This window comes from Ranitomeya imitator, chromosome 3 (assembly GCF_032444005.1).
Source record: "Ranitomeya imitator isolate aRanImi1 chromosome 3, aRanImi1.pri, whole genome shotgun sequence".
NCBI lineage: Eukaryota > Metazoa > Chordata > Amphibia > Anura > Dendrobatidae > Ranitomeya > Ranitomeya imitator.
This window is the reverse complement of record NC_091284.1, coordinates 516504601-516576689: the sequence shown is the minus strand read 5'-3', so window position 1 is coordinate 516576689 and position 72089 is coordinate 516504601. Positions and strand designations below refer to the sequence as shown.

At 43.5% G+C, this 72089-nt stretch overlaps 1 long non-coding RNA gene across 1 annotated transcript; it reads right to left on the bottom strand.

Moving 5' to 3' along the window:
• Positions 1–48959: 48959 nt before the first annotated feature.
• Positions 48960–49565, bottom strand: LOC138672190 (uncharacterized). The gene is made up of 3 exons (XR_011319630.1): positions 49519–49565; positions 49205–49268; positions 48960–49007 (listed from the first exon to the last, which is right to left on the bottom strand). It is a non-coding gene; the product is annotated as an uncharacterized lncRNA (long non-coding RNA).
• Positions 49566–72089: the final 22524 nt, after the last annotated feature.

Below are 72089 nucleotides of genomic sequence, written 5' to 3'. Positions count from 1 at the left end.
AAAAATGAATACAATTTTTTTTATTAAAATTAGTGCCCCATGAGCTGTAGTCAGAGGTACCTTGGGACACAATGAATATATAATGATCATTATCAGTTAAAAAACACAAACATATATATATATACATATATATATATATACATACATACTTTTATCAAATAGTTAATAAAAGTTGTGTAAAAATTCATAGAAGTTAAGAATATTTGAGTCCAAATGGAATATTAGAAACAATGGGATTTCATTTAAAAACTTGGCTCTAAAACATATAAATAGTTTGATTGATTTGTTTCTCTTACACCATACAGCATATTCCAGATGTGTGCATCGATAAGTTACAGCAGATAACTTTGGGCTTATATTATCAGGCTAGAAAGGTTCCGCCATAGTTCATTTGGAGCTCTCGCACCCTAAGGAAACTATTGAAGCAGGTAAAAATGTGCAAAAGTTTTTAAAAATATTGTTTTTAAATAAATACAGTGGTGAAAAAAGTATTTAGTCGCACCAGTTGTGCAAGTTCTCCCACTTAAAAAGATGAGAGAGGCCTGACATCATAGGCAGACCACAACTATGGGAGTCAAAATGAGAAAACAAATCCAGAAAATTACCTTGTCTGATTTGGCAAGATTTAGTATGCACATTATGGTGGAAAATAAGTATTTGGTCATTAACAAAATAACAAAAGTTCATCTCAATATTTTGTTATATATCTTTTGCTGGCAATGACAGAGGTCAAATGTTTTCTGTAAGTTTTCAGATGGTTGGCACACACACTGTTGGTGGTATGTTGGCCCATTCATCCATGCAGATCTCCTATAGAGCAGCAATGTTTTGGGCCCGTTGCTAGGCAACACGGACTTGCAACTCCCTCCAAAGGTTTTCTATGGGGTTGAGATCTGGAGACTGGCTAGTCTACTCCAGGACCTTCATATGCTTCTTACGAAGCCACTCCTTTGTTGCCCTGGCAGTGAACTTGGGATCATTATCTTGCTGAAAGACCCATCCATGTTGCTGATAGAAGGAGGTTTGCACTCAAAATCTCATGGCACATGGCTCTATTCATTCTTTTGCGTACATGGATCAGTCATCCTGGTCCCTTTGCAGAGAAACAGCCCCAAAGCATATGGTGTTCTTTGATGCAACTCAGCATTCTGTCTCCTCCAAACATGACGAGTTTTGTTGCTACCAAACAGTTCTACTTAAGTTTCATCAGACCATATGACATTCTCCCACTACTCTTCTGGATAATCCAAATGCTCTCTAGCAAACTTCAGACGGGTTTAAGCAGGGGGACACGTCTGGCACTGGAGGATTTGAGTCCCTGGTGGTGTAGTATATTACTGATGGTAGCCTTTGTTACGGTGGTCCCAGCTCTATGTAGGTCAATCACTAGGTCCCCCCATGTGGCTCTGGTATTTTTGCTCACCGTTATTGTGATCATTTTGACCCCACGGGGTGAGATCTTGCGTGGAGCCCCAGATCGAGGGAGATTATCCATGATCTTGTATGTCTTCCATTTTCTTAATATTGCTCCAAACTGCTTTGCTATCTCAGACTCAGCCTTCCCAGCCTGGTGCAGGGCTGCAATTTCGTTTGATGTCCTTTGACAGCTCTTTAGTCTTCACCATAGTGGAGTTTGGAGTGTGACTGTTTGAGGTTGTGGACAGGTGTCTTTTATACTAATAACAAGTTCAAACAGGTGCCATTACTACAGGTAATGAGTGGAGGACAGAGGAGCCTCTTAAAGAAGAAGTAACAGGTCTCTGAGAGCCAGAAATCTTGCATGTTTTAGTTGACCAAATACTTATTTTCCACTTTAATTTGCAAAATAAATCTTGCCAAATCAGAGAAGGTGATTTTCTGGATTTGTTTTCTCATTTTGACTCTCACAGTTGTGGTCTACCTATGATGTCAATTACAGGCCTCTCTCATCTTTTTAAGTGGGAGAACTTGCACTATTGGTGGCTAACTGTATACTTTTTTCCCCCAATGTAAATAAAAATTCAAACCAGCCCCCTTTGCCCCATTCAAAAACATGCAAAACTATAAAAAGTACACATATTTAGTATCGCAGAAACAGAAATGCCTGTTCTATCAAAATATAAAATGAATTTGTTCAATCGGTAAAAGGCGTAATGAGAAAATAATGTAAAACACCAGAATTACTATTTTTGGGTGCCACAACATTGCAATAAAATGCAATAACAGATGATCAAAAAATCATATCTATCCCAAAATGGTATAGATAAACAAATCAGCATCCATGCAAAAAGTAAGTCAATGCCTAGCCCCAGATCCCAAAAAATGGAGACGTTATTGGTCTCGGAAAATGGAGCCATTTTTAATTTTTTTTTTAAACAAACTTTGGATTTATTTTTACACTTAAATAAAAAAGAACCTATGCATGTTTGGTATCTGCAAACTCGTAATGTCCTGGATAATCATATTGACTTGGTCAGTTTTAGCATTTAGTGAACATAGTAAAATAAAAACATGTGGAATTGCACTTTTTTTTGAATTTTCACTGCACTTGGAATTTTTTTTCCCATTGTATGGTAAAAATCAATGGTGTCTTTCAAAAGTACAACTTGTCCTAAAAAAAACTTCTTCCCCTATATGACAATGAACAATCATAATCAGGCTTCAAAACATAAAGCAAAGAAGAGTATGCCTCCACAATAGAGTCGAACAGGCTACTCCTGTGTGAGAAATATCATGACATGCAGCCTAATCTCGCTGAAAATTGAGCATAAGTTACCATGAGCACAGCAGACTTATGTGATTACTGACACCATTGACCTTTCATCTCCTGGAAGACCATGTGGGAGAAGGATCTATACAGCTGAATTTAAATGTGTCACATTGCATCAGCTTGTATCAGCTCTTCTCCTCATATAGTACTGCCTGCTCAGCTGCACTGACCCTATCCCCACACTGCCTGTGCAGAGATGAGACAAATCAGTATCACTAGTCACACGTATATATCTGTTGTGCTCAACTAGTAATGACTTTGCAGTGAAAACAGGCAAATTGTGCACAGCAGACATGAGGGTAATTACAGACACCTTTGTTTCATCCCTGGACAGGCAGTGTGGGAGAAGGGGCATTACAGGTGTCAGTTCTGTGGGATGACAGCTGATACAAGCAGATGTAATTGTCATATGACACTGCTAAATTCTCCCGTACTGTCCTCCACCCCAGATGGACTTCCAGAAGAAGAAAAGCTCAAGGAAGTCAGTAATCACTTATGTCTGATGTGTCCAAAACAATTTGTTATCACTCAGCAGTGAGATCAGCCTGTCTATCGTTATTTCTCATGCTGGAGTAACCAGTTCTAAGCTATGATGGGACCGTGTTGGTCTTTAACTTGTGTGTTGCTAACTGCTTAGAATTGGTCAATGTCGTACAGGAGGAAGAAGTACATGCCCAGAGTGGAAACTATCTTATGATGCCCATTTGGACTTATCAAAAGTTAACTCATTAGCTACTCAATAGTTTGATTGCCAATATCTCACTAATGGAGAGGTGAAAAAAACACACAAAAAGATTATTGTGTTCACCATCCACTATTACATTATGTGTCCAGTTCAACATGAAAAATTTCGTGAAAAATTTTCTTTAACTACAATTCATACTGTACATAACTACATTCCCAATGCAATATGTCCAGCCAATATACAATAGATTATGGCTGTCCATCCAGATCACAGGAAAGCACTTAGAATTGTCTATGAAATGTTTTAGTATAAGAATTTATCTTGTATTGGAAAAAAACTTTTGCTTTTGCTACATAAAAGAGAGAAGCTCAAGGTAATAAAGAAACAGACTATGATATATGATATATTACAGAAGAACTGATATCAGTAAATTTCCCAAGATACTGAATTGCTCTTGTATGTTATTATACTAGTTTGGTGTTACTGCTGTTAATAACATCTATCTATCTATCTATCTATCTATCTATCTATCTATCTATCTATCTATCTATCTAGTGCGTGTAAATAACTTATTTTAAGATTTAAGCAATTCAAAGCTGGGAAATAAGTATACCTATTGCTCCATAAGAACAAGAGTAAGAATCAACAGACTTGATATGAAGATGATGATCTATTTTTTTTAGAAATATTAGTCCAAATATTAGCAAACTATTTATAAAGAAAACATGGCAATGCTGTACATGTGAACTTTCCTCTAATATCCACCACATGATGGCTTTGCTCTTTATTTAAAGTTACCAATGTATGGCCACTCTGATAAAAGAATAAAAGAAACCAAACCTACCCACAAAACAGCTCTTCGCTTCAGCGCTGCTGCCAGACTTGAAACAATGGTATCTCAACTTCCAATCACCTTATCTCCGCAACCATTCAGTGGCTTGCTGTAATATAATTTTAAGTTCAGTGAAGTAAATATATTGTGCAGGTAACCCAGTACATCCAACATAGTTGAATAATTTACTTACTGGTGTTGCCCATGGCAGTGACTGGCACAGGTAAAGCAGTGGATGGCACACTATTATTGCAAGTATGTTGGTGATGCCAGCAATTTCTGTCCCCTAGCGACTAGATAACTCAGTGGCACACCCCTTGATGCAAAGTGAGGAGGATGGACAGGAGTGTAGCATTAATGGTAAGAAGTGATAGCATTACTTCAGAACAAGTGATGGAAGTACAAGGAGATGGGCGGTGGTTACTACCAATCTGATTAATACAAAGGCAAATATCTTAAGGCATTAATGATGGCTGAAAGGCAGGTATAACAGGGAATAAAAACAGAGTAGAGTGCATTGTCTTCTCATCCTGTATAGGCCCTTGGAACGGTTTCTAAATACTAGAGCTAGAGAACGCATGCTTTCCTGTATATCACCCCAAGCAGGGCTGCAATGTCCCAGTGGACTTCCAGAATTTCAGTAAAGACGCTAGTAGATCTCTGCAATGGGACAAAATTGTCATCAGGTTCCCTGGCATCATTCTCTTTGCATTCTTTAATATCCACAACAGCTGGGTGCAACTGAGGACAGGGCACAATTATTATTTTCCACCTCCTTGGGGGTGAACAGCCATGCTGGATTACACTTTATCTCACTCACTGCCATTGCAGCCATTCTGCTAATCTGTTCTTTACTTTTCAGAGCTGTGATGCTATTTTGCTTTACAGTCCATGTTTGCAGCTTTTATTAACTTGTCTCCTCTTATCTTTCTCTTATCTATCTACAGCTTACTAAGGCTAGTTTCACATTGGCGGTCGGGAGGGCTGCAGATGGAAGTGTACTTCCTCCCTTCTTCCTGCTTGAAGCCCCACCTACGCTCCACCTTCTTCTGTATGCGTCCTGCAATTCCCTGGGTACCTATTTTTAACATTTGGTATGCAGTGGCATGCGTTGTATGCGGATGTGTCCGCATGCGGTGATTCGATGTGTGCCTCGATCGCACGGAAATGCAAAAGAGACTTTCTTTGTAAACATTAGTTAGAGTTGCATTGTGAGACACAATACGATGCAAAAAGAAAGGAGATTAAGGAAAGAATTGCTGGTATTTTTGAACAGCTTGCTGTTGCTTGAAATTGTTCAAGGAGGCTGTAAAGGAGTTACTTTTTTGGCATTTTATGGTGGACTTTTTCAAAAAATATCACTTAACGCTTCTGATTTTGCTTTTACAGTATTTTTCCTTTCAGAAGATTTTTATTTTTGTTTTACATTGTCTTTGAATATATTTCAATGATTATTTATGGAGCAACTTAGATTAATTCATATTTTCCATAGCAATTAACAAGCTTGCAAAAGTTTTAAGAAACAGAGTCAGCCAGCTTATACACAGAGCACCTCTTGAAAAAGATTAATGTCTTCAATTTTCCCAACTTTCTTGTGACCGTACTTAGTCTGGTTAATTACCAGTGTCCTTCACAGTACCACTCTCTTATCATTTTCTTAATGATTTATTTGGGTGCGATTCATGAAGCAATCATTGAATTGTAATGCTGCTCTCTGATGTTTTGTTGACCCTTTACCCTATGAAGGATTTTGCAGAGCTTGGTCTTCTGGGCTGCAACATTCCAAAAAACTAGATTTTTTTCCCTTGATGTATTCATAGTAGAATTTATTTATTGAGGAACATATTATTTTTTTTCCCAGTGGCACCAGTTTGAGGTACATACAAATTATTGATTAAAATGTATTAACCTTTTATAGGAGGAATTGAACAAAATTAGTTTAGCTTTTGAGTGCTTATGCTTTAAATTTTACAACATTTACCATACTGCACATATAACATGAATATTTTAATTTGTGGGTTAGTACAATTACCTGGATACTAATGTTGTATAGGTTTTTATGTTTTACTTTTTTACAATAGCATTAGTTTATGTTGTTATATTCTGAATGTCATTGTTGTTAAATTGTTTTGTTGTTGCAGATGTTAATGTCTTGCTGTTCCTTTTTTACTTGATAGCAGAGTAGTCTGTGAGTTTGTGTCTTTCAAAACTTCCTTAATAACTTTCTATGGCACATTCAACTTTTATTATCACCTTTATTTTCATTTACTGGAGAGAAGGATAAATGAAGAAAGCGATTTTTATATTGCCTTTCATTATGTTTGCAGCATTCTTCTTTTTAGTAACATTAGAGTTTTTCATTGAGTCAAGGCAAATGTAGGGATGCTAATTTTTTTTTCCTAAACAAAGTGTTAAGGGTCCAGTACAGGGGAAATCTCGGTCCATCTCCGGTGCAGTCTCCCATTCTTCTCCTGCCGCAGTGGAGGCTGCTCAGGGGAGACATCGGTCCCTATGTCTTGCTCAGTCTGACTCTGTGCAAAGGGTTACTGCTGCCTTTCCAGGTTCTACCATTGTAGCCAGTACTGGGCAGCAGCGAGCAGACGTTTTTGGGACTAAGTCCTGCTTTTTCCCATCTGAGCATGCCCAGGGCAAGATCTCCCTTTGGAGATCAAGGGTCACATGTTTAGATACTGCAGCAAACACCATTGGTCCTCTAGGAAGGTCCTGAAGGTGCTCAACTTCTGTGGCAGCCTCACATTGGTTCTTCTGGGAAGGTCCTGTACTTGCTGCAGCTATAAAAGGTTCGCATGGCCGCACGGCCATGCGCTAGTGTACATTTGAAAATGTATGTGTGTTGATGAGTGCAAGTCGTTCTTTAAACATCCCCTCCCTTGTGTATGACTGTTCGCAAAAGGTGGATGTTTGCTATCTAGCGCCCGGCTGAGCTATCAGCATTAAGCATAACTTGCAACATCTCAGCACTGAACATACGTTACAGCGTCACCGCCAGTGCGGCACCGTGCATTATTAAAGCGCTTTCCCACCCAAGCCTGGGTGCTTAGTGGCGTCCGCCAGTGCAGCACTGCTCGGACTCTTGTGCTACTATTTACTTAAGTTTATTTTGACACCCAGTTGCGGTGTCGAGTGCAAGTGGTATAGACGAACCCAATCCCGTGTCTTGGAATTGGGTTCTGTGACTTCTTGCCTGCGCTCTTGGTGCGGTACTACGGCTCTGTGATGTAACAGAGTTAGTTTCCACCACCATATAGTGCCGCCATTTGCCAGCAGCGGGTTCTCTCCTGCACGGTGGACCCCGGACTGCAAACGCACCTTATTATTTACTCGGAGCGTTCCGCCAGTCCCAACACAAAGCCTCTTTTAATTTAAAAAATTATGATTTTTGTATTTTTTCCTTTTAACAACATTTTTAGAACCTTTGTGAGTTCTGCAAAAGGCCTGCAACCATGTGATGTATTGACTGATGAAGTGATAAATGATGCCATCTGGAACACAAGGTCGGCATGTAACCAACTCTCCTACAGCCATGACTTTTTTCTTTCAAACTCTCTTTACCTTCTGGCTCTTACTAAAACCTGGATCCAGCAGTCGAACAACACCGCTGCTGCTGCTCTCTTGTATGGTGACATACATTTTTCACATACATTCAGACCTGAGAGCAGAAAAGCAAATGTGTTGCAGTTTAACAGCCCCCCAAATGCATAAGTATTGGGAAAAAGGGAGTATTCATTGTCAAAAAGTAATTTGATTTTTAATAAATATATGTGTAAAATAAGATGGTAAAAATTGAAGCAGATTGAACAAAATATTGACAAAAGTAGTGTGCTGACATACCGTAAATAATTAGGTAAACCAATGTTGAAAAAATATACACTGCTCAAAAAAATAAAGGAAACACTAAAATCCCACATCCTAGATATCACTGAATGAAATATTCCAGTTGTAAATCTTTATTCATTACATAGTGGAATGTATTGAGAACAATAAAACCTAAAAATGATCAATGTAAATCACAACTAATATCCCACAGAGGTCTGGAGTTGGAATGATGCACAAAATCAAAGTGGAAAATGAAGTTACAGGCTGTTCCAACTTCATTAGAAATGCCTTTAGACAAGGAAATGATGTTAGTAGTGTGCGTGGCTTCCACGTACCTGTATGATCTCCCTACAACGCCTGGGAATGCTCCTGATGAGGCTGCAGATGGTCTCCTGAGGGATCTCCTCCCAGACCTGGAGTAAAGCATCCGCCAACTACTGGAAAGTCTGTGGTGCAAAGTGACGTTGGTGGATGGTGCAAGACATGATGTCCCAGATGTGTTCAATCGGGTTCAGGCCTGGGGACCTGGTGGGCCAGTCCATAGCTTCAATGCCTTCATCTTGCAGGAACTGCTGACACACTCCAGCCACATGAAGTCTGGCATTATCCTGCATTAGGAGGAACCCAGGGCCAACCGCCACCAGCATATGGTCTCACAAGGGGTCTGAGGATCTCATCTCGGTACCTAATGGCAGTCAGGCTACCTCTGGCGAGCACATGGAGAGCTGTGCAACCCTCCAAAGAAATGCCACCCCACACCATTACTGAGCCACTGCCAAATTGGTCATGCTGAAGGATGTTGCAGGCAGCAGATCGCTCTCCATGGAGTCTCCAGACTCTGTCACATCTGTCACATGTGCTCAGCGTGAACCTGCTTTCATCTGTGAAGAGCACAGGGTGCCAGTGCCAATCCTGGTGTTCTGTGGCAAATGCCAAACATCCTGCACGGTGTTGGGCTGTGAGCACAACCTCCATCTGTGGTCGTCGGGCACTCAGACCATCCTCATGGAGTCGGTTTCTAACTGTTTGTGCAGGCAGATGCACATTTGTGGCCTGCTGGAGGTCATTTTGCAGGGATCTGGCAGAGCTCCTCCTGTTCCTCCTTGCACAAAGGCTGAGGTAGTGGTCTAGCTGCTGTGTTGTTGCTCTTCTATGGCCCCCTCCACATCTCCTGGTGTACTGGCCTGTCTCCTGGCAGCACCTCCAGCCTCTGGACATTACGCTGACAGATACAGCAAACCTTGCCACAGCTCTCATTTATGTGCCATCCTGGATGAGCTGCATTACCTGAGCCACTTGTGTGAATTGTAAAGTCCATCTCAGGCTGCCGTCACACTAGCAGTATTTGGTAAGTATTTTACATCAGTATTTGTAAGCCAAAACCAGGAGTGGGTGATTAAATGCAGAAGTGGTGCATATGTTTCTATTATACTTTTCCTCTAATTGTTCCACTCCTGGTTTTGGCTTACAAATACTGATGTAAAATACTGACCAAATACTGCTAGTGTGAAGGCAGCCTCATGCCACCACAAGTGTGAACGCCCAAACAAGATTCAAAAGTGACCAAAACATCAGCCAGAAAGCATTGGTACTGAGATGAGGTCCCCACCTGCAGAACCACTCCTTTATTGAGTGTGTCTTGATAATTGCCAATAATCTCCATCTGCTGTCTATTCCATTTGCACAACAGCATGTAAAATTGATTGTCAAACAGTGTTGTTTCCAAAGTGGAAAGTTTGATTTCACAAAAGTTTGATATACTTGGAGTTATATTCTGTTGTTTAAGTGTTCCTTTATTTTTTTGAGCAGTGTATATAGACACCAGAAAACAAAGCAAATATTGAATGACCAGACAAAAGCTCCAAGGTATTTGATTCAGGCTGTATTATCTTAGTATTACTGTCACGATTGGACTGGCGAGTAAACTGGGACCAGTGGCACCTTTCCTGGCCCTAGCTCTAGGGGGCGCCCTAACTCGCCCTGTTCCCCGGGATACCTCAGATGGCGAGGATGCCGGGGTCTCCGCCCTTGCCCTGTCTCCTGACTGCCGCCTTGCGTCTGTCCCCATCCCCCACCCAGGGAAGAGAGGCGCTACCGTGTACAACAGTACACCAACCCGACAAACAGGGGAACAAAGACAAGGGTAAAAAGAAAACTCCAATCACACAAAATATGCTCTCACAAATAACAGAGGTATCCACCAGGGTGTGAAGGACCGGGAGGGTAAATAAAGCAGGTAAGGATGAGGAATTTTCCAAGCGTACAAACCATACAACTGTCGCACAATAAAATTCCTCCAGCTCTCCAAACACCAGCTCCTCACTACTCCAGGTCTATCAAGCAAGTGCTATCTCAGACAAGGATCTGACCAGAAGGCCTAGCTTTAAAGGAGAGAGGAGTGGCTAACCGAGGACAGCTGAAAGCTGGAATTTCCACATGGCCTATTAACCCCTGTCCTGCTTAAAGAAAACAATACACTTTTAATACACAGGAGAAGTGCTTCTTCTCAGCGATGAAGCAGAAGCCATCAGATGCCGTGGTCTTCTGGTACTGCTCTGTCGTGGTAACTCCGTGACAATTACTATGAATAATTGTAGTATAAAAGATTAATATCGTAAATTTATACCATAGAAAAAAAGAGTATATATGAAATGTGCTGTAGAGATGAGGAGATCAATTTACAGATGACCAGATGTTCGATTTATAAGTCAAATTTGAGTTTCCTCAACTTTCCTCAGTCCTCAGTCACAAATTAAAGCAATCTGCAATTCGATTAATGAGAATCGCCCCACTAACCCACCGCTCTCGCAAACCACAAAAAAGCCTGGCATCATTCACAAACCCCTAAAAATTCAGAGCACCAAGCGACACCATTCAGGCTTCTTCATAAAGACATGCAGCTAGCATATCACATGATCTAGTTTAGCAAATTGGAGAGGCTTGAACTGGTACTATAAAAGATGACGACCAGCCAAGCAGCACGTTTAGGCTTTTACAGCATACTGATTGAGAAAGGAAGTCTTAGATCCTGTCACATATGAATAGATAATGTCTTATGCCACAGACACCCTTCAGTATTTGGTCAGTATTTTACATCAGTATTTGTAAGCCAAAGGCCAGCGTCACACTACCGTGTTTTACGGACGTAAGAGGGGTGCTGAAAATGCAGATTGCATATGGTACAATGCTTCTCTATGCCCCTGCTCCTATCAGCCGTATTTTACTGATCCGTATTATACGGTCTTCTACGGCCGTTGAAAATCGCAGCATGCTGCGTTTGTCACCGTATTGAGCAAAAAATCCACCAATGAAAGTCTATGGGGCAAAAAAAGGGGATACAATACATAAAGTGCAAATGCACATATTAATATTTAACTGTATTTTCAAAATGAGACATTTAGCAAACAATTGATCAATTCTTTGAGCCACCCCGCCTCTTCACGGCAATCTCATATTGGGGCAGTCCTACACTACGTTTTTTATATTCGCTGTGCCATAAAGGCCTCCTAAATGAACTAAATGCAAGACCACATTAAAAACATGCTGTACCTGGAGCATATACTGAGTCACCCCCATGGCGCCAGAGTAGGCAAGCGAGGATAAAGGTTGACCAGGTCCAGACAGACATTTCGGATCCAACCTCCACACTGCCCATCCAGAGCCACAGATGAAGAGTGAAACAGGCTGAGGCACAGGTGCATAATTAAACAAAGCCTGAGGCTATGGGGGCCGGAAAAATACGGATTACACATGGACCAGCAGTGTGACTTGCGAGAAATACGCAGCGGTGTTAGACAGAAAAGCCGGCAATTCAGCACGGTGTACAGTAAAATCACACTGACCGCTTACAGTAGAATAGGTAGAATAAATGTGTACACATAGAATAGGTATATATATATATATATATATATATATCTATAATATAACGCTGGGAGCGTCACTCTGTCCGAAGCCTTTATAGACTGCTCTAGCGCAAGCGCTGGCGCAGTCTGGCCCCCACAGAGTGACGCTCCCAGGAGATCGTGGTATGCGTAAACACTGAACGCACACCGCGATCTCCACCGGAGAGGCAGGGACCGTGGACGCGCCAGGAGGGTGAGTATATTCACCTGTCCCCCGTTCCAGTGCTGCATGCGGCTCCGTGTCCCGGTCCTCTGCTGTGACGTTCACAGTTCAGAGGGCGCGATGACGCGCTTAATGCGCGCCGGCGCCGCCCTCTGACAGAACAGTCACAGCCAGAGGAACCGGAACATGGAGGGGACGCAGCGCTGGAACGGGGGACAGGTGAATATAGCAAGTGCTGGGGGGCCTGAGCTGGCGGCGATACCGGCACCTGACCCCCACAGCGCGCTGGTGTCCCCGCCTGCTCAGGCCCCCCAGCACTCGGCGCCCAGCGACGATAGGTGAGTATGGTATTTTTTTTTTATATATCGCTGCAGCATATGGGGGCATATACTATGGAGCATCTTATGGTGCCATCAACCATAATGGAGCCGTGTACAGGGCATATACTATGGAGCATCTTATGGGGGCCATCAACCATAATGGAGCAGTGTACGGGGGCATACACTATGGAGCATCTCATGGGGGCCATCAACCATAATGGAGCAGTGTACGGGGGCATATACTATGGAGCATCTTATGGGGGCCATAAACCTTTATGGAGCAGTGTATGGGGGCATATACTATGGAGCATCTTATGGGGGCCATAAACCTTTATGGAGCAGTGTACGGGGCATATGGATGGGAGAAGCAAATTAAAGAATGGTGGCGCAGTATGGGAGCAGCACATGACAGAACGGGGGCGCAGAATGGGAGCAGCACATGACAGAATAGGGCAGCACATGACAGAACGGGGGTGCAGGAAGGGTGCAACACATGACAGGATGGGGGCGCAGGATGGGTGCAGCACATGGCAGGATGGGGACGCAGGATGGGAGCAGCACATACCAGGATGGAGACCATATACCAATATAAATGCTCGCCACCCGGGCATAGAACGGGTTCAATAGCTAGTATATATATATATGTCATTGAGACACATATATGTATATATATATGTTATCTTTCCTATCTTCGGTCTGTTCAGTAAGTTGGGCCTCACTTTGCTAAATCTATTTCATCTCTGCGTTTGTATTTTCATCTCTACTCACAGTCATTATATGTGGGGGGCTGCCTTTTCCTTTGTGGTATTTCTCTGAGGCAAGGTAGGCTTATTTTTCTATCTTAGTCCTAGCTAGTTTCTCAGGCTGTGCCGAGTTGCATAGGGAGCGTTAGGCGCAATCCACGGCTGCCTCTAGTGTTGTTGGATAGGATAGGGATTGCGGTCAGCAGAGTTCCCACGTCTCAGAGCTCGTCCTATATCTTTTGGTTATTGTCAGGTCACTTTGTGTGCTCTGAACTTCAAGGTCCATTGTGGTTCTGAATTACCTAATCATAACAGCTGGGGGCAGATGTTTTTACTCAGGGGGGCCAAAAACCATGGACCCTCTCCAGGCTATTAATATCTGCCCTCAGTCACTGGCTTTACTACTCTGGCGGAGAAAATTGCGCGGGAGCCTACGCCAATTTTTTCCGCCATTTAACCCTTAAATTTAATAGCTAGAGCGCCCAAATTTTACACATACACACTACTAACATTACTAGTGTGAAATATGCAAAAAAATGGGGATATGAGATGGTTTACTGTTTGTAAACCATGTCTCATATCATGTCGGGTTTAGGAAGGAGATAGTAAAAGCCGGCAATTGAATTACCGGCTTTCTGCTATATCGCGCTGAAGTAAATATTAACATATATATATATATATATATATATATATATATATATATGTGTGTCTCAATGACATATATATATATATATATAGACAGTAAATATGTTTTTATGATTTTTTGAGAACATGGATCCATTGTATGTCCGTATGTCGGTTTTGCAAGCCTGCGAGAAAATCTCGCAGTATGGATGCCATACGGATTACATACGGAGGATGCCATGCGCAAAATACGCTGACACACCCTGCCTACGGAGGAGATACGGATCACTATTTTGGGGACTTTTCTGCGTATTATGGCCATAAATTACGGACCGTATTTTTATACGCTGAGTGTGACGCCGGCCAAAGTCAGGAGAGGAACAATCATAGGGAAAGTATAATAGAATCACCAGTTCTGTACTTCCCACCCACTCCTGGTTTTGGCTTGCAAATAGTGATGTTAAATACTGACCAAATACAGAGCCTGTGAATGTCGGTCTTAACTTCAGGACTGAAACACACATGGACAAAAGGAATGGTAGCCTCAGTTTGAGAAATCAATTCAATCAAATTTGAATTTCAAATGATCCACTAAACTCTAGTACTGAACTAACTTCAAGACAAATGAGCCTCTGTAACTTATAGAAGACTAATACAGGAAAAAAAACTCCCTGAGAATCCATCTCCAGAGCTTAATTTAACAACTTTGCGACATCGAGTTTAATAGAAAAGAGATGTCGGACTCCCCTCCCTTTGATGTGGGCTCCAACGCTGAGCTAACATCTTTCTGGCACATGTCAGCTGTTTTGGAAAGCTGACATGTGCCTCTAACAGCTTCTGATGGAATCGCGATCCAACGGTGGCTGTTCAATTCTGCTGTCAAACTCTGACAACAGCAAAAACACGTGCTTTCAACAAGCGCGCCGGAAATCCCACTCAAAAAAGTTTTTAAAAATATTAAGAAAATAAAAAAAATAAAAGATCAAATCACCATTAAAAATAAAACAATTAAAAAATAAAATATACACATATCTGGAATTGCAGCGTTCAAAATCTAACAATCTGTCAATATAATAAATAATTAACTTAATCGCTAAACGTCGTAACGCGAAAAAAGTCAAAACTCCAGAATTATTTTTTTTTGTCACCACAACATTCCATTAAAATGCAATAACAGGTGATCAAAAAATCGTATATGCACCAAAATAATATCATTAAAAATGTCAGATCAGCGCGCAAAAAATAAGCCCTCACCCAACCTGAGATCATGAAAAATGGAAATGTAATGTATCGGAAAATGGTAAAAAAAATCTTTTTTTAAAAACTTTGGAATTTTCTTCACTGCTTAGATAAAAAAGAACCTAGACATGTTTGGTGTCTATGAATTTGAAATGACCTGGAGAATCATAATGGCAGATTAGTTTTAGCATTTAGTGAATATGGTTAAAAAAAACTGTGTGATTGCACTTTTTTTTAATTTCACCGCACTTGAAATTTTTTTCCCATTTTCCAGTAACCAATATGTTAAAACCAATGGTGTCCTTCAAAAGTTCAACTCATCCCTGGTGTTGAGCATTACGATACCACAAGTATCGGGTATCGGACGATATTTGCAGTATCGGAATTCCGATACCGAGTTCCGATATTTTCAGTATATCGGATACCGAAATCGGAAGTTCCCATAATTCAAAGAGCCCGAATTCAGCCAATGAGGAATGATTAGCAGTGTGGGTACATCCTGCTCTGCATGGTAGGCATGTAAATACTGGCATGGCTGTGATTGGCTGCTGAAATGATGTCATGATGCACTATAAAAGTTGCCGCCGCCATATTGGGTTCACTCTTCTGTGAATTCAGTTAGGGACAGGACGCTGTGTTCTGACTGAGGGCCAGTTTAGACATAGCGATTTGCTTCATTGTGCTTTACCCAGGCTAATTTAGCAACCGCTGTGTGAGAACCTTGTTTTTGCCTTGTGGCGCTGTTCACAGGTGTCTGCAAGGTGTCTGTGTGAGTGCAGCTCACTCTGTAGTCTGGTCTGCAGCCACCGCTGGTAGTAGTCAGCTCAGGGTGCATCACTGCCTCATACCGTTCCATTGTCCGTTTCTCAATTAGTTCAGCCTGCTGCACATTTTTTCAAATTTATCCTATTAGTGGCTTTACATCCGTATCCTGCTAGATTGTGGAAAACACTATATATGATTGCATAGAGGAGCTATTTTTGGCCTTGCAGCGCCGTTCACGGCTGTCTGCACAGTCTGTGTGTGAGTGCAGCTCACTCTGTAGTCTGTTCTGCCGCCACAGCCGGTTGTAGTCAGCTCAGGGTGCGTCACTGCCTCATACTGTTCCATTGTCCATTTCTCAATTAGTGCAGACTGCTGCACATTTTTTCAAACTTATCCTATTAGTGGCTTACCATCCGTATCCTGCTAGATTGTGGAAAAACACTATATATGATTGCATAGAGGAGCTTTTTTTGACCTTGCAGCGCCGTTCACGGCTGTCTGTATGGTCTCTGTGTGAGTGCAGCTCACTTTGTAGTCTGTTCTACTAAAAAAAAAGTTAATAAAGTTCACCAAACACTCCACTTTACAGTTATGTAGGCCACATTAGCTCATATTAAAATCTAGTCCACACTTTAGGAAATTATTGTTTCTTATACCTGTTAGGAGCTGTTCAGGAATAAGCACACTAAGCCCTTAGTACTTTTCTGCCTATCTTTAACAGTCTACCAAGATGAAGAAGGCAGGGAGTAAGGCACGTTGTCATAGGCATGGAGCAGGGAGAGGACGTGGGGATTCTGTGCCTGCTGCGGGCACCCGTGACTCATCATCACCCAGTTTCAGCAGGGAACAGTCCTTCTTCATGTGCAGCTTTGTAGGAGATCGCCATACCCCGATTCTGCGGGAAGAACAAATTGAAGCCGTTGTCGGATGGATGGCAGCTAAGGCATCGACTTCAATTAGTTCCACATCCTCTCAGGCACAGAGCACTGAAGAGCACCCATCTGTCTCTTCACCACCTGCCAAATTGACCAGGCAGTCAGAGAGCCCAGGACAGGAGCCATCTCTACTTCTGTTCTCTGAATCTCTTGGCTTGGAAAGAGGGGGCCAGCCAAGCAGCATTCCAGAAATGGAAGAAGAGGCAGTATGCAGTGATGGCCAGCAGCTTTGTCTTTCTGAATCTGAAGAGGCGGGTGGGCCAGTGCCTCCGGTCAGCACACCTCAGTACGCATCTAATGATGAGACTCAGGTGCCACCTTCTGGTGTATACTGTGCTGCAGAGACTACCCAGGAGAAGCAGTTGGTGGAAGAGGGTAGTGTAGATAATGAGGTCCTTGACCCATCATGGCGTGAGGTACAGGTGGAAGCAGCTCTGAGGAAGAGATTCTCAGAATGGCCCAATGAGGGAGCGGGAGGGGGAAGACTGTGTTGCCTGTAGCCTCCACTTCGGTACCCATTAGGAGCATGCCTCTTTCAAAAGCAAAAACGGGCGCTCCCAAGACTTGCAGTGACTGGTCCTTTTTTGACACAGTTGCAGATGACATTTGCTTAGTCAAATGCAAGGTGTTCCATCAGAAAGTCAAAGAGAGAAAAGTGTCAGCAACCTCAATACCACAAATATGTGGAAACATGTGCGGACCAAGCACGTGGTGGAGTTACAAAAGCACACTAAAGACCTGGGCCAACCAACAGTGGCACCTACCACCTCTTCAGCTCGTGTTGTAGCCTCTTCCTCCAACTCACACACAGCTGGTTCGGCTTCCTCACAGGATCGCCATGGAAGAACCTCTGGAACTGTTGTCCAGAGACCCAGTGTAATTCCACCCACAGCACCACATTCCCAGTCATCCTCACACTCCCAGCCCAGTCTACAGCCATCAGTAGCACAGGCATGGGAGAAAAGGCAGCCATTCTCGGCAAACCACTCCCGAGCACAGGCTCTGAATGCTGGCATTGCAAAACTACTGTCCCTTGAAATGCTGTCATTCAGGCTGATGGAGACAGACACCTTCCGTAACTTGATGGCATTGGCAGTCCCACAATACAACGTGCTCAGCTGCTTTTATTTCAGCAGGCAAGCCGCCCATGCCCTGCAAAAGCATGTGGAGGGAAACATTAAACATGCGCTACTAAACGCCGTCAGTAACAAGGTCCACCTCACCACCGATGCATGGACCAGTCGCCATGGAAAGGGACGATACCTTTCCCTCACTGCCCATTGGGTCAATGTTGTGGAACCGGGTACAGATCTTCAGAGTGGTGCTGCTTGTGTTCTGCAAACTCCAAGGATTATAGTTAATTAGATCAGAGCCACATATAAATCCTCTCAAGGATTGGGGCTTGCGTTTCCACTTCCACACCACGACAACTATGGGTGAGGTCCAGTCTTAGACACTTGCTTAGACACTGGTATTTGATGGGTTCCCAGTGGGATATTTAGTGCTCAATTACTATATGGTATGCTTATTCTGTTGAACCTGTGACCTCAAGTCATATTACTATTGGTGTGGTGTGTGGTATTATTACCTGCATCCGTTGTTCACACAGTAACCCTATATTGACTATATGCTCTTATATTATCAGTTTATCTGATTATCTTAATACTAGATTGTGGCCCGATTCTAACGCATCGGGTATTCTAGAATATGCATGTCCCCGTAGTATATGGACAATGATGATTCCAGAATTCGCGGCAGACTGTACCCGTCGCTGATTGGTCGAGGCAACCTTTATGACATCATCGTCGCCATGGCAACCATTATGACATCTACGTCGATACTGTGCCCGTCGCTGAATCAGAAACGTGAGATGTCTACGTCCTTTGTGACATCATCGTCGCTGTGCCCGTTGCTGATTGGTCGAGGCCTGGTGGCCTCGACCAATCAGCATCGTCGCTGTGCCCGTTGCTGATTGGTTGAGGCCTGGCGGCCTCGACCAATCAGAGATGCGGGATGTCTATGTCCTTTATGACATCATCGTCGCTGTGCCCGTTGCTGATTGGTCGAGGCCTGGCGGCCTCGACCAATCAGAGACGCGGGATTTCTACGTGGATGCTGTGCCGGTCTCTGATTGGTCGAGGCCTGGCGGCCTCGACCAATCAGAGATGCGGGATTTCCAGGACAGACAGACAGACAGAAAGACAGACAGACAGACAGACGGAAAAACCCTTAGACAATTATATATATAGATATTATGTTATTTAATAAACTCCAACGATTGCAGGAATCCAGTCTGTACACATTGCCTCCTCCTCATACTCCAGTTCCTCTAAATCATCGTGCAGGAGCCATCACGGTCTACCTCCACCTTGACCCATGAACGCTTACCTGTTATGACTGATCTGAGCAAAGTCGTGGCCAAACGTCAACAGGCCATACTGAAATTAATTTCTTTGGGGAATCGAAGCCACACAGCGCAGGAGGTCTGGAATGCCATCCAGCAGGAGAACGACGTGTGGTTTGTGCCAGTGAATCTCCAGCCAGGCATGGTAGTGTGTGACAATGGCCAAAATCTGGAGGCAGCTCTGGCCCTAGGCAACCGCACTCACATCCCCTGTCTTGCACATGTGCTCAACTTGGTTGTGCAGAGTTTTTTGAGGGACTATCCAGATCTCGATGCACTGCTGCACAAGGTCAGCCTAGAGTGTGCTCACTTGTGGCATTCCAGCATGGCAATATTGCACTTTGCAGTTCTACAGCGCCAATTCCGCCTTCCGGAACATCGCATCATATTTGACCTACCCACCAGGTGGAATTCAACATTACATATGTTGGAGAGGTTGTGTGAGCAACAGCCAGCAGTAATGGAGTACCAGCTGCATCAGGCGCAAAGAAGTCGCACTGCGCGCCATTCAGACTTCACAACCACTGAGTGGGCCACTATGAAGGACATCTGCCAGGTTTTGCGTGCCTTCGATGATTCCACGTGGATGGCGAGTGCAGATGATGCACTAGTCAGCATGATTGTCCCCCTTATCTGCCTGCTTGAAAGAACACTTCAAGCACTAAGGGATGAGGTTATGGAAGAGGTGGAGAATGAGGAGTCACAAATGCCATCTGCTTCTGGACAGTCTGTGTGACGTGGTTCCTCACAAAGGCCTAGGCAGGGGACACTTTGTAAGGAGGATGAGGAGGAGTCAATGGAGGAGGAAGACATCTTTACAGAGGAGGGACTTACACAATGCTCCAGTAGTCAGTATGTAGAGCGAGGGTGGGGTGATGCAGAGCAGGCAGAGATCATGCCTCAAGCAGGGGACAGCATTTCTTGGCTAGTTGGCAGTCTGCGGCACATGGTTGATTTCATGCTGCAGTGCCTGAGAAGTCTGAAGAAGGCGGAAGGAGATGAGGTGGGACTTTCCTTCGTAATGAGACGCAGAGCAGCTGTCATTCCTCCCCCTTGGTGCCAGTCACTCCCTCTTCAGCATTGTTTGAATCTGTCTCGTAGCCTGCGCTGTTATGTTAAACCTTGGGCATGCGCAATTAGCGCTGCCCGTCTTCTGACATCATTTGGTGTCAGGCTGACTGCGCCTGTGCAACCACGCTGCCAGAGATCATTCCGTGCAGTGTCTTCTGATTTATTCACACTGCGGAGCTGGGATTCATGGGCATGCGCAGTGCATATCTTAGCCTCAGGCTCTCACTCATCTCCTTATGCCTTCTTGAGACTGTGCAGCATCAGCTGATCCCTAATCGAATGCCACAGCCGTGACCTGGCACAGTCTAAAGAAGCCGGAAGGAGATGAGTGAGAGGCGCAGATATGCACTGTGCATGCCCAGGAATCCCAGCCCCACAGTGTGATAAAATCAGAAGACACTGCGAGGCAGGATCTCCGGCAGCGCGGCCGCACAGGTGCAGTCAGCTTGACACCAAATGATGTCAGAAGACAGGCAGCGCTAATTGCACATGCCCAAGGTTTAACATAACAGCAAAGGCTACGGTACAGATTCAAACAACGCTGAGGAGGCGGCGCCCGACGCCAAGGGGGGAGGAATGACGGCTGTGCTGCGTCTCATTACGAAGGAAAGTCCCACCTCCGGGATGGTTTCACGGTATGAGGGGACACATTTTATAAGTGTTTAGTTCTGCGTTTGCAAGGAGCATAATTAAAAGAGCCACCTTTTCCTTGTGCAGCATTACTGCTGCACAAGGTGGCTCTTTCAGTTACAAACACCTGGGGGGGGGGTTAAAGGTTCCCTTTCAACTTGCTCCAATTAGGCCTCAGCCTACACTCTGCTTCTCCTGCATTCCTTGGGCTCCAACACCGCCAGTTGCTGCCCGGAAGTGCCGTTTGCACAGTCAAGACTTGCTGCCATGTTACTGGGGTTCAAGAACATCAGCTGCTCCCCTACTGTGTATCTGGCAATGTGTCCTGCGACCGACATGCTGACACTACAACAGATATTAAACTGCCTCGAGTGCAGGCCTCGGCCTACACCCTGATTGACCGTGGGCTCAAACACCGCCAGTTGGTGCTCGGAAATGCTGTCTGCACAGAGAAAAACACTTGCTCCTGTGTTAGTGGGGTTCAGTAATGTCAGCTGATCCCCAGCTGTGCATCCGGCAATGTGGTCTGCTACCTCCATGATGCTTACACTACAACAGATATTAAACTGCCTCGAGTGCAGGCCTCGGCCTACAATCTGCTCCTCCCACTGTCCCTGGGCTCCAACACCGCCAGTTGCTGTTCAGAAGTGCTGTCCGCACAGTCAACAGTTTCTCCTCTGTTATTGGGGTTCAGTAACGCCAGCTGCTCCCCTGCTGTGTGTGCGGCAATAACTCAAGTCTGCTCCTCCTGCTATCCCTGGACTCTAACACCGCCAGTTGCTGCTCGGAAGTGCTGTCCACACAGTCAACAGTTGCTCTTCTGTTATTGGGGTTCAGTAATGCCAGCTGCTCCCCTGCTGTGTGTGCGGCAATAACTCAAGTCTGCTCCTCCTGCTATCCCTGGGCTCCAACACCGCCAGTTGCTGCTCGGAGGTGCTGTCCACACAGTCAACAGTTGCTCCTCTGTTATTTGGGTTCAGTAACGCCAGCTGCTCCCCTGCTGTGTGTGCCCCTGGAAAAAGCCTCCTGCAGGCCAAACTGAACACGGACAAATCCTGTTGTAATTGTAACTCTTTTGTGACAAGTAGAACGGAAGGTCTATTCTTCAAACTTTTATAGATAACAACTGCAGGAATCCCTGTCACAAAAAAGAATATGATAAAGAAGTAGAATATGAAGAAGAATAATAGTTTAATAAAAATAATATGAAGAATGTAACAAAAAAGAATAATAGGAAGAAGGTGAAGAAGAAGTTGATGTAAAAGATGCTGCTGCTGAGGATGATGAAGAAGAAAGTCTGGGAGACGTAAAAAAGAAGGTGAAGAGCATGGAATTAGTGAAACATTAATATCTGACAAAATCTAAAAAATCTTAACATAGTCAATATCTTTGTAACTCCGAACGTCTTAAAAAAAAATAATTCCTGCTATTCCATGTGATTGGGCTAAACCTCTATGCCTTTAATGTCTCCTCCACCTCCCCCAATACATCCTACATTATTCTTAGTTGTTTTCCTTCATGTAGAATTAACCTACAAGGAAAGAAAGGGTTTATTTTAATTCCGATATTTTAGTCCCATTGACTTGCATTGGTTGGTATTGGGTATCTGTATCGGCGATATCCGATATTTTTCGGATATCAGCCGATCCAATCCGATACCGATATTTTCAAATATTGGAAGGTATCGCTCAACACTACTCGCCCCACAAAAAACAAGTCCTCACATGGCCAAATTGACCAAAAAATACAAAAGTTATGGCTCTGGGAGACAGGGGAGCAAAAAATGAAACGAAAACGCAAAAATGAAAATACGTCCAAGGGTTAAGGGGTTAAATAAAAGGGAGCGTTGCCAGTATGATATTTAAGGGCCACTCTATGCTCTCCTGATATCACTGCAGAGCTGTGTTTGATTATAAGGCTGGCATCACACTGGTGAGTTTTACGGACGTATGAGAGGCGCAGAAAATACGCATTGCACACGGACCAATGATTTTCTCTGGGGCAGCTCCTATCTGCCATATTTTACGCATCCGTATTATACGGTATTGTATGGGCATAGAAAATCGCAGCATGCTGCTTTCGTCAGCGTATTGCAAAAAAAATCCGCCAATGAATGTCAATGGGGGCGAGAAAAATACGGATTACACACGGACCAACAGTGTGACTTGCGAGAAATAGCAGCGGTGTTCAATAGAAAAGCCAGTAATTCAGTGTGGTGTACAGTAAAATCACACTGACAGGTTAGAATAGAATAGCTAAAATAAATGTTTACACATAGTATAGTGGTATATATACAGTGGGGCAAAAAAGTATTTAGTCAGTCAGCAATAGTGCAAGTTCCACCACTTAAAAAGATGAGAGGCGTCTGTAATTTACATCATAGGTAGACCTCAACTATGGGAGACAAACTGAGAAAAAAAAATCCAGAAAATCACATTGTCTGTTTTTTTTAACATTTTATTTGCATATTATGGTGGAAAATAAGTATTTGGTCAGAAACAAAATTTCATCTCAATACTTTGTAATATATCCTTTGTTGGCAATGACAGAGGTCAAACGTTTTCTGTAAGTCTTCACAAGGTTGCCACACACTGTTGTTGGTATGTTGGCCCATTCCTCCATGCAGATCTCCTCTAGAGCAGTGATGTTTTTGGCTTTTCGCTTGGCAACATGGACTTTCAACTGCCTCCAAAGGTTTTCTATAGGGTTGAGATCTGGAGACTGGCTAGGCCACTCCAGGACATTGAAATGCTTCTTACGAAGCCACTCCTTCGTTGCCCGGGTGGTGTGCTTTGGATCATTGTCATGTTGAAAGACCCAGCCACATTTCATCTTTAATGCCCTTGCTGATGGAAGGAGGTTTGCACTCAAAATCTCACGATATATGGCCCCATTCAGTCTTTCATGTACCCGGATCAGTCGTCCTGGCCCCTTTGCAGAGAAACAGCCCCAAAGCATGATGTTTCCACCACCATGCTTTACAGTAGGTATGGTGTTTGATGGATGCAACTCAGTATTCTTTTTCCTCCAAACACGACAAGTTGTGTTTCTACCAAACAGTTCCAGTTTGGCTTCATCAGACCATAGGACATTCTCCCAAAACTCCTCTGGATCATCCAAATGCTCTCTAGCAAACTTCAGACGGGCCCAGACATGTACTGGCTTAAGCAGTGGGACACGTCTGGCACTGCAGGATCTGAGTCCATGGTGGCGTAGTGTGTTACTTATGGTAGGCCTTGTTACATTGGTCCCAGCTCTCTGCAGTTCATTCACTAGGTCCCCCCGCGTGGTTCTGGGATTTTTGCTCACCGTTCTTGTGATCATTCTGACCCCACGGGGTGGGATTTTGCGTGGAGCCCCAGATCGAGGGAGATTATCAGTGGTCTTGTATGTCTTCCATTTTCTAATTATTGCTCCCACTGTTGATTTCTTCACTCCAAGCTGGTTGGCTATTGCAGATTCAGTCTTCCCAGCCTGGTGCAGGGCTACAATTTTGTTTCTGGTGTCCTTTGACAGCTCTTTGGTCTTCACCATAGTGGAGTTTGGAGTCAGACTGTTTGAGGGTGTGCACAGGTGTCTTTTTATACTGATACCAAGTTTAAACAGGTGCCATTACTACAGGTAATGAGTGGAGGAAAGAGGAGACTCTTAAAGAAGAAGTTACAGGCCTGTGAGAGCCAGAAATCTTGATTGTTTGTTTCTGACCAAATACTTATTTTCCACCATAATATGCAAATAAAATGTTAAAAAAACAGACAATGTGATTTTCTGGATTTTTTTTTCTCAGTTTGTCTCCCATAGTTGAGGTCTACCTATGATGTAAATTACAGACGCCTCTCATCTTTTTAAGTGGTGGAACTTGCACTATTGCTGACTGACTAAATACTTTTTTGCCCCACTGTATATATATATATATATATATCAGTGAGACACACACACAAATATATATATATCTATATATATATATATATATATATATATATATATATACTAGCTATTGAACCCGTTCTACGCCCGGGTGGTGAGCATTTATATTGGTATATGGTCTCCATCCTGGTATGTGCTTCTCCATCCTGCGTCCCCATCCTGTCATGTGCTGCTCCATCCTGCGTCCCCATCGTGTCATGTGCTGCTCCATCCTGCGTCCCCATCCTGTCATGAGCTGCTCCAAACTGCGTCCCCATCCTGTCATGTGCTGCTCCATCCTGCGTCCCCATCCTGTCATGTGCTGCTCCATCCTGCATCCCCACCCTGTCATGTGCTGCTCCATCCTGCATCCCCATCCTGTCATGTGTTGCACCCATCCTGCGCCCCCATTCTGTCATGTGCTGCTTCCATCCTGCGCCCCCATTCTGACATGCGCTGCTCCCATCCTGCGCCTCCATTCTGACATGTGCTGCACCCATCCTGCACTTCCATTCTGAAATGTGCTGCACCCATCCTGCGCCTCCATCCCGTCATGTGCTGCTCCCATCCTGCTCTTCCGTTCTGTCATATGCTGCTCCCATCCTGCGCCCCCGTTCTTTCATGTGCTGCTCCCATCCTGCGCCCCCGTTCTGTCATGTGCTCCCATCCTGCACCACCGTTCTGTCATGTGCTGCTCCCATCCATATGCCCCGTACACTGCTCCATAAAGGTTTATGGCCCCCATAAGATGCTCAATAGTATATGCCCCGTACACTGCTCCATAAAGGTTTATGGCCCCCATAACATGCTCCATAGTATATGCACCGTACAGTGCTCCATAAAGGTTTATGGCCCCCATAAGATGCTCCATAGTATATGCCCCATACACTGCTCCATAAAGGTTTATGGCCCCCATAACATGCTCCATAGTATATGCGCCGTACACTGCTCCATAAAGGTTTATGGCCCCCATAACATGCTCCATAGTATTATATGCCCCGTACACTGCTCCATAAAGGTTTATGGCCCCCATAACATGCTCCATGGTATTATATGCCCCGTATGCTGCTGCCATATATATATAAAAAAAATAACATACTCACCTGCGCCCCCTGCTGGCATAACCTCAGATGAACTCGAGCGTGAGAAAATATTCAGAAAAATTCCCATGCTCGAGTTCACCGCAAGTCTATGTAGCTACGTTCCCCTGCATTCCATTCATTCCCCAGTTTTCTTCTTACAGATGTGCCTTTTCTGGGGTGGCTGGGGGCAGATGTTTTTAGCCAGTGGGGCCAATATCCATAGTTCCTCTCTAGGCTATCAATATCTGCCCTCAGTCACTGGCTTTCCCACTCTAGCGGAGAAAATTGCGTGGGAGCCCACGCCAGTTTTTTCCACAATTTAACCCTTTATTTTAACAGCTAGAACCCCCAAATTTTGCAAATACACACTACTAACATTAGTAGTGAGGAATATACAAAAAAAAAGGATATGAAAAGGTTTACTGTATGTAAACTATGTCTCATATCATGTCGGGTTTGGGAAGGGGATAGCAGAAAAGCCGGTAATTCAATTGTCGGCTTTTGCTATCTAGCTCTGTATGAAATATACATATATATATATATGTGTGTCTCACAGACATATATATATATATTTATGTATATATATATATATATATATATATAAATATATATATATATATATACATATATATATATATATATATAGACTGTATATATGTTTTCACGAATATTTGAGCACATGGATCTATTGTATGTCCGTTTTGCAAGCCGGCGAGAAAATCTCGCTGTACGGATGCCATGCGGATTACATACGTAGGATGACATGCGCAAAATGCGCTGCCACACCCTGCCTACGGATGACATACGGATCACTATTTTGGGAACATTTCTACGTATGATTGCCGTAAAAAACGGACCGTATTTTCATACTCCTAGTGTGACACCGGCCTAAGAGACACACCTGCAACTTCCTTTCAGTGGTTTAGCTTCCATTTTACAAGCAGCAACTGTTAAGCTGCCGTCGCACTAGCAGTATTTGGTATTAGTATTTGTAAGTCAAAACCAGGAGTGGAACAATTAAAGGAAAAGTATAACAGAAACTTATGCACCACTTCTGTATTTATCACCCACTCCTGGTTTTGGCTTGCAAAATACTTATGTAAAACACTGACCAAATACTGCTAGTGTGACGGTAGCCTAAGGCTGTGTGCAGACAATGCGGAATTAGTGCAGATCCGCAGCGGATTTTTCTGCGCAGAAACGCTGCAGTTCCGCCCAATGTTTTACAGTACAATGAAAATCAATTAAAAAAAAAGAAGCTGTGCTAATGGTGCAGAAAAATCCGAATGAAGACCGCTGCGGAATAAAAGAAGTAGCATTCTACTTCTTTTGTGCAGAACTGCAGCGTTTCTGACCCCTTCCATAATAGAAATCCGCAGGGGTAAAAACCGCATGAAATCTGCAGAAAATCCGCATCAATTCCACATCAAAACTGCACAAAATCCACGGCAAATCCACACCTGCGGTTTCTGCCAGGAGATGCGGATTTTGTGCGGAAAATTCTGCACCCCAATCTGCAAAGTGTGAACATAGATCCATAGAAAAAACACTGGATTATACGTCCATATTTAAACAAGTTACAAGTTTATTATGTCACAAATCACAAAACATAAATATACAGTATACAGGTTAGTTCATATAAATACAAAAAATACCAACTAATTCAGTCAGGGAAAAACCGGGTAGCTCAGACCAAAACACAGTGTGGGTCACACCCGATTCCGTAAACAGATAACAATAAAGTGCATAGTGCAAATATGGGTAGGCAAAAAAACGGGGGTATATTTAATCTGACTGCCCCCTGACGAAGCCGATGCAAAACGTGTGTTGGGGCTACGTATTGTGAATTCTGTTATCGAACTCCCTCCTGTGGTCATGAATGGTACTTCGGCGAGTTCTGTCCATGGACTCCTTCTGGTGGCTGTGAGTGGAGCTGCTGCTTCTGAGGTTCCTTCCACAGGTGACTTAGTTTATTCTTTGGCTGGCTGCTCTATTTAACTCCACTCAGATCGTTACTCCAGGCCAGCTGTCAATGTTCTTGTACTGGTTCAGTTCGCTCTTGGATCTTTCTGGTGACCTGTCTACTCCAGCAGAAGCTAAGTCCCTGCTAGTTAATTATTTGTTCATTGTTTTCTTGTCCAGCTTGCTATCATGATTTTGCCTTGCTAGCTGGAAGCTCTGGGATGCGGAGTGGCACCTCCGCACCGTGAGTCGTTGCGGAGGTCTTTTTGCACACTCTGCGTGGTCTTTTTGTAGTTTTTTGTGCTGACCGCAAAGATACCTTTCCTATCCTCTGTCTGTTTAGTAAGTCTGGCCTCCTTTGCTGAAACCTGTTTCATTTCTGTGTTTGTGACTTTCATCTTAATTCACAGTCAATATATGTGGGGGGCTGCCTTTTCCTTTGGGGAATTTCTCTGAGGCAAGGTAGGCTTTATTTTCTATCTCTAGGGCTAGTTAGCTCTTAGGTTGTGAAGAGGCGTCTAGGCAGAGTTAGGTACGCTCCACGGCTATTTCTAGTGTGTGTGATAGGATTAGGGGTTGCGGTCAGCAGAGCTCCCACTTACCAGAGCTTGTCCTGTGTTAGTTTAACCATCAGGTCGTTCCGGGTGCTCCTAACCACCAGGTCCATAACAGTACAGCTGGCCCAAAGTGTTAACGCATCTTAATAGAGGGATAAGTGTTATGTTTGCTAATGACACCTGTTATGAAGGCAATCCAGAAACACAGTGTGCTGAGCGATCAGAGCGCACACAGTGATCTGACAAATACCCAAATATACAAGAACGAGCTCTGAGACGTGGAAACTCTGTAGACTGCACACCTGATCCTATCCTAAACACAACTAAAAGCGGCTGTGGATTGCGCCTAACAACTACCTAGGCAACTCGGCACAGCCTAAGAAACTAGCTAGCCTGAAGATAGAAAAATAGGCCTGACTTGCCCCAGAGAAATTCCCCAAAGGAAAAGGCAGCCCCCCACATATAATGACTGTGAGTAAGATGAAAAGACAAAACGTAGGGATGAAATAGATTCAGCAAAGTGGGGCCCGATATTCTAGGACAGAGCGAGGACAGTAAAGCGAACTTTGCAGTCTACAAAAAACCCTAAAGCAAAACCACGCAAAGGGGGCAAAAAACCCCACCGTGCCGAACTAACGGCACGGCGGTACACCCTTTGCGTCTCAGAGCTTCCAGCAAAACAAAAGACAAGCTGGACAGAAAAAAAGCAACAAAAAAGCAAAAAGCACTTAGCTATACAGAGCAGCAGGTCACAGGAACAATCAGGAGAAGCTCAGATCCAACACTGAAACATTGACAAGGAGCAAGGATAGCAGCATCAGGCGGAGTTAAGTAATGAAGCAGTTAACGAGCTCACCAGAACACCTGAGGGAGGAAGCTCAGAAGCTGCAGTACCACTTGTGACCACAGGAGTGAATTCAGCCACAGAATTCACAACAGTACCCCCCCCTTGAGGAGGGGTCACCGAACCCTCACCAGAGCCCCCAGGCCGACCAGGATGAGCCGCATGAAAGGCACGAACAAGATCGGAAGCATGAACATCAGAGGCAAAAACCCAGGAATTATCTTCCTGAGCATAACCCTTCCATTTAACCAGATACTGGAGTTTCCGTCTAGAAACACGAGAATCCAAAATCTTCTCCACAATATACTCCAATTCCCCCTCCACCAAAACCGGGGCAGGAGGCTCAACAGATGGAACCATAGGTGCCACGTATCTCCGCAACAACGACCTATGGAATACATTATGTATGGAAAAGGAGTCTGGGAGGGTCAAACGAAAAGACACAGGATTGAGAACCTCAGAAATCCTATACGGACCAATAAAACGAGGTTTAAATTTAGGAGAGGAAACCTTCATAGGAATATGACGAGAAGATAACCAAACCAGATCCCCAACACGAAGTCGGGGACCCACACGGCGTCTGCGATTAGTGAAAAGTTGAGCTTTCTCCTGGGACAAGATCAAATTGTCCACTACCTGAGTCCAGATCTGCTGCAACCTATCCACCACAGAATCCACACCAGGACAGTCCGAAGACTCAACCTGTCCTGAAGAGAAACGAGGATGGAACCCAGAATTGCAAAAAAATGGAGAAACCAAGGTAGCTGAGCTGGCCCGATTATTAAGGGCGAACTCAGCCAACGGCAAAAAGGACACCCAATCATCCTGGTCTGCAGAAACAAAACATCTCAGATATGTTTCCAAGGTCTGATTGGTTCGTTCGGTCTGGCCATTAGTCTGAGGATGGAAAGCCGAGGAAAAGGATAGGTCAATGCCCATCCTACCACAAAAGGCTCGCCAAAACCTTGAAACAAACTGGGAACCTCTGTCAGAAACAATATTCTCAGGAATGCCATGCAACCGAACCACATGCTGAAAGAACAAAGGTACCAAATCAGAGGAGGAAGGCAATTTAGCCAAGGGCACCAGATGGACCATTTTAGAAAAGCGATCACAGACCACCCAAATGACTGACATCTTTTGAGAAACGGGAAGGTCAGAAATGAAATCCATCGAAATATGTGTCCAAGGCCTCTTTGGGACCGGCAAGGGCAAAAGCAACCCACTGGCACGAGAACAGCAGGGCTTAGCCCTAGCACAAATCCCACAGGACTGCACAAAAGTACGTACATCCCGTGACAGAGATGGCCACCAGAAGGATCTAGCCACTAACTCTCTGGTACCAAAGATTCCAGGATGACCAGCCAACACCGAACAATGAAGTTCAGAGATAAGTTTATTAGTCCACCTATCAGGGACGAACAGTTTCTCTGCTGGACAACGATCAGGTTTATTCGCCTGAAATTTTTGCAGCACCCGCCGCAAATCAGGGGAGATGGCAGACACAATGACTCCTTCCTTGAGGATACCCGCTGGCTCAGATAAACCCGGAGAGTCGGGCACAAAACTCCTAGACAGAGCATCCGCCTTCACATTTTTAGAGCCCGGAAGGTACGAAATCACAAAGTCAAAACGGGCAAAAAATAACGACCAACGGGCCTGTCTAGGATTCAAGCGCTTGGCAGACTCGAGATAAGTCAAGTTCTTATGATCAGTCAATACCACCACGCGATGCTTAGCTCCTTCAAGCCAATGACGCCACTCCTCGAATGCCCACTTCATGGCCAGCAACTCTCGATTGCCCACATCACAATTACGCTCAGCGGGCGAAAACTTCCTGGAAAAGAAAGCACATGGTTTCATCACTGAGCAATCAGAACCTCTCTGTGACAAAACCGCCCCTGCTCCAATCTCAGAAGCATCAACCTCGACCTGGAACGGAAGAGAAACATCTGGCTGACGCAACACAGGGGCAGAACAAAAACGACGCTTCAACTCCTGAAAAGCTTCCACAGCAGCAGAAGACCAATTAACCAAATCAGCACCCTTCTTGGTCAAATCGGTCAATGGTTTGGCAATGCTAGAAAAATTACAGATGAAGCGATGATAAAAATTAGCAAAGCCCAGGAACTTTTGCAGACTTTTCAGAGATGTCGGCTGAATCCAATCCTGGATGGCTTGGACCTTAACTGGATCCATCTCGATAGTAGAAGGGGTAAAGATGAACCCCAAAAATGAAACTTTCTGCACACCGAAGAGACACTTTGATCCCTTCACAAACAAAGAGTTAGCACGCAGGACCTGAAAAACCATTCTGACCTGCTTCACATGAGACTCCCAATCATCTGAGAAGATCAAAATGTCATCCAAGTAAACAATCAGGAATTTATCCAGATACTCACGGAAGATGTCATGCATAAAAGACTGAAACACAGATGGAGCATTGGCAAGTCCGAACGGCATCACTAGATACTCAAAATGACCCTCGGGCGTATTGAATGCAGTTTTCCATTCATCTCCTTGCCTGATTCTCACCAGATTATACGCACCACAAAGATCTATCTTAGTGAACCAACTAGCCCCCTTAATCCGAGCAAACAAGTCAGATAACAGTGGCAAGGGATACTGAAATTTAACAGTGATCTTATTAAGAAGGCGGTAATCAATACACGGTCTCAGCGAACCATCCTTCTTGGCTACAAAGAAGAACCCTGCTCCCAGTGGTGATGACGATGGGCGAATATGTCCCTTCTCCAGGGATTCCTTCACATAACTGCGCATAGCGGCGTGTTCGGGCACGGATAAATTAAATAATCGACCTTTAGGGAATTTACTACCAGGAATCAAATTGATAGCACAATCACAATCCCTATGCGGAGGTAGAGCATCGGACTTGGGCTCTTCAAATACATCCTGATAATCAGACAAGAACTCTGGGACCTCAGAAGGGGTGGATGACGAAATCGACAAAAATGGAACATCACCATGTACCCCCTGACAACCCCAGCTGGATACCGACATGGAATTCCAATCCAATACTGGATTATGGGTTTGTAGCCATGGCAACCCCAACACGACCACATCATGCAGATTATGCAACACCAGAAAGCGAATAACTTCCTGATGTGCAGGAGCCATGCACATGGTCAGCTGGGCCCAGTATTGAGGTTTATTCTTGGCCAAAGGTGTAGCATCAATTCCTCTCAATGGAATAGGACACCGCAAAGGCTCCAAGAAAAACCCACAACGTTTAGCATAATCCAAATCCATCAGATTCAGGGCAGCGCCCAAATCCACAAACGCCATGACAGAAAACGACGACAAAGAGCATATCAAGGTAATGGACAGAAGGAATTTGGACTGTACAGTACCAATGACGGCAGACCTAGCGGACCGCTTAGTGCGCTTAGGACAATCAGAAATAGCATGAGTGGAATCACCACAGTAGAAACACAGACCATTCAGACGTCTGTATTCCTGCCGTTCAACTCTAGTCATAGTCCTATCGCACTGCATAGGCTCAGGTTTAACCTCAGGCAGTACCGCCAAATGGTGCACAGATTTACGCTCGCGCAAGCGTCGACCGATCTGAATGGCCAAAGACAAAGACTCATTCAAACCAGCAGGCATAGGAAATCCCACCATGACATCCTTAAGAGCCTCAGAGAGACCCTTTCTGAACAAAGCTGCCAGCGCAGATTCATTCCACTGAGTGAGTACTGACCATTTCCTAAATTTCTGACAATATACTTCTATATCATCCTGACCCTGGCACAAAGCCAGCAAATTTTTCTCAGCCTGATCCACTGAATTAGGCTCATCGTACAGCAATCCGAGCGCCAGGAAAAACGCATCGACACTACTCAATGCAGGGTCTCCTGGCGCAAGAGAAAATGCCCAGTCTTGAGGGTCGCCGCGCAAAAAAGAAATAATAATCAAAACCTGTTGAATAGGATTACCAGAAGAATGAGGTTTCAAGGCCAGAAATAGCTTACAATTATTTTTGAAACTTAGAAACTTAGTTCTATCTCCAAAAAACAAATCAGGAATAGGAATTCTTGGTTCTAACATAGATTTCTGATCAATAGTATCTTGAATCTTTTGTACATTTATAACGAGTTTATCCATTGAAGAGCACAGACCCTGAATATCCATGTCCACACCTGTGTCCAGAATCACCCAAATGTCTAGGGGAAAAAAAAAGTGAACACAGAGCAGAAAAAAAAAAATGATGTCAGAACTTTTTCTTTCCCTCTATTGAGAATCATTAGTTTGGCTCCTTGTACTGTTATGTTTGCTAATGACAGGTGTTATGAAGGCAATCCAGAAACACAGTGTGCTGAGCGATCAGAGCGCACACAGTGATCTGACAAATACCCAAAAATACAAGAACAAATTGATAGCACAATCACAATCCCTATGCGGAGGTAGAGCATCGGACTTGGGCTCTTCAAATACATCCTGATAATCAGACAAGAACTCTGGGACCTCAGAAGGGGTGGATGACGAAATCGACAAAAATGGAACATCACCATGTACCCCCTGACAACCCCAGCTGGATACCGACATGGAATTCCAATCCAATACTGGATTATGGGTTTGTAGCCATGGCAACCCCAACACGACCACATCATGCAGATTATGCAACACCAGAAAGCGAATAACTTCCTGATGTGCAGGAGCCATGCACATGGTCAGCTGGGCCCAGTATTGAGGTTTATTCTTGGCCAAAGGTGTAGCATCAATTCCTCTCAATGGAATAGGACACCGCAAAGGCTCCAAGAAAAACCCACAACGTTTAGCATAATCCAAATCCATCAGATTCAGGGCAGCGCCCGAATCCACAAACGCCATGACAGAAAACGACGACAAAGAGCATATCAAGGTAATGGACAGAAGGAATTTGGACTGTACAGTACCAATGACGGCAGACCTAGCGGACCGCTTAGTGCGCTTAGGACAATCAGAAATAGCATGAGTGGAATCACCACAGTAGAAACACAGACCATTCAGACGTCTGTATTCCTGCCGTTCAACTCTAGTCATAGTCCTATCGCACTGCATAGGCTCAGGTTTAACCTCAGGCAGTACCGCCAAATGGTGCACAGATTTACGCTCGCGCAAGCGTCGACCGATCTGAATGGCCAAAGACAAAGACTCATTCAAACCAGCAGGCATAGGAAATCCCACCATGACATCCTTAAGAGCCTCAGAGAGACCCTTTCTGAACAAAGCTGCCAGCGCAGATTCATTCCACTGAGTGAGTACTGACCATTTCCTAAATTTCTGACAATATACTTCTATATCATCCTGACCCTGGCACAAAGCCAGCAAATTTTTCTCAGCCTGATCCACTGAATTAGGCTCATCGTACAGCAATCCGAGCGCCAGGAAAAACGCATCGACACTACTCAATGCAGGGTCTCCTGGCGCAAGAGAAAATGCCCAGTCTTGAGGGTCGCCGTGCAAAAAAGAAATAATAATCAAAACCTGTTGAATAGGATTACCAGAAGAATGAGGTTTCAAGGCCAGAAATAGCTTACAATTATTTTTGAAACTTAGAAACTTAGTTCTATCTCCAAAAAACAAATCAGGAATAGGAATTCTTGGTTCTAACATAGATTTCTGATCAATAGTATCTTGAATCTTTTGTACATTTATAACGAGATTATCCATTGAAGAGCACAGACCCTGAATATCCATGTCCACACCTGTGTCCAGAATCACCCAAATGTCTAGGGGGAAAAAAAAGTGAACACAGAGCAGAAAAAAAAAAATGATGTCAGAACTTTTTCTTTCCCTCTATTGAGAATCATTAGTTTGGCTCCTTGTACTGTTATGTTTGCTAATGACAGGTGTTATGAAGGCAATCCAGAAACACAGTGTGCTGAGCGATCAGAGCGCACACAGTGATCTGACAAATACCCAAAAATACAAGAACGAGCTCTGAGACGTGGAAACTCTGTAGACTGCACACCTGATCCTATCCTAAACACAACTAAAAGCGGCTGTGGATTGCGCCTAACAACTACCTAGGCAACTCGGCACAGCCTAAGAAACTAGCTAGCCTGAAGATAGAAAAATAGGCCTGACTTGCCCCAGAGAAATTCCCCAAAGGAAAAGGCAGCCCCCCACATATAATGACTGTGAGTAAGATGAAAAGACAAAACGTAGGGATGAAATAGATTCAGCAAAGTGGGGCCCGATATTCTAGGACAGAGCGAGGACAGTAAAGCGAACTTTGCAGTCTACAAAAAACCCTAAAGCAAAACCACGCAAAGGGGGCAAAAAAACCCCACTGTGCCAAACTAACGGCACGGCGGTACACCCTTTGCGTCTCAGAGCTTCCAGCAAAACAAAAGACAAGCTGGACAGAAAAAAAGCAACAAAAAAGCAAAAAGCACTTAGCTATACAGAGCAGCAGGTCACAGGAACAATCAGGAGAAGCTCAGATCCAACACTGAAACATTGACAAGGAGCAAGGATAGCAGCATCAGGCGGAGTTAAGTAATGAAGCAGTTAACGAGCTCACCAGAACACCTGAGGGAGGAAGCTCAGAAGCTGCAGTACCACTTGTGACCACAGGAGTGAATTCAGCCACAGAATTCACAACAGATAAGAGAAGTTCTGAGACCATTTTTTTTTCTCTGCAGTGTGTTTTGTCTTTCTTTTCCCCTTAACCTCTGGGTGGTTCAGGACACAGGTGTAGATATGGACATTCAAAGTCTGTCCTTTTGTGTGGATCATCTCACTGCAAGGGTACAAAAAATTCAAGATTTTGTGGTTCAGAATCCGATGTTAGAGCCTAGAATTCCAATTCCTGATTTGTTTTCTGGGGATAGATCTAAGTTCCTGAATTTCAAAAATAATTGTAAACTGTTTCTTGCTTTGAAACCCCGTTCCTCTGGTGACCCCGTTCAACAAGTAAAAATCATTATTTATTTGTTGCGTGGCGACCCTCAAGACTGGGCATTTTCCCTTGCGCCAGGAGATCCTGCATTGCGTGATGTAGATGCGTTTTTTCTGGCGCTTGGATTGCTTTATGATGAACCAAATTCAGTGGATCAGGCAGAGAAAATCTTGCTGGCATTGTGTCAGGGTAAGGATGAAGCAGAGGTATATTGTCAGACGTTTAGAAAGTGGTCTGTGCTTACTCAGTGGAATGAGTGTGCCCTGGCGGCAATTTTCAGAAGCCCTTAAGGATGTCATGGTGGGATTTCCCACGCCTGCTGGTCTGAATGAGTCTATGTCCTTGGCCATTCAGATCGATCGGCGCTTGCGTGAGCGCAAAGCTGTGCACCATTTGGCGGTATTCTCTGAGCATAGGCCTGAGCCTATGCAATGTGATAGGACTTTGACCAGAGCTGAACGGCAAGAACACAGACGTCGGAATGGGCTGTGTTTTTACTGTGGTGATTCCACTCATGCTATCTCCGATTGTCCTAAGCGCACTAAGCGGTTCGCTAGGTCTGCCACCATTGGTACGGTACAGTCTAAATTTCTTCTGTCCGTTACTCTGATTTGCTCTTTGTTGTCCTATTCTGTTATGGCATTTGTGGATTCAGGCGCTGCCCTGAATTTGATGGACTTGGAGTTTGCCAGGCGCTGTGGTTTTTTCTTGGAGCCCTTGCAGTATCCTATTCCATTGAGAGGAATTGATGCTACGCCTTTGGCCAAGAATAAGCCTCAGTACTGGACTCAATTGACCATATGCATGGCTCCTGCACATCAGGAGGATATTCGCTTTTTGGTGTTGCATAATCTGCATGATGTGGTCGTTTTGGGGTTGCCATGGCTACAGGTCCATAATCCAGTATTGGATTGGAAATCTATGTCTGTGTCCAGCTAGGGTTGTCAAGGGGTACATGGTGATGTTCCATTGCTGTCAATTTCGCCTTCCACTCCTTCTGAAGTCCCTGAGTTTTTGTCGGATTACCGGGATGTATTTGATGAGCCCAAAGCCAGTGCCCTACCTCCTCATAGGGATTGCGATTGTGCTATTAATTTGATTCCTGGTAGTAAGTTTCCTAAGGGCCGACTGTTCAATTTATCTGTGCCAGAGCACGCCGCTATGCGGAGTTATATAAAGGAATCCTTGGAGAAGGGTCATATTCGCCCGTCGTCATCACCGTTGGGAGCAGGGTTCTTTTTTGTGGCCAAGAAGGATGGTTCTTTGAGACATTGTATTGATTACCGCCTTCTTAATAAGATCACAGTCAAATTTCAGTACCCTTTGCCGCTGCTGTCAGATTTGTTTGCTCGGATAAAGGGGGCTAGTTGGTTCACCAAGATAGATCTTCGAGGGGCGTATAATCTTGTGCGTATTAAACAGGGCGATGAATGGAAAATAGCATTTAATACGCCCGAGGGCCATTTTGAGTACCTGGTTATGCCATTCGGGCTTTCTAATGCTCCATCTGTATTTCAGTCCTTTATGCATGACATCTTCCGAAAGTACCTGGATAGATTCATGATTGTATATTTGGATGATATTTTGGTCTTTTCGGATGATTGGGAGTCTCATGTAAAGCAGGTCAGAATGGTGTTCCAGGTCTTTCATGCGAATTCCTTTTTTGTGAAGGGGTCAAAATGTCTCTTTGGAGTTCAGAAGGTTTCATTTTTGGGTTTAATTTTTTCCCCTTCTACTATCAAGATGGACCCTGTTAAAGTTCAGGCCATTTATGATTGGACTCAGCCGACATCTGTGAAGAGCCTGCAGAAGTTCCTGGGCTTTGCTAATTTTTACCGTTGCTTCATCGCTAATTTTTCTATTGTTGCTAAACCATTGACTGATTTGACCAAGAAAGGTGCTGATGTGGTCAATTGGTCCTCTGCGGCTGTAGAGGCTTTTCAGGAGTTGAAGCGTCGTTTTTCTTCTGCCCCTGTGTTGTGCCAGCCAGATGTTTCGCTCCAGTTTCAGGTCGAGGTTGATGCTTCTGAGATTGGAGCAGGGGCTGTTTTGTCGCAAAGAAGTTCTGATGGCTCGGTGATGAAACCATTTGCCTTCTTTTCTAGAAATTTCTCGCCTGCTGAGCGCAATTATGATGTTGGCAATCGAGAGTTGTTGGCCATGAAGTGGGCATTCAAGGAGTGGCGACATTGGCTTGAAGGAGCCAAGCATCGCGTGGTGGTCTTGACGGATCACAAGAATTTGACTTATCTCGAGTCTGCCAAACGGTTGAATCCTAGACAGGCTCGATGGTCGCTGTTTTTTTCCCGTTTTGATTTTGTGGTTTCGTACCTTCCGGGCTCTAAGAATGTGAAGGCTGATTGTCATGATCCCAATGGCAGGGGATCACAAAAAGGACAAGCACAGATACAAACAAGCTCTAGGGCGATGGAACCTGAGCTGACCGCGACCCTGAACCTAACACACAAATAAAAGTAGCCGGGGAACGTGCCTACGATGATCCTAGACGTCTCGCTCCAGCCGAAGATCTAACTTCCCCTATCAGAAGAAACACAGACCTCTCTTGCCTCCAGAGAAATACCCCACAGCAAATAGCAGCCCCCCACATATAATGACGGTGAAATGAGAGGAAAGCACATACGTAGTATGAAAACAGTTTCAGCAAAATGAGGCCCGCTAAAGCTAGATAGCAGAGGATACAAAAGTGAACTGCGCGGTCAGCGAAAAACCCTTCAAAAAACCATCCTGAAATTACTTGAACTCATGTGCCAACTCATGGTACATGAAAAGCAATTTCAGCCCACTAGAGCAACCAGCAGCAGAGAATCACATATCTGCAGGCTGGACTAAAAACCAAATTAAGCAAAACACAAAACAGGAAAATCCAAACTTAGCTTGTCCAGAAGGTTCTAGGAGCAGGGAGCAGAGGTAACAAGACACACTGGATACATTGATAACCGGCGAGGAAATGCCAGCAAAGCCAGGTTAAATAGGAAACTCCCATATGCTGATGGAACAGGTGGAACCCAGAAACCCAGGAAAGACAAGTCACCCAGTACCATCAGTAACCACCAGAGGGAGCCCAAAAACAGAACTCACAACAGTACCCCCCCTTGAGGAGGGGTCACCGAACCCTCACGAGAACCACCAGGGCGACCAGGATGAGCCCTATGAAAAGCGCGAACCAAATCATCAGCATAAACATCCGAGGCAACCACCCAAGAATTATCCTCCTGACCATAACCCTTCCACTTGACCAAATACTGGAGTTTCCGTCTGGAAACACGAGAATCCAAGATCTTCTCCACAACATACTCCAATTCTCCCTCCACCAGCACTGGAGCAGGAGGCTCAAGAGAAGGAACAACAGGTACCTCATACTTCCGCAACAACGACCGATGAAACACATTATGAATAGCAAACGATGCCGGGAGATCCAAACGAAACGACACAGGGTTAAGAATTTCCAAGATCCTATAGGGACCGATGAACCGAGGCTTGAACTTAGGAGAAGAGACCTTCATAGGAACAAAACGAGAAGACAACCACACCAAGTCACCAACAAGAAGTCGAGAACCCACGCGGCGACGGCGATTAGCAAACTGCTGAGCCTTCTCCTGGGACAACTTCAAATTGTCCACCACATGACTCCAAATCTGATGCAACCTATCCACCACCATGTCCACTCCAGGACAATCAGAAGGTTCCACCTGACCAGAGGAAAAACGAGGATGAAACTCCGAATTACAAAAGAAAGGAGAAACCAAGGTAGCAGAACTAGCCCGATTATTAAGCGCAAACTCGGCCAGCGGCAAAAAGGTAACCCAGTCATCCTGATCAGCAGAAACAAAACACCTTAAATAAGTTTCCAAGGTCTGATTAGTTCGTTCAGTCTGGCCATTCGTCTGAGGATGGAATGCAGACGAAAAGGACAAATCAATGCCCATCTTAGCACAGAAAGTCCGCCAAAATCTAGACACAAACTGGGATCCCCTGTCAGAAACGATGTTCTCAGGAATCCCATGCAAACGAACCACATTCTGAAAAAACAGAGGGACCAACTCAGAGGAGGAAGGCAACTTAGGCAAGGGTACCAGATGAACCATTTTAGAAAAGCGATCACACACAACCCAGATGACGGACATTTTTTGAGAGACAGGGAGATCCGAAATAAAGTCCATGGAAATGTGCGTCCAAGGCCTCTTCGGGATAGGCAAAGGTGACAACAATCCACTGGCCCGAGAACAGCAAGGCTTAGCCCGAGCACAAACCTCACAAGACTGCACAAAAGAACGCACATCCCTCGACAAGGAAGGCCACCAAAAAGACCTGGCCACCAAGTCTCTAGTACCAAATATTCCAGGATGACCTGCCAACGCAGAAGAATGGACCTCGGAGATGACTCTACTGGTCCAATTATCCGGAACAAACAGTCTCTCAGGCGGACAACGATCAGGTTTAGCCACCTGAAACTCCTGCAAAGCATGTCGCAAGTCTGGGGAGACAGCAGACAAAATCACCCCATCCCTAAGGATACCAGAGGGCTCAGAATTTCCAAGGGAGTCAGGCACAAAACTCCTAGAAAGAGCATCCGCCTTCACATTCTTTGAACCTGGCAGGTATGAAACCACAAAATTGAAACGAGAGAAAAACAGTGACCAACGAGCCTGTCTAGGATTCAGACGCCTGGCAGACTCAAGGTAAATCAAATTTTTGTGATCAGTCAAGACCACCACACGATGTCTAGCACCCTCTAGCCAATGACGCCACTCCTCAAATGCCCACTTCATGGCCAAAAGTTCCCGATTACCAACATCATAATTCCGCTCAGCCGGCGAAAACTTTCTAGAAAAAAACGCGCATGGCTTCATCACTGAGCCATCGGAGCTTCTCTGTGACAAAACCGCCCCCGCTCCAATCTCGGAAGCATCAACCTCAACCTGAAAAGGGAGCGAAACATCTGGCTGACGCAACACAGGAGCAGAAGAAAACCGGCGCTTAAGTTCCTGAAAGGCCTCCACAGCCGCAGGAGACCAATTAGCAACATCAGCACCCTTCTTAGTCAAATCCGTCAAAGGCTTAACAACACTAGAAAAATTAGTTATAAAACGACGATAGAAATTAGCAAAGCCCAAGAACTTCTGTAGACTCTTAAGAGATGTAGGCTGTGTCCAGTCACAAATAGCCTGAACCTTGACGGGATCCATCTCAATAGTAGAAGGGGAAAAAATATACCCCAAGAAAGAAATCTTCTGGACTCCAAAGAGACACTTTGAGCCTTTTACAAACAAGGAATTGGCCCGCAGGACCTGAAACACCTTCCTGACCTGCTGAACATGAGACTCCCAGTCATCAGAAAAAACCAAAATATCATCCAAATACACAATCATAAATTTATCCAGATATTCACGGAAAATATCGTGCATAAAGGACTGGAAGACTGAAGGAGCATTAGAAAGTCCAAAAGGCATTACCAAATACTCAAAATGGCCCTCAGGCGTATTAAATGCGGTTTTCCACTCATCACCTTGCTTTATTCGTATAAGATTATACGCACCCCGAAGATCAATCTTAGTGAACCATTTAGCCCCCTTAATGCGAGCAAACAAATCAGTCAACAATGGCAAAGGATACTGATATTTTACGGTAATCTTATTCAAAAGACGATAATCTATACAAGGCCTCAAGGAACCATCTTTCTTGGCCACGAAAAAAAAACCTGCTCCCAAAGGGGACAAAGATGGACGGATATGTCCCTTTTCCAAGGACTCCTTAACATAATCCCGCATAGCAGTATGCTCTGGCACTGACAGATTGAACAAACGACCTTTAGGAAATTTACTGCCCGGAATTAAATTTATAGCACAATCGCAATCCCTGTGAGGAGGAAGCGAACTGAGCTTAGGCTCCTCAAAAACATCCCGATAGTCAGACAAAAACACAGGAATCTCAGAAGGAGTAGATGAAGCGATAGAAATCGGAGGTGCATCATCATGAACCCCCTGACAACCCCAGCTTAACACAGACACTGATTTCCAGTCAAGGACTGGATTATGAGTTTGTAACCATGGCAGACCAAGTACTAGAACATCATGCAAATTATACAGTACCAGGAAGCGAATCACCTCCTGATGAACGGGAGTGATACGCATGGTCACTTGTGTCCAGTACTGAGGTTTATTCATAGCCAAAGGTGTAGAGTCAATTCCCTTCAAAGGAATAGGGACTTCCAGAGGCTCCAGACTAAACCCACAGCAATTGGCAAATGACCAATCCATAAGACTCAGGGCAGCGCCTGAATCCACATAGGCATCGACGGAAATGGATGATAATGAACAAATCAGAGTCACAGACAGAATGAACTTAGACTGTAAAGTACTAATGGCAACAGACTTATCAACCTTTTTTGTGCGTTTAGAGCATGCTGATATAACATGAGCTGAATCACCACAATAAAAGCACAACCCTTTTTTCCGCCTATACTTTTGCCGTTCACTTCTGGACTGAATTCTATCACATTGCATTATCTCAGGTGACGGTTCAGACGACACCGCCAAATGATGCACAGGTTTGCGCTCCCGTAAACGCCGATCAATCTGAACAGCCATAGTCATAGACTCATTCAGACCAGCAGGCGCAGGGAACCCCACCATAACATCTTTAATGGCCTCAGAAAGGCCATCTCTAAACTTTGCAGCCAGAGCGCACTCATTCCACTGAGTAAGTACCGACCACTTCCGAAATTTTTGACAATAAATTTCTGCTTCATCTTGCCCCTGAGAGAGGGCCAACAAAGCTTTTTCAGCCTGAATCTCTTGGTTAGGTTCCTCATAGAGCAAACCCAATGCCAGAAAAAACGCATCTGCATTAAGCAACGCAGGGTCCCCTGGTGCCAATGCAAATGCCCAATCCTGAGGGTCACCCCGCAGGAAAGATATAATTTTCTTGACTTGCTGAGCAGGGTCTCCAGAGGAGCGAGATTTCAAAGAAAGAAACGACTTGCAATTGTTCCTAAAATTCAGAAAACGAGATCTATCTCCAGAAAAAAACTCTGGGACAGGAATTCTAGGTTCAGACATAGGAGCATGTACAACAAAATCCTGTATATTTTGAACCTTAGTGGCAAGATTATTCAGGCTGGAAGCCAAACTCTGGACGTCCATGATAAACAGCTGAGATCAGAGCCATTCAAAGATTAAGAGGAGGAGGAAGTAGCCAGGCTGCAATAAGGCTAGGCAGCAAACTCTGAGGGGAAAAAAAAAAAAAAAAAAAATTTCCTCAGACTACTTATCCTCCTACTTCAGCCAATACAATTAACACTTTGTGGGCCGGTTATACTGTCATGATCCCAATGGCAGGGAATCACAAAAAGGACAAGCACAGATACAAACAAGCTCTAGGGCGATGGAACCTGAGCTGACCGCGACCCTGAACCTAACACACAAATAAAAGTAGCCGGGGAACGTGCCTACGATGATCCTAGACGTCTCGCTCCAGCCGAAGATCTAACTTCCCCTATCAGAAGAAACACAGACCTCTCTTGCCTCCAGAGAAATACCCCACAGCAAATAGCAGCCTCCCACATATAATGACGGTGAAATGAGAGGAAAGCACATACGTAGTATGAAAACAGTTTCAGCAAAATTAGGCCCGCTAAAGCTAGATAGCAGAGGATACAAAAGTGAACTGCGCGGTCAGCGAAAAACCCTTCAAAAAACCATCCTGAAATTACTTGAACTCATGTGCCAACTCATGGTACATGAAAAGCAATTTCAGACCACTAGAGCAACCAGCAGCAGAGAATCACATATCTGCAGGCTGGACTAAAAACCAAATTAAGCAAAACACAAAACAGGAAAATCCAAACTTAGCTTGTCCAGAAGGTTCTAGGAGCAGGGAGCAGAGGTAACAAGACACACTGGATACATTGATAACCGGCGAGGAAATGCCAGCAAAGCCAGGTTAAATAGGAAACTCCCATATGCTGATGGAACAGGTGGAACCCAGAAACCCAGGAAAGACAAGTCACCCAGTACCATCAGTAACCACCAGAGGGAGCCCAAAAACTGAACTCACAACAGCTGATGCCCTGTCAAGGAGTTTTGTGCCTGACTCTCCGGGTGTTCCTGAGCCGGCGGGTATTCTCAAAGAGGGGGTAATTTTGTCTGCCATCTCCCCTGATTTGCGGCGGGTGCTGCAGAAGTTTCAGGCTGATAGACCTGACCGTTGTCCAGCGGAGAAACTGTTTGTCCCTGATAGATGGACTAGTAGAGTTATCTCTGAGGTTCATTGTTCGGTGTTGGCTGGTCATCCTGGAATCTTTGGTACCAGAAATTTGGTGGCTAGATCCTTTTGGTGGCCTTCTTTGTCACGGGATGTGCGTTCTTTTGTGCAGTCCTGTGGGACTTGTGCTCGGGCTAAGCCCTGCTGTTCTCGTGCCAGTGGGTAGCTTTTGCCCTTGCCGATCCCGAAGAGGCCCTGGACGCATATTTCCATGGATTTTATTTCAGATCTCCCTGTCTCTCAAAGGATGTCGGTCATTTGGGTGGTTTGTGATCACTTCTCTAAGATGGTCCATTTGGTACCCTTGTCTAAATTGCCTTCCTCCTCTGATTTGGTGCCATTGTTTTTCCAGCATGTGGTTCGTTTGCATGGCATTCCGGAGAACATCGTCTCGGACAGAGGTTCCCAGTTTGTTTCGAGGTTTTGGTGGTCCTTTTGTGCTAAGATGGGCATTGATTTGTCTTTTCTTCGGCTTTCCATCCTCAGACAAATGGCCAAACCGAACGAACTAATCAGACTTTGGAAACACATCTGAGATGCTTTGTTACTAAACAGACTGAGGATAGGAAAGGTATCTTTGCGGTCAGCTACGGTGTGGATCCTCCTTGATGCCAGTGTATGGGTAAGAACCCAGGGTGGGAATGATTGTTTCTCCTTAGATTTTTTTGAGCCTCTGTATAGGGCCAAGTGACTTTTCCATACGGATTAAATATACCCCCGGTTTTCTACCTACCCATATTTGCACTATGCACTTTATTGTTATCTGTTTACGACATCGGGTGTGACCCACACTGTGCTTTGTTCTGTGCTACCCGGTTTTTCCCTGACTGAATTAGTTGGTATTTTTTGCATTTATATGAACTAACCTGTATATATTTATGTTTTGTGAATTGTGACATAATAAACTTGTAACTTGTTTAAATATGGACATATACTCCAGTGTTTTTTCTATGGATCTAGCTTGTGGGAGTGTCCTACGTGTACTTTCTAGATAATTTCTCCCTTGAGGGCTCCCCCACTGGGTTGTGAGCATGTTGAAGAAAACCAGATATTTATTTTCCATTTTGGGCTTTTGCTATTAAAGTGTGAACATAGCCTTAATGTAATGATGCAACATAGCAGAGCTCCGAGAGCAGCAGCTGTTAATGTGTTTGTTATGAGACAAAGTTTAAAGGTACCTTCACACTCAGCAACTTTACAACGAGAACGACAACGATCCGTGACGTTGCAGCATCCTGGATAGCGATCTCGTTGTGTTTGACACGCAGCAGCGATCTGGATCCCGCTGTGCCATCGCTGGTCAGAGCTAGAAGTCCAGAACTTTATTTGGTCGTCAGGTCGGCATGTATCGTTGTGTTTGACAGCAAAAGCAACGATGCCAGCAATGTTTTAACATGGAGCTAACAACCAGCTACAACGATAAGTGAGTCGCCGTTACGTCACTGGATCGCTCCTGCATCGTTCTGGAGCTGCTGTGTTTGACATCTCTACAGCGACCTAAACAGCGACGCTCCAGCGATCGGCTCGTTGTCTATATCGCTGCAGCGTTGCTGAGTGTGACGGTACCTTTACTCTACTGTTCTGTGTTAAAGGGAACCTGTCACCTGAATTTGGCGGGACTGGTTTTGGGTCATATGGGCGGAGTTTTCGGGTGTTTGATTCACCCTTTCCTTACCCGCTGGCTGCATGCTGGCTGCAATATTGGATTGAAGTTCATTCTCTGTCCTCCATAGTACACGCCTGCGCAAGGCAAGATTGCTTTGCGCAGGCGTGTACTATGGAGGACAGAGAATGAACTTCAATCCAATATTGCAGCCAGCATGCAGCCAGCGGGTAAGGAAAGGGTGAATCAAACACCCGAAAACTCCGCCCATATGACCCAAAACCAGTCCCGCCAAATTCAGGTGACAGAGTCCCTTTAATTACATGTCTCACACTGGTAGCACTCCCTTTTCATTTAAAATAAGCTCTGGAGGCAGATTGTCATGCTGATCAGTGTCCGGCCCATAGCCTGTAAGAGGTCATTTACATATAATGAAAACATGGATTTCTCTGGAATAAGATATCACATCACAGATATCAAGGTATCTTTTTATTCAGATTCCTATGACAGCGACTTGAAAAGTCATTTAATCCACCAGTCTTATGTGACAAATTTCAAAACCCAAAATCGTGTTGTGTAAGATCTTCATAAAATACAAATGTCACTTGGTATCTTTTCAAATCTAATTATGAACATGTTATAAAGTTTTACAGAGTCGAAAAGGACTTTTCTATTGATGGGCTATCCGTAGAGCAAGCGATCGGATAATCACAGCTTCTAGTCTCCCATGGAGACTATTGAAGCAAGTGTAAAGTAAAAAAAAAGATTTTAACAATATTAAAAAATGAAAAAAAATAAACTTTCAAATCACGCCCCATTTGCCCCATTCAAAATAAAAGAATTAAAAAAAAATTCACATATTTGGTATCACCGTGTACAGAATCATCCAATCTATCAAGATATAAAAAGAATTAATCCAATTGGTAAACCGTGTAGCGGAAAAAAAGTAAAAATGCCAGAATGATGTTATTTTAGTCTCCGCAACATTTTATTAAAATGCAATCTAAAGCAAAATGGTCTCAATAAAAATGTCAGCTCAACACACAAAAAAATAAACCCTCACCCAGCCCAAGGTCTCGAAAAATGGAGACCCTACAGGTCTCAGAAAATGACAATTTTTTTAAATTTTTTATCAAACTTTGGATTTTGTTTTTACTACTTAAATAAAAAACAACCTATACATGTTTGGTATCTAAGCACTCATAATGACCTCGAGAATCATAATGGCTGGTCATTTTTGGCAGTTGGTGAACATGGTAAAGTAACATTTTGTGGAATTGCACTTTTTTGCAGTTTCACTGCACTTGGAATTATTTTCCTTTTGTTCAGTACACGATATGATAAAACCAAAGGTGTTGTTCAAAAGTACAACTTGTCCCAATTAAAAAAGCCCTCATATGGCCATATTGATGGAAAAATAAAAAAGTTATGGATCTGGGAAGCAAGGGAGTAAATAAAAGAAATGCCAAAATGAAAATTGTCTGCGGCTTGAAGGGGCTAATATCCTACATAGTTTGGTGTCATCAGCAAAGACTGACAATTCACTCTCATTCCCATCCACAAGGTCATTAATAAATAGGTTAAAAAGAATCAGTCCTAGCACAGATCCATGAGGTACCCCACTGCTGACTATATCCCATTTAGAGAATGTACCATTTCTGATGAATCTTTGCTTCCTGTCATTATTATTTAGGCAATTCCTTACCCATGTGTATTCTGTGACTGACATAAGAGTCTCCAGATCATTCATTTTGTTTGCAAGACTTCTTGCATTGCCAGAGGACATTTAATACTATTGCCACATTTGTTAATTATATTCAGTTCCCTACTTTCCTTGCATATTCCAGCCCCCCTATATCCTCATTGATCCCTACTGTCTCACTCTTTGTCTACTCTATGTATCCTCTTATTAACTCAACTACCATCTCTCCCACCAGATCCTAGTTCAAAAGCTCCTCCATCCATATGTCCATTTTCACCCAAGTACAGTTGCACTCTGCCTATTGAGGTGCAGTTTGTCTCTACCGTAGAACCTGTAGCCGATAGAGAAGTTGGCCCAGTTCTCCATGAACCTAAACCCTTCCTTCCTGCACCAATTTCTAAGCCACTTATTTATCTCCCAATGTTCCCTCTGGCTTTGTAGTGATACTCGTGGCACCAACAGTATTTCTGAAAATGCCACCTTGGAGGTCCTGACCTTCAGCTTCTCTCCTAGTTCTCTGCAATCATGGCATTTCTAAGGGTAAGAAATGTGGGTGCCGGAGCCAGAAAGTTATAGCATACTCGGCACTCCAGATTATGAAGCAAATCTTTTATTAGGCAATCCTGGAAAAGGTCTTTAAGACATGGGCCTTTATCGAACACTGTGTGGCATAAACATATACAAAATATATGCATGTACAGGGTGGGCCAATTATATGGATAAACCTAAATAAATTGAGAATTGTTGGTGATATCAACTTTCTGTTTGTGGCACATTAGTGAATGGGAGGGGAAAACTTTTCAAGATGGGTGGTGACCATGGCGGCCATTTTGAAGTTGGCCATTTTGGATCCAACTTTATTTTTTCCAATGGGAAGAGGGTCATGTGACACATCAAACTTATTGAGAATTTCACAAGAAAAAGATTGGTGTGCTTAGTTTTAACATAACTTTATTCCTTCATGACCTATTTAAAAGTTTATGACCACTTATAAAAAGTGTTCAAAGTGCTGCCTATTGTGTTGGATGTAGAGATAGAGATGGCGTGCACTCGGTCAGGGATGCGAGGTGCTGGTGTAATGGATCAAATGATCCTGAATACTAGTAAATATATTCACCGCACACTCTAATGATAACGTGTTGATTGCTTAAACATTTATTGTCAAGTAAACTTATATTGGGGAGCGAAACAGCAACATAGAACTTGGAAGCGATATATACAGACGTTTCGGCTCTACCAGAGCCTTACTCATTGTATCGCTGAAACAAAAATAAAAAACGTATATCACAAAACAAAATAATAATAATATGTTGACAATATATATTGAAACATTTCCGTGATCCTAGAAATAAAAAAACAATGCCTCGTAAATGAACATATATGTACAAATTATACAATAAAGACTAGCATGTTCTGGTGTCCTAATGAGTACATCTATTTAGAAAGGGTATGTTACCTTTTCCACAGTAAAGAATGAGATGAGACGACTAGGGTAGAAATCCCACAGTGCCCAGATAAGACTGCAAAGAATAGCAACATAATTAATATAAAGGTAAAACTCTCTGTGTCATAGAGAAAGAGTAGGAAGATCGGATGGTACCTATGGCTGTGCTGCTGTTCATGTAATGTATGCAGGTGGCGGCACAGCAGATGTGTGGTAGTCTATGGAGGGATGGAAACATATAGTAAGATATACATGTAGGGACATAGAGGTATGGGAGTTTAGTATGGCGCTAGTAGTGCCCCGCCTTGTGTGCTGGCATGAGTTACCTGAAACGCTGGTAGGGGTAAGCGGCGCTCCCGCGCCTTGCTCTGTCAGCGGTGTGCCTGCAGAACTCATCTCCCTGTGTTATATGCGGCCAGGAGTGCCGAAAACCGGAAGTCCCAGACCGGAAGTGACGTGGCGCTGTGTGTCTGGATAGCAGAGCGCAGATGTAAGGGAGCCTGTGTATACCCTGTAGTCAGGGTAACGAAAGTGAAACAGCAACGCTATATGGATCAATACTCCCACTATATCTACTCTAGGATATGTATCCAGTGTCACTCCCTTACATGGGTTTGCCCATATATGTAGCTGCTATCCTGTTCTGTTCATATGTAGTCCTTAGTTAGTTTATTACACAGCATATATATAGGAACATGTCTTAGCCTTATTTCAGAGCCTCATTGTAGTGCCATCCTTATACTTGCCCCTCCCTTTGTTGTGCCAGATTTGCACTGTGTGACCTATGCATAGAGGTCCGGTTACTCATACATACACACTGGGGCCACACCATAGCGCTATCTCAGCGTTGCTGTTTCACTTTCGTTACCCTGACTACAGGGTATACACAGGCTCCCTTACATCTGCGCTCTGCTATCCAGACACACAGCGCCACGTCACTTCCGGTCTGGGACTTCCGGTTTTCGGCACTCCTGGCCGCATATAACACAGGGAGATGGGTTCTGCAGGCACGCCGCTGACAGAGCAAGGCGCGGGAGCGCCACTTACCCCTACCAGCGTTTCAGGTAACTCATGCCAGCACACAAGCCGGGGCACTACTAGCGCCATACTAAACTCCCATACCTCTATGTCAATACATGTATATCTTACTATATGTTTCCATCCCTCCATAGACTACCACACATCTGCTGTGCCGCCACCTGCATACATTACATGAACAGCAGCACAGCCATAGGTACCATCCGATCTTCCTACTCTTTCTCTATGACACAGAGAGTTTTACCTTTATATTAATTATGTTGCTATTCTTTGCAGTCTTATCTGGGCACTGTGGGATTTCTACCCTAGTCGTCTCATCTCATTCTTTACTGTGGAAAAGGTAACATACCCTTTCTAAATAGATGTACTCATTAGGACACCAGAACTTGCTAGTCTTTATTGTATATTTTGTACATATATGTTCATTTACGAGGCATTGTTTTTTTATTTCTAGGATCACGTAAATGCTTCAATATATATTGTCAACATATTATTATTATTTTGTTTTGTGATATACGTTTTTTATTTTTGTTTCAGCGATTCAATGAGTAAGGCTCTGGTAGAGCCGAAACGTCTGTATATATCGCTTCCAAGTTCTATGTTGCTGTTTCGCTCCCCAATATAAGTTTACTTGACAATAAATGTTTAAGCAATCAACACGTTATCATTAGAGTGTGCGGTGAATATATTTATTGTGTTGGATGGTCAATGCAACTCCCACTCTTGATACACTGATAGGGTTGAAAAGAATGGATACAACATGCACTGGAAACACGGACATTGGAAGGAGGCCTTCTAAGGATTCTATCATGGACAATAGTATTTTCAGGAGTATAAACATGCCAAATATTCTACCACATATCCACTATTTCTTAGGAGATGTGTAATCAAACACAGCAGATTCATTCCTGTTAGTCTCTTTTCACTTTTGTACCAAACTGTCCACTGATGCTTTCTACATTTTTGTACCATATGCTGCACTATTATCTTTAAAGAAATGTCAGAAAGATTTTGCTACCCTATCTGAGAGCAATATGATGTAAGAGGAGAGATCCTGATTGTAGCTATTTATCACTTACTTGGATGCTTGATGCAGTATTAATAAAATCCCTGTTTTATCTGCTGCAGATCTATCTGTTCTCTGAAAGCTGAGCTCTGCATAACCTCACCCACACCACTGATTAGCAGCTTTTTGTGTACATTATTGTAAATTATGTTCCTCTCAGACTAGGTGGCAGAAACCTAGTGAAAAAATTCTTCTAAGAGGCTTTTGACGGCATAAAAATCACAAAAGTATTCTTCAATAGAAACTTGATTTATGAAGATTTATCATTTACCCTGATTTATCTATATTCCAGTACAGGCTAAGGAAAAGGTTTTATTGGTCTAGTTTCTAAAAATAATTATGTAAAAATATATAATCAACTTTTTTTACTAATAATATTCTAGAAATGAATGTTGACTAACATTTTAAATATCGACAATCGCAAAAAGCAGTACAATATATTGAACATTTTTTATGGTTATCATAAATGTAAATATGATAACCATAAATTGCTTTTGCTTTCTTGACTTTATTTAATTGATGATACAAATATATAAACTCTTACTTTTGTGTTTAGCAAGAGAATACCTAAAAAATCTACAAGTAGTCTAAAAAAAAAGTTTGAAACAATTGCTTATTATTGCACTATTGATTTATGTAAAGTTTGTTGAAACAACAATGGACATTTAAATCCTGAGGCCATCAAAATAGAGAAACTCAAGCAAAAGTAGTGGGAAAAGAAAACCTTATAAAATCACAATGTGACTGCATGCATGTATAACATAGTACAAAACCAGATATAGAAAACATTTTGAGAAAACAGACTTACACATGACTCAGATAACTTATTGTCTGTGTATCTCATAATAAGAAATAATATAAAAATTGTGATACATCTAGAAAATATATCAAATATATAAATAGATACCTGGAATATATAACTCCAAAATAGCAAGTGAGAGATATACAGGGTGGGCCATTTATATGGATACACCTAAATAAAATGGGAATGGTTGGTGATATCAATGTCCTGTTTGTGGCACATTAGTAAATGTGGGGGGGGACTTTTCAAGATGGGTGGTGACCATGGCGGCCATTTTGAAGTCGGAAATTTTGGATCCACCTTTATTTTTTAATGGAAAGAGGATCATGTGACACATCAAACTTATAGAGAATTTCACAAGAAAAACAATGGTGTGCTTGGTTTTAACGCAACTTTATTCTTCCATGAGTGATTTACAAGTTTATGATTACTTATAAAATGTGTTCAAAGTGCTGGCCATTTTGTTGGATTGTCAATGCAACCCTCTTCTCCCACTCTTGACACACTGATAGCAACACCGCTATTATATGATTATATGCAATCATGTTTGGATAATCACGCTATTATGTCTATATAGTGGGTAATGATTATATGCACTTAAGCACTTTACTTGGGTTCCTCTATATGTCACTTTGTCCTGGATATTACCCATGTTTTCAATGGTGGTATTATTAGGAACAATATTTAAGGCATAATTGCTACTTGTCATATAATGTATGTCACTCGCTATTTTGGAACCACATCTGATATGTTTTAGATAGGAGGCTTCATTACAACAATTTTGTGTGATAATAATGATTTTAACTTGTGATATAAATAAAATATATATTTTTAAAATCAATAAGTTCTGTAGCCAGTCCATTATGGTGGGAGGTTTTTGGTTGTAGACATTGTTGAATGTGTTTTGAATTGGATGGACTAAAATGTATACATTAGTAATGAAAATGTCAGCCCGACACCCTCACTAGTAAGCCAATAAGTAAACACAAACACACAAACTCACAAACACCCACATTGTCACCAGCCTATGCAGCATTAACAGAACAAACGTGCATAGGCTGTAACCATACAGCAACTGTTAATTTTAAAGAAAAAAGTTAAAAAAAAATTGCAGGGGCTCCCGCGTAATTTCAATCACCAGCAGAGGACTGATGTTAATATTCTGGAAAGGAGCCAATAGCCACAAAGTTTCACAGGCTATTAATAACAGCTCACAGCTGTTTAGTCTTTACTGGCTAGTTTACAGGGGGATCGCAGAATTTTTTTTACATAGGGTCCCCCTATAAAATCTAACCAGCGAAGGCTATGCAGACAACTGCTAGCTGATATTATAGCCTAGGAAGTGGCCATAGATATTGGCCCCTCCCAGACTAAAAACATCAGCTTTCGGCCACCCCAGAAAAAGGTGCATCTAAAAGATGAACCAAATCTGGCACTTAGCCTCGCTCTTCAAACTCGCCCTGGAGTGGTGGCAGGTGGGGTTCATATTTGTGGTGTTGATGTCACCTTTGTATTGTCAGGTTACATCAAATCCACGAGTTGGTAATGAAGAGGCGCTTATAAGACACCTATCCATTACTAACCCCACAGTGATATTGTATAAAAACATAGGCACCCAGAATAAAGAACTTTATTTGAAATAATGACATAGGCTCCCTTAATAATCTTAATTAAACCATACTCACTGAACACCTAATCCACTGACGCCAACATCTCCTGCAAAAAAATAAAATATTAAACCACAATATTCCTCACCTGTCCACAGAGAAGATAATCCATAATGTCCCACGACGATCCTCATGACTTTGAAAGTAGTCATTTAATGTGTTTCACTGAACTGCATAGAGAGAGTTCACTGGAGTACATCGGCTGATCAGCTCTAGTGATCTCGCTTACAGCACCACTGCTGAATGGGAAAGTTCTCATGCAGCGGTGACGTAAGTGAGAGCACCAGAGCTGATCAGCTGATGAACTCCGGTGAACTCTCATGTCAGCTCAGTGATACACTGCGGGAGCAATTACCTCCTGTCAGTGTGTCACCGGCGGCCAGGTAGAGCAGTCACATCTCCTGATGTGACAGTTCTACACGTGAAATCACTGTGGGACACTATGGATTACGTTAACTATGGTGGACAGGTGAGTATATATTGGTTTACTATTTTACATTATTTCTAGGAGACGAGGGTATCGGGATTTGGTGTTAGTAGAGTATAATCTTCTTTTTTACTTTTATGTGAATGTGTATGTAATCATTTGACTTTTTTCAACTGTGAGCACAGATGCCGGCTTATGAGACTACATCTCCCATCAGTGGCACCTGATGTCACTATTATCAGTGACAGCAATCGTTGCCAAATGGGAGCAGTAGTCTGATCGGCTCATGCCTGCTGATCTGCGGTAAGCTTTTTACTGCAGGTCACTGCTTAGGGTCACAGTGACAGCTGTGGGGTCACGCTGGCACACAGTTGATGGCATGGGAAACACCATAGGAAGCTGATAAGATGCCAAACAATGCTCATCGAATCCACAGCAAATTTGCAAACATTTTTATACCTGCATTTTTGCTGTGGATTTTACTGACACAACTTAGGTCAAGAGGTGACAAATGCTGCAGAAGCGCACAAAGAATTGACATTCTGCAAAAAAAAACAGTGCAAATACTTAAGGAAATTTACTGATCACAGGATTGTCATTGAATTAGCTTACATAAGGATTCCATAGTGTTTTTGGCACATTTTCACGCAGAAAAAATGCTGCAAAAATGCATCAAAATCACACTGTGTGCACATAGCCTTAGATTTTCTCTTAACTGATAACTAATGACGAGTGAATCTGTTGACATTTGAATTCAGCAGATTCACATGAAGTTTGTCAAATTAGATTGACATTGACTTTATTTGAGGTGGTTAAAAAACTACAAAATATGATACTCATTTCTCACTTTTTCCCTCTTTCGCATCTCCTCACTAGTCCTCGGTTCACTCCAGAAGGCACCCACTGATGTGTATTCTTCACTTTTGGCTGGAATTGAGATCGGACGCCATGTCACGTTTAGAGAGCCTAAACAGTGGAAACCCCCCACAATTGACACCATTTTGGAAACTAGACCCCTTAAGGAACTTATCTAGATGTGTGGTGAGCACTTTGAACCCCCATGTGCTTCACAGAAATTTATAACGTTGAGCCGTGAAAATAAAAAATCGCATTTTTTCTACAAAAATGATCTTTTTGCCCCCCAAATTTTTATTTTCACAAGGGTAACAGGAGAAATTAGAGCACAAAAGTTATAGTGCAATTTCTCCTGAGAGCGTTGATACCCAATATGTGGGGTAAACCACTGTTTGGGCGCACCGCAGAGCTTGGAAGAGAAGGAGTGCCGTTTTACTTTTTCAATGTAGAATTGTCTGGAATTGAGATCGGACGCCATGTTGCGTTTAGAGAGCCCCTGATGTGCCTAAACAGTGGAAATCCCCCACAAGTGACACCATTTTGGAAACTAGACCCCTTAAGGAACTTATCTAGATGTGTGGTGAGCACTTTGAACCCCCATGTGCTTCACAGAAGTTTATAACGTTGAGCCGTGAAAATAAAAAAATCGCATTTTTTCTACAAAAATGATCTTTTTGCCCCCAAATTTTTATTTTCACAATGGTAACAGGAGAAATTAGACTACAAAAGTTGTAGTGAAATTTCTCCTGAGTACGTCGATACCCAATATGTGGGGGTAAACCACTGTTTGGGCGCACCGCAGAGCTTGGAAGTGAAGGAGCGCCGTTTTACTTTTTCAATGTTGAATTGGCTGGAATTGAGAATGGATGCCATGTCGCTTTTGGAGAGCCCCTGATGTGCGTAAACAGTGGAAACCCCCCACAAGTGACCCCATTTTGGAAACTAGACCCCCCATGGAACTTATCTAGATGTGTGGTGAGAACTTTGAATGCCCAAGTGCTTCACAGAAGTTTAGAATGCAGAGTCGTGAAAATAAAAAATATTTTTTTTTCCACAAAAAAGATTTTTTAGCCCCCAAGTTTTTATTTTCACAAGGGTAACAAGAGAAATTGGACCCCAAATTTTGTTGTCCAATTTGTCCTGAGTAGGCTGGTACCCCATATGTGGGGGTAAACCACTGTTTGGGCGCACGACAGAGCTCGGAAGGAAGGAGTGCCGTTTTGGAATGCAGACTTTGATAGAATGGTCTGCGGGCGTTATGTTGCATTTGCAGAGCCCCTGATGTACCTAAACAGTAGAAACCCTGCACAAGTGACCCCATTTTGGAAACTAGACCCCCCAAGGAACTTATCTAGATGTGTGGTGAGAACGTTGAATGCCCAAGTGCTTCACAGAAGTTTAGAATGCAGAGTCGTGAAAATAAAAAAAGATTTTTTTTTCCACAAAAAAGATTTTTTAGCCCCCAAGTTTTTATTTTCACAAGGGTAACAGGTGAAATTGGACCCCAAAAGTTGTTGTCCAATTCATCCCGAGTACGCTGATGTCCCATATGTGGGGGTAACCCACTGTTTGGGCGCACGGCAGAGCTCAGAAGGGAGGGAGCACCATTTGACTTTTTGAGCGCAAAATTGGCTGTCGTGTTTGGAGACCCCTGATGTAACTAAACAGTGGAAACCCCCTAATTCTAGCTCCAACCCTAACCCCAACACACCCCTAACCCTAATCGCAACCCGATCCATAATCCTAATCACTAACACTACCGATAATCACAACCCTTACCCCAAAACAACCCTAATGTCAACCCTAACCATAACCTTAATCAAAACCCTAAAACCAACACACCCCTAATCCTAATCTCAACCCTAACCTCAAACCTAACCCTAATCCCAATACACCCCTAATCACAACCCTAACCTTAACCCTAATCCCAAACCTAACCCTAATCACAAGCATAACCCTAATGCCAACCCTAATCCTAATACCAACTCTAATCCAAACCCTAACCCTAATCCCAAATCTAACCCTAACTTTAGCCCCAACCCTCGCCCTAACTTTAACCCCAACCCTAACCCTAAGGCTACTTTCACACTTGCGTCGTTTGGCATCCATCGCAATCCGTCGTTTTGGACAAAAAACGGATCCTCCAAATGTGCCCCAAATACTGTGCCCCAAAAACTTTAAAGTATACATATCGCCAAGCCTGAAAGATATAGACCCTCCAAGTACTGCAGTAATGAAGAACAGTGATAAACCATTATTTCTAAAACTCATGGATTCCATAATAGAAGCATCTGTACCACAGAACTTTTAAAATTGGCAAAATATCTTGTGCATTTTTCTAAAAGATGCTATTGTGAACTATCTCTCTAAAAATAACCTCATGACCCAACATCCACATGGATTTAGTAGGGATCAGTCCTGTCAAACTAATTTGATCAGATTCTATGAGGAGGTAAGTTTCATACTGGACCAAGGTAATGCTGTATATGCACTGTACCAGGAATTTTCAAAGGTCTTTGATAAATTGCCACATAAAAGGTTGGTACATAAAATGAGAACAATGGGACTAATAAAAATATGTGCTATTTTGTTATATGCGTGACTTCGTTAAGAACGGTTTCATTGACAGAAAACAGACGGTGGTTATTGAAGAAACACACTCTGATAAGGTTGCAGTTAAGTGTGGTACCCCAGGGTCAGTACTGGGCTCTCTTCCCATTAACATATTTATTAATGATCTTGTAGAGTGCATCCAGAGTAAAATGTCAATATTTGCAGTTGATTCTAAACTATGCAAGATAATCAACAGAGATAAGAATAAGTTAAGGTACCGTCACACTTAACGATATCACTAGCGATCCGTGACGTTGCAGCGTCCTGGCTAGCGATTTCGTTCAGTTTGACACGCAGCAGCGATCAGGATCCTGCTGTGATGTCGTTGGTCGCTACAGAAAGTCCAGCACTTTATTTCGTCGCAGGACTCCCTGCAGACATCGTGTGTGACGCCAATTCAGCGATGTCTTCACTGGTAACCAGGGTAAACATCGGGTTACTTAAGCGCAGGGCCACGCTTAGTAACCCGATGTTTACCCTGGTTACCAGCGTAAAAGTAAAAAAAAAACAAACACTACATATTTACCTTCCGCTGTCTGTCCTCGGGGCTGTGCTTCTCTGCACTGACTGTGAGCTCCGGCCAGCCGGAAAGCACAGCGGTGACGTCACCGCCCTGCTTTCCGGCCGCTGTGCTCACAGTCAGTGCAGGAAAGCACAGCGCCGGGGACAGACAGCGGAAGTTAAGTATGTAGTGTTTGTTTTTTTTACTTTTACGATGGTAACCAGGGTAAACATCGGGTTACTAAGCGCGGCCCTGCGCTTAGTAACCCGATGTTTACCCTGGTTACCGGCATCGTTGGTCGCTGGAGAGCTGTCTGTGTGACAGCTGTCCAGCGACCAAACAGCGATCGACATCGTTGTGGGTATCGCTGCAGCATTGCTGAGTGTGAAGGTACCTTTAATGCTACCGATGGAGTTATGCAAGCTGAATGCAAAAAAATGGCAATTGAAGTATAATGTAGATAAATATAAAGTTATGCATTTAGACTGAGAATATAAAATGTACAATTATATACTAAACTAGCTGAAGAGCCCGGCGTTGCCTGGGCATAGTAAATATCTGTGGATAGTTATAGCACCTCACTTGTCTTATTTTCCCATCACGCCTCTCATTTTCTCCCTCACTCCTCTCATTCCCCCCTAACACTTGTCATTTCAACCTCACATCTGTTATTTTCTGATCACTCCACTATTTTTCCTCACTCCTCTCATTTTGCACTCACACCTTTTCTTTTTCACCTCACACCTCTCATTTTCACCTCATCACCTCAGTATATACATGTTTGTCATCGCCCTTATATATAGTATACATCTGTTTGTCATCTCCTGTATATAGTATATACCTGTATGTCATCTCCCCTGTATATAGTATATACCTGCTGTGTGTCATCTCCCCTATATATAGTATATACCTGAATGTCATCTCCTTCTATATATAGTATATACCTGTATGTCATCTCCTCTTGTATATATTATATACCTGTGTGTCATCTCCCCTGTATATAGTATATATCTGTGTGTCATCTCCTCCTGTATATAGTATATACCTGTATGTCATCTTCTATATATAGCATATACCTGTATGTCATCTCCTCCTGTATATAGTATATGCCTGTAGGTCATCTGCTCCTGTATATAGTATATACCTGTGTGTCATCTCCTCCTGTATATAGTATATACCTGTATGTCATCTCCTCCTGTATATATATGTACCTGTATGTCATCTCCTCCTCTATATAGTATATACCTGTGTGTCATCTTTCCTGTATATAGTATATATCTGTGTGTCATCTCCCCTGTATATAGTATATACCTGTGTGTCATCTCCTCCTGTATTAGATATCGTTCACACGTTATTTGCTCAGTATTTTTACCTCAGTATTTGTAAGCTAAATTGGCAGCCTGATAAATCCCCAGCCAACAGGAAGCCCTCTCCCTGGCAGTATATATTAGCTCACACATACACATAATAGACAGGTCATGTGACTGACAGCTGCCGTATTTCCTATATGGTACATTTGTTGTAGTTTGTCTGCTTATTAATCAGATTTTTATTTTTGAAGGATAATACCAGACTTATGTGTGTTTTAGGGCGAGTTTCGTTTGTCAAGTTGTGTGTGTTGAGTTGCATGTGGCGACATGCATGTAGCTACTTTTGTGAGATGAGTTTTGTGTGGCAACATGTGTGTAGCAACTTTTTGTGTGTCGAGTTGCATGTGACAGGTTAGTGTAGCAAGTTGTGTGCAGCAAGTTTTGCGCATGGCGAGTTTTGCGCGTGGCGAGTTTTATGTGTGGTGCCTTTTGAGTATGTGAAAGTTTTGTGTGAGGCAACTTTTGCATGTGTTGCAACTTTTGTGCATGTGGCAATTTTTCCGCGTGTGCAAGTTTTGCATGTGGCGAGTTTTCCATGAGGTGAGTTTTGCACTTGTGGCGAGTTTTGCAAGAGCCTAGTTTTTGCATGTGGCGAGTTCTGCGCGTGGCGAGTTTTCAGTGGCGACTTTTGTGTTTCGGCTTTTATGTGGCGAGGTTGTTGTGTTTGTGGTGAAATGTGTGCTGAGGGTAATATGTGTTCAAGCATGTGGTAGTGTGTGGCGCATTTTGTGTGTGTGTTCATATCCCCGTGTGTGGTGAGTATCCCATGTCGGGGCCCCACCTTAGCAACTGATCGGTATATACTCTTTGGCGCCATCGCTCTCATTCTTTAAGTCCCCCTTGTTCACATCTGGCAGCTGTCAATTTGCCTCCTACACTTTTCCTTTCATTTTTTCGCATTATGTAGATAGGAGCAAAATTGTTTGGTGAATTGGAAAGCGCGGGGTTAAAATTTCACCTCACAACATAGCCTATGACGCTCTCGGGGTCCAGACATGTGACTGTGCAAAATTTTGTGGCTGTAGCTGCGACGCCTCCAACACTTTTCCTTTTACTTTTTCCCCATTATGTAGATAGGGGCAAAATTGTTTGGTGAATTGGAAAGCACGGGGTTAAAATTTCACCTCACAACATAGCCTATGACGCTCTCAGGGTCCAGACATGTGACTGTGCAAAATTTTGTAGCTGTAGCTGCGACGCCTCCAACACTTTTCCTTTCACTTTTTTCCCCATTATGTAGATAGGGGCAAAATTGTTTGGTGAATTGGAATGCGCAGGGTTAATATTTCGCCTCACAACATAGCCTATGACGCTCTCGGAGTCCAGACGTGTGACTGTACAAAATATTGTGGCTGTAGCTGCGACGGTGCAGATGCCAATCCCGGACATACACACATACACACACACAAACACACATACACACATTCAGCTTCATATATTAGACTAGCTGAAGAGCCCGGCGTTGCCTGGGCATAGTAAATGTCTGTGGTTAGTTATAGCACCTCACTTCTCTTATTTTCCCATCACGCCTCTCATTTCCCCCCTCGCACCTCTCATTTTCTCCCTTACACCTCTCATTTTCCCCCTCACTCCTCTTATTTTCCCCCCTCTCCTCTCATTCCCCCTAACACTTGTCATTTCGACCTCACATCTGTCATTTTCCAATCACTCCACTATTTTCCCTCACTCCTCTCATTTTGCACTCATACCTTTTCATTTTCAACTCACGCCCCTCATTTTCACCTCACACCTCTCATTTTCCCCTCAGTATATACATGTTTGTCATCTCCCTTATGTATAGTATACACCGGTATGTCATCTCCTGTATATAGTATATAGCTGTATGTCATCTCCCCTGTAAATAGTATATACCTGCTGTATGTCATCTCCTCCTGTATATTGTATATACCTATGTGTCATCTCCTCCTGTATATAGTACATACCTGTATGTCATCTCCTGTATATTGTGGGCGGCACGGTGGCGCAGTGGTTAGCATTGCAGCGCTGGAGTCCTGGGTTCGAACCCCACCAAGGACAACATCTGCAAAGAGTTTGTATGTTCTCTCCGTGTTTGCGTGGGTTTTCTCCGGGCACTCCGGTTTCCTCCCACATTCCAAAGACATACTGATAGGGAATTTAGATTGTGAGCCCCATCTGGGACAGCGATGATAATGTGTGCAAAAAATGTCAAGCGCTGCGGAATATGTTAGCGCTATATAAAAATAAAGATTATTATTATTATAGTATATACCTGTATATCATCTCCCCTGTATATAGTATATACCTGCTGTATGTCATCTCCTCCTCTATATACCTATGTGTCATCTCCTCTTTTATATAGTATATACCTGTATGTCATCTCCTCCTGTATATAGTATATACGTGTGTCATCTCTTCCTGTATATAGTATATACCTGAAAGTCAACTCCTCCCGTATATAGTATATACCTGTGTGTCATCTGCTCCTGTATATAGTAATACCTGTGTGTCATCTCCTCCTGTATATAGTATGTAACTGTATGTCATCTCCTCCTGTTATAGTATATACCTGTGTGTCATGTCCTCCTTTATATAGTATATACCTGTATGTCATCTCCTACTGTATATAGTATATACCTGTATGTCATCTCCTCCTGTATATAGTATATACCTGTGTGTCATGTCCTCCTTTATATAAAATATACCTGTATGTCATCTCCTCCTGTATATAGTATATACCTGTGTGTCATCTCTCCTGTATATGGTATATATCTGTGTGTAATCTCCCCAGTATATAGTATATATCTGTATGTCATATCCTCCTGTATTAGACCGCGTTCACACGTTATTTTGTCACTATTTTTACCTCAATGTTTGTAAGCTAAATTGGCAGCCTGATAAATCCCCAGCCAAAAGAAAGCCCTCCCCCCTGGCAGTATATATTAGCTCATACATATACACAATAATAGACAGGTCATGTGACTGACAGCTGCCGTATTTCCTATATGGTACATTTGTTGCTCTTGTAGTTTGTCTGCATATTAATCAGATTTTTATTTTTGAAGGATAATACCAGACACGTGTGTGTTTTAGGGCGAGTTTCATGTGTCAAGTTGTGTGTGTTGAGTTGCATGTGGTGACATGCATGTAGCGACTTTTGTGAGATGAGTTTTGTGTGGCAACATGCGTGTAGCAACTTTTTGTGTGTCGAGTTGCATGTGACAGGTTAGTGTAGCAAGTTGTGTGCAGCAAGTTTTGCGCATGGCGAGTTTTGCGCGTGGCGAGTTTTATGTGTGGTGCCTTTTGAGTATGTGCAAGTTTTGTTTGAGGCAACTTTTGCATGTGTTGCAACTTTTGTGCATGTGGCAATTTTTCCGCGGGTGCAAGTTTTGCGTGAGCCTAGTTTTGCATGTGGCGAGTTTTGCGCGTGGCGAGTTTTGAGCGGCGACTTTTGTGTTTCGACTTTTATGTGGCGAGGTTGGTGTATGTGTGGTGAAATGTGTGCTGAGGGTCGTATATGTGTTCAAGCACGTGGTAGTGTGTGGTGCATTTTGTGTGTGTGTTCATATCCCCGTGTGTGGTGAGTATCCCATGTCAGGGCCCCATCTTAGCAACTGTACGGTTTATACTCTTTGGCACCATCGCTCTCATTCTTTAAGTCCCCCTTGTTCACATCTGGTAGCTGTCAATTTGCCTCCAACACTTTTCATTTCACTTTTTTCCCATTATGTAGATAGGGGCAAAATTATTTGTTTAATTGGAAAGCGCGGGGTTAAAATTTCACCTCACAACATAGCCTATGATGCTCTCGGGGTCCAGACGTGTGACTGTGCAAAATTTTGTGGCTGTAGCTGCGACGTCTCCAACACTTTTCCTTTCACTTTTTTCCCCATTATGTAGATAGGGGCAAAATTGTTTGGTGAATTGGAAAGCGCGGGGTTAAAATTTCACCTCACAACATAGCCTATGACGCTCTCGGGGTCCAGACGTGTGACTGTGCAAAATTTTGTGGCTGTAGCTGCGACGGTTCAGATGCCAATCCCGGACATACACACACACACACATACACACACACATACACACATTCAGCTTTATATATTAGATCGTAAAATGCTGGGTAAGATTGCACCTGAAAATTTCTTGGGTGTATAGGTGGACAACCAATTCAACTTTAGTGACCAGTGCCAAAACTCTGCTGTGAAGGCAACTAAAATAAAAGAATTCACTAAAAATGACATAGGGGTGCATAACAAGAACGTAGTTTTGCATTTATACTAGTCATACTAGTTATACTGGGCTGCACTCTGATAATACTATGTACAATTTTGGGCTTCAATGTATAAGAAGTACAAAGCTGAAGTACAGCGGGTGCAGACAAGAGCGGCCAATGTTATTAACCCCTTAGTGACAGAGCCAATTTTGTACTTAATGACAGCCAATTTTACCATTCTGACCACCGTCACTTTATGAGGTTATAGCTGTGGAATGCTTCAATGGACCCTACTGATTCTGAGTGTTTTTTCATGACATAGTGTACTTCATGGTAGTGGTAACATTTATTCAATATGACTTGCATTTACTTATAAAAAAAAATGGAAATTTGGCAAACATTTTGAAAATTTTGCAATTTTCAAACTTTTAATTTTTGTGCCCTTAAATCGGAGGGTCATATCACACAAAATAGTTAGCAATAACATTTCCTACATGTCGACTTTACATAAGCACAATTTTGGAAACATAATTGTTTTTTGTTAGGAAGTTATAAGGAGTAAGAACCCTTAACTTCTCCATTAAAAGGCATATTGATGGTCGTTAAGGGGTAAAGGGAATGGGTGTACTACAATACCAAGATGACAAGTTATCAAACATGGGGCTTATTTAGTTTTGAAAAAAGGAGGTTTAGGTGTATCTTATTACATTCTACAAATATATCAATAGATAGTACGGAGATCTTTCTAATGATTCTTTTACTCCAAGGTCTTCAAGGATAACAAGGGGACATTGTTCATGTCTAGAGGAAAGAAAGTTTAATCATCACAAATAATGATTCTGTACTTTAAGAGCACTGAGATTATGGAACTCTCTGCCACATGATTTTGTAATGATTGATTCTCTAAAAAAGTTAACCCCTTTCTGACATCGGACGTACTATCCTGTCGAGGTGGGGTGGGCCCCTATGACCATGGATGGGATAGTACGTCCAGCGCGATCGGCGGCGCTCACGGGGGGAGCGCGGCCGATCGCGGCCGGGTGTCAGCTGCCTATCAAAGATGATCGCGATGTGCCGGTGGTGCAGGGAAGCATCGCACAGGGAGGGGGCTCCCTGCGGGCTTCCCTGAGCCCCCCGCAGCAACGCGATGTGATCGCGTTGCTGCGAGGGTCTTACCTCCCTCCTAGCCTGCTCCAGACACGGATCCAAGATGGCCGCGGATCCGGGTCCTGCAGGGAGGGAGGTGGCTTCACAGAGCCTGCTCAGAGCAGGCACTGTGAAGCCTGCACTGCTCTAAGTCAGATCAGTGATCTGACAGAGTGCTGTGCACACTGTCAGATCACCGATCTGTGATGTCCCCCCCTAGGACAAAGTAAAAAAGTTAAAAAAAAATTTTCCAAATGTGTAAAAAAAAATAAAAAAAATATTCCTAAATAATGAAAAAAAAAATATTATTCCCATAAATACATTTCTTTATCTAAATAAATAAAAAACAATAAAAGTGCACATATTTAGTATCGCCGCGTCCGTAACGACCCAACCTATAAAACTGTCCCACTAGTTAACCCCTTCAGTAAACACCGTAGGAAAAAAAAAAAACGAGGCAAAAAAACAACGCTTTATTATCATACCGCCGAACAAAAAGTGGAATAACGCGCGATCAAAAAGACAGATATAAATAGCCATGGTACCGCTGAAAACGTCATCTTGTCCCGCAAAAACGAGCCGCCATACAGCATCATCAGCAAAAAAATAAAAAAGTTATAGTCCTGAGAATAAAGCGATGCAAAAATAATTATTTTTTCTATAAAATAGTTTTTATCGTATAAAAGCGCCAAAACATAAAAAAAGATATAAATGAGGTGTCGCTGTAATCGTACTGACCCGAAGAATAAAACTGCTTTATCAATTTTACCACACGCGGAACAGTATAAACGCCTCCCCCAAAAGAAATTCATGAATAGCTGGTTTTTGGTCATTCTGTCTCACAAAAATCGGAATAAAAAGCGATCAAAAAATGTCACGTGCCCGAAAATGTTACCAATAAAAACGTCAACTCGTCCCGCAAAAAACAAGACCTCACATGACTCTGTGGACCAAAATATGGAAAAAATTATAGCTTTCAAAATGTGGTAATGCAAAAAATATTTTTTGCAATAAAAAGCGTCTTTCAGTGTGTGACGGCTTCCAATCATAAAAATCCGCTAAAAAACCCGCTATAAAAGTAAATCAAACCCCCCTTCATCACCCCCTTAGTTAGGGAAAAATTAAAAAAATGTATTTATTTCCATTTTCCCATTAGGGCTAGGGCTAGCGTTAGGTCTAGGGTTATGGTTAGGGCTAGGGTTAGGGCTAGGGTTAGGGCTAGGGTTAGGGTTAGGGCTAAGGTTAAGGTTAGGGCTAGGGTTAGAGTTAGGGTTAGGGCTAGGGCTAGGGTTAGGGGTGGGGTTAGGGCTAGGGTTAGGGCTAGGGTTAGGGTTAGGGCTAGGGTTAGGGCTAGGGCTACAGTTTGGGTTGGGGCTAAAGTTACAGTTAGGGTTTAGATTACATTTACAGTTGGGAATAGGGTTGGGATTAGGGTTAGGGGTGTGTCAGGGTTAGAGGTGAGGTTAGGGTTACCGTTGGAATTAGGGTTAGGGGTGTGTTTGGATTAGGGTTTCAGTTATAATTGGGGGGTTTCCACTGTTTAGGCACATCAGGGGCTCTCCAAACGCGACATGGCGTCCGATCTCAATTCCAGCCAATTCTGCGTTGAAAAAGTAAAACAGTGTTTTTTCCCTTCCGAGCTCTCCCGTGTGCCCAAACAGGGGTTTACCCCAACATATGGGGTATCAGCGTACTCAGGACAAATAGGACAACAACTGTTGGGGTCCAATTTCTCCTGTTACCCTTGGGAAAATACAAAACTGGGGGCTAAAAAATAATTTTTGTGGGGAAAAAAAAGATTTTTTATTATTACGGCTCTGCGTTATAAACTGTAGTGAAACACTTGGGGGTTCAAAGTTCTCACATCACATCTAGATAAGTTCCCTGGGGGGTCTAGTTTCCAATATGGGGTTACTTGTGGGGGGTTTCTACTGTTTAGGTACATTAGGGGCTCTGCAAATGCAATGTGACACCTGCAGACCATTCCATCTAAGTCTGCATTCCAAATGGAGCTCCTTCCCTTCCGAGCCCTCCCATGCGCCCAAACAGTCGTTCCCCCCCCACATATGGGGTATCAGCACACTCAGGACAAATTGGACAACAAATTTTGGGGTCCAATTTCTCCTGTTACCCTCGGGAAAATACAAAACTGGGGGCTAAAAAATATTTTTTGTGGGAAAAATTTTTGTTTTATTTTTACGGCTCTCCATTATAAACTTCTGTGAAGCCCTTGGTGGGTCAAAGCGCTCACCACACATCTAGATAAGTTCCTTAGGGGGTCTACTTTCCAAAATGGTGTCACTAGTGAGGGGTTTCTACTATTTAGGTACATTAGGGGCTCTGCAAACGCAACATGGCGTCTCACCTCAATTCCTGTCAATTTTGCATTGAAAAGTCAAACGGCGCTCAGTTGTGAATTCTGTGGTCAAGCTCCCTCCTGTGGTCATGAGTGGTACTTCGGCTGGTTCTGTCTATGAGCTTCCTCTGGTGGATGTGAGTGGGGCTGCGGCTTCTGAGTTTCCTTCCTCAGGTGACGAGGTTAAGTCGTTAGGTGCTGCTCTATTTAACTCCACCTAGTTCTTTGTTCCTTGCCTCCAGTCAATGTTCCAGTATTGGTCTTGCTCTCTCTCCTGGATCGTCCTTGTGGCCTGTCTTCACTGCATAAGCTAAGTTCTGCTTGTGTTTCTTGGTTTGCTATTTTTTCTGTCCAGCTTGCTATTTTGTTTTTTCTTGCTTGCTGGAAGCTCTGGGACGCAGAGGAAGCACCTCCGTACCGTTAGTCGGTGCGGAGGGTCTTTTTGCGCCCTCTGCGTGGTTGTTTGTAGGTTTCTGTGCTGACCGCAAAGCTATCTTTACTATCCTCGGTCTATTCAGTAAGTCGGGCCTCACTTTGCTAAAATCTATTTCATCTCTGTGTTTGTATTTTCATCTTTACTCACAGTCATTATATGTGGGGGGCTGCCTTTTCCTTTGGGGAATTTCTCTGAGGCAAGGTAGGCTTATTTTTCTATCTTCAGGGCTAGCTAGTTTCTCAGGCTGTGCCCGAGGCGCCTAGGTCTGGTCAGGAGCGCTCCACGGCTACCTCTAGTGTGGTGTGATAGGATTAGGGATTGCGGTCAGCAGAGTTCCCACGTCTCAGAGCTCATCCTATGTTATTAGTAACTATCAGGTCACTTTGTGTGCTCTTAACCACCAGGTCCATTGTGTTTCTGAACCACCAGTTCATAACAGTACTGGAGGCCCAAAGTACTAATGCTTCTCAATAGAGTAAAAGAGAAGTTCTGAGACCATTTTTTTTTCTTTGCACTGTGTTTTGTCTTTCTTTTCCCCTAGACATTTGGGTGGTTCAGGACACAGGTGTAGTGATGGACATTAAAGGTCTGTTTTCTTGTGTGGATCATCTCACTGCAAGAGTACAAAATATTCAAGACATTGTGGTTCAGAAATCTATGTTAGAACCTAGAATTCCTATCCCTGACTTATATTCTGGAGATAGAGCTAAGTTTCTGAATTTCAAAAATAATTGTAAACTGTTTCTGGCTTTGAAACCCCGCTCCTCTGGTGACCCAGTTCAACAAGTTAAGATCATTATTTCTTTATTACGTGGCGACCCTCAAGACTGGGCATTTTCCCTTGCGCCAGGAGATCCTGCATTATGCGATATTGATGCGTTTTTTCTGGCGCTCGGATTGCTGTATTATGAACCTAATTCAGTGGATCAGGCAGAGAAAAATTTGCTGGCTCTGTGTCATGGTCAGGATGAGGTAGAGATATATTGTCAAAAGCTTAGGAAGTGGTCTGTGCTCACTCAATGGAATGAATGTGCGCTGGCAGCAATTTTCAGAAAGGGTCTCTCTGAAGCCCTTAAGGATGTCATGGTGGGATTTCCTATGCCTGCTGGTTGAATGAGTCTATGTCTTTGGCCATTCAGATCGATCGACGCTTACGTGAGCGTAAAAATGTGCACCATTTGGCGGTATTATCTGAGCATAAACCTGAGCCTATACAATGTGATAGGACTGTGACCAGAGCTGAACGGCAAGAACACAGACGTCGGAATGGGCTGTGTTTTTATTGTGGTGATTCCACTCATGCTATCTCCGATTGTCCTAAGCGCACTAAGCGGTTCGCTAGGTCTGCCACCATTGGTACGGTACAGTCGAAATTTCTTTTGTCCGTTACTTTGATCTGCTCTTTGTCATCCTATTCTGTCATGGCATTTGTGGATTCAGGCGCTGCCCTGAATTTGATGGACTTGGACTTTGCTAGGCGCTGTGGGTTTTTCTTGGAGCCCTTGCAGTATCCTATTCCATTGAGAGGAATTGATGTTACGCCTTTGGCCAAGAATAAGCCTCAGTACTGGACCCAACTGACCATGTGCATGGCTCCTGCGCATCAGGAGGATATTCGCTTTTTGGTGTTGCATAATCTGCATGATGTGGTCGTGTTGGGGTTGCCATGGCTACAAGTCCATAACCCAGTATTGGATTGGAAATCTATGTCTGTGTCCAGCTGGGGTTGTCAGGGGGTACATGGTGATGTTCCAGTTCTGTCTATTTCATTATCCACCCCTTCTGAGGTCCCCGAGTTCTTGTCGGATTACCGGGATGTATTTGATGAGCCCAAGTCCAGTGCCCTACCTCCGCATAGGGATTGCGATTGTGCTATCGATTTGATTCCTGGTAGTAAGTTTCCTAAGGGTCGACTGTTTAATTTGTCTGTGCCTGAGCACGCCGCTATGCGGAGTTACGTAAAGGAATCCTTGGAGAAGGGTCATATTCGCCCGTCGTCGTCGCCATTGGGAGCAGGGTTCTTTTTTGTGGCCAAGAAGGATGGTTCGTTGAGACCTTGTATTGATTACCGCCTTCTAAATAAAATCACAGTCAAATTTCAGTACCCCTTGCCGCTGCTGTCTGATTTGTTTGCTCGGATTAAGGGGGCTAGTTGGTTCACCAAGATAGATCTTCGTGGTGCGTATAATCTTGTGCGTATTAAACAGGGCGATGAATGGAAAACAGCATTTAATACGCCCGAGGGCCATTTTGAGTACCTGGTTATGCCATTCGGGCTTTCCAATGCTCCATCAGTATTTCAGTCCTTTATGCATGACATCTTCCGAGAGTACCTGGATAAATTCCTGATTGTGTATTTGGATGATATTTTGGTCTTTTCGGATGATTGGGAGTCTCATGTGAAGCAGGTCAGAATGGTGTTCCAGGTCCTGCGTTCGAATTCTTTGTTTGTGAAGGGGTCAAAGTGTCTCTTTGGTGTTCAGAAGGTTTCATTTTTGGGTTTCATTTTTTCCTTTTCTACTATTGAGATGGACCCTGTTAAAGTTCAGGCCATTTATGATTGGACTCAGCCGACATCTCTGAAGAGTCTGCAAAAGTTCCTGGGCTTTGCTAATTTTTATCGTCGCTTCATCAATAATTTTTCTAGTATTGCTAAACCGTTGACTGATTTAACCAAGAAGGGTGCTGATGTGGTCAATTGGTCTTCTGCTGCTGTAGAAGCTTTTCAGGAGTTGAAGCGTTGTTTTTCTTCTGCCCCTGTGTTGTGGCAGCCAGATGTTTCGCTCCCGTTCCAGGTCGAGGTTGATGCTTCTGAGATTGGAGCAGGGGCTGTTTTGTCGCAAAGAAGTTCTGATGGCTCGGTGATGAAACCATGTGCCTTCTTTTCCAGGAAGTTTTCACCTGCTGAGCGTAATTATGATGTTGGCAATCGAGAGTTGTTGGCCATGAAGTGGGCATTCGAGGAGTGGCGTCATTGGCTTGAAGGAGCTAAGCATCGCGTGGTGGTCTTGACTGATCACAAGAACTTGACTTATCTCGAGTCTGCCAAACGGTTGAATCCTAGACAGGCTCGTTGGTCGCTGTTTTTCTCCTGTTTTGACTTTGTGGTTTCGTACCTTCCGGGCTCTAAGAATGTGAAGGCGGATGCCCTGTCTAGGAGTTTTGTGTCCGACTCTCCGGGTTTGCCTGAGCCGGCGGGTATTCTCAAAGAGGGGGTAATTTTGTCTGCCATCTCCCCTGATTTGCGGCGGGTGCTGCAAAAATTTCAGGCTAATAGACCTGACCGTTGCCCAGCGGAGAAACTGTTTGTCCCTGATAAATGGACGAGTAGAATTATCTCTGAGGTTCATTGTTCGGTGTTGGCTGGTCATCCTGGAATCTTTGGTAGCAGAGATTTGGTGGCTAGATCCTTTTGGTGGCCATCTCTGTCGCGGGATGTGCCTTCGTTTGTGCAGTCCTGTGGGATTTGTGCTTGGGCTAAGCCCTGCTGTTCTCGTGCCAGTGGGTTGCTTTTGCCCTTGCCGGTCCCGAAGAGGCCCTGGACACATATCTCTATGGATTTTATTTCGGATCTCCCCGTCTCTCAAAAGATGTCGGTCATTTGGGTGGTTTGTGATCGCTTCTCTAAGATGGTACATTTGGTACCCTTGTCTAAATTGCCTTCCTCCTCTGATTTGGTGCCATTGTTTTTCCAGCATGTGGTTCGTTTACATGGCATTCCGGAGAACATCGTTTCTGACAGAGGTTCCCAGTTTGTTTCGAGGTTTTGGCGAGCCTTTTGTGCTAGAATGGGCATTGATTTGTCTTTTTCCTCGGCTTTCCATCCTCAGACAAATGGCCAAACTGAACGAACCAATCAGACCTTGGAAACATATCTGAGATGTTTTGTTTCTGCTGATCAGGATGATTGGTTGTCCTTTGTGCCTTTGGCTGAGTTCGCCATTAATAATCGGGCCAGCTCGGCTACTTTGGTTTCGCCGTTTTTCTGCAATTCTGGTTTCCATCCTCGTTTCTCTTCAGGGCAGGTTGAGTCTTTGGACTGTCCTGGTGTGGATACTGTGGTGGATAGGTTGCAGCAGATTTGGACTCATGTAATGGACAATTTGACATTGTCCCAGGAGAAGGCTCAACGTTTCGCTAACCGCAGGCGCTGTGTGGGTCCCCGACTTCGTGTTGGGGATTTGGTTTGGTTGTCGTCTCGTTATATTCCTATGAAAGTTTCCTCTCCTAAGTTTAAAACACGGCAGAGGTTCTTACCTGCCTAGGCCTTCAAACAAATGCACTAACAGGATGCAGTGGACCCATGTGGTAAAATAGAAACACAGGTGCAGCATAACCGATGACGCAGCCACTCACCAGCTACCAAACTAACGGAGGGGGCGGCTGCTTGGTACATAGCTGCACATTAAAACTTGTATGTGGCGCTGTTC